At 37.2% G+C, this 72,089-nt stretch overlaps 2 protein-coding genes and 1 long non-coding RNA gene across 7 annotated transcripts; 1 reads left to right on the plus strand and 2 right to left on the minus strand.

The window, feature by feature from the left end:
* Positions 1–10,411: 10,411 nt before the first annotated feature.
* LOC131304180 (uridylate kinase PUMPKIN, chloroplastic-like) lies at positions 10,412–22,197 on the minus strand. Its single transcript, XM_058331321.1, has 7 exons — positions 21,763–22,197; positions 17,253–17,406; positions 17,113–17,166; positions 13,091–13,182; positions 12,118–12,344; positions 11,349–11,525; positions 10,412–10,845 (listed from the first exon to the last, which is right to left on the minus strand). The coding sequence occupies exons 1-7, from the start codon at positions 21,957–21,959 to the stop codon at positions 10,760–10,762; spliced, it is 987 nt and encodes a 328-aa protein (XP_058187304.1). The 5' UTR covers positions 21,960–22,197; the 3' UTR covers positions 10,412–10,759.
* On the plus strand, positions 17,413–19,305 carry LOC131304181 (uncharacterized). Its single transcript, XR_009192324.1, has 2 exons — positions 17,413–17,590; positions 19,005–19,305. It is a non-coding gene; the product is annotated as an uncharacterized LOC131304181 (long non-coding RNA).
* A 2,996-nt stretch (positions 22,198–25,193) lies between the features above and the next one.
* LOC131304008 (uncharacterized WD repeat-containing protein C3H5.08c) lies at positions 25,194–43,631 on the minus strand. 5 transcript variants are annotated; one of them, XM_058331103.1, is made up of 9 exons: positions 43,470–43,631; positions 29,435–29,932; positions 28,178–29,250; positions 27,989–28,079; positions 27,703–27,860; positions 27,542–27,593; positions 27,369–27,448; positions 27,185–27,278; positions 25,194–26,011 (listed from the first exon to the last, which is right to left on the minus strand). In XM_058331103.1, exons 3-9 carry the CDS (start codon positions 29,063–29,065, stop codon positions 25,494–25,496), a joined length of 1,881 nt encoding a protein of 626 aa, XP_058187086.1. In that variant the 5' UTR covers positions 29,066–29,250; positions 29,435–29,932; positions 43,470–43,631; the 3' UTR covers positions 25,194–25,493. The 5 variants fall into 5 exon arrangements, with proteins under 5 accessions (XP_058187086.1, XP_058187082.1, XP_058187084.1 ...); XM_058331099.1 differs by having other exon boundaries at positions 27,989–28,097; XM_058331101.1 differs by lacking the exon at positions 43,470–43,631 and adding an exon at positions 37,444–37,534 and having other exon boundaries at positions 27,989–28,097.
* Positions 43,632–72,089: the final 28,458 nt, after the last annotated feature.

Consider the following 72,089-nt stretch of genomic DNA (forward strand, 5'->3'; position numbering starts at 1 on the left):
ATACCACTATCCCCGTCCCCGATCCCTGATCCCTGATCCCCGAACCCAAATCCCTCCCCATCCTCGCCCCGATCCCCACCAGGATTTTTTATTTTTACCCTTCATCCCCGCCCCAAACAGGGAACCGGGATCTCCACGGGAAATCAGGGATCCAAAGATTCCGAAACTTTTTTTAAAAAAAAGTCACCTGCAATTAGAATTTAGAAAATACAAACCACGAAACTAAATTAAAAATATATATATAATAATCTAGGCTGCCATTACAAATTAAATGCCAAGGAAAACAGTCACAGTTGCTGCCATAGTGCCATTTTCAAACCAAATCGAAATGAAAATAGTCACGTCTGCTGCCGTAGTACTATTACAAACAAAATTTAAATTAAAACAGTCACATAGCTGCTGCCATAGTGCATTACAAACCAAATTGAAATAAAAACAGTTTCAAACAAACAATACCAATAGATCATTGAGAATTCTAAAAAATAAAGCACAAACAGTCGATTCCCAGCATATGCAGTTACCAAATTTGAAACTTGAATTGCCTATACAGTAAAAATAAGAGCATCAGTACTTGAATATACCAGCAGAATGAATGCCGAAAAAGTATCTTAAAAGCTAAGTTTAAACCTTACTAGTTTTAACCCCATTAGTCATTACAAGAATCAATAACTACAACTTTTACCTGATCAATCATCACTAACATATGTTACACAACTTACACCAGACACACACTCCTCTACATCCTTATCATCATCATTGATAGTTGGAAAAGGATTTCCCGGTATTGTTGTTTCACCTTAAAATATAAAAGAAAACGAGTGATATATAACATATTAGCACATAGCAATTGCAAATAAAAGCATCAAGAAAAATAACTAATAAGACACAATTAAAAATTACCTTCATTCTCAAGGGCAACCAACCAATTTTCAGTACACATTAATGCTTCTAAAGTCTTAGGATTAAGTCAATTTCGATTTGGAGTAATCACTCAACCACAAGTGCTAAATGAGAACTCTGATGCAACAGTAGATACAGGGACGGCCTACATATCCTGAGCTATGGCTTACAAAGTAGGGTACTTTAAGCCACTAAATTTCCACCAAGCTAATATATCAAAACTTTCATGTCTTGGTAGCAAATCATCCTCCAAATAATGATCCAATTTCAACTGCACATGTGCACTTTTAACTTTCTTTTTCACATTAAAAAACATTTCAAAACCATCAAAATTATTCACCTTTGTGGTAGAGGCTGGTGACTTGCTTGCAGATGCACCATCATTCTTGTTTTTGCCTTCGTAGATTGTAAGCAAATCAAAACAACGTCTCCTAATGCTCTCAATCATCTCATCACCATGTTCCACGTAAATACTTGAATAATAATACTCAATCAAGGACATCTTGAATCTTGGGTCCAACACGGCTGCTACTCCTAAAAATCCATGACTATTCTCCTAATACTTGTCATATTTCTTAATCATTTTCAAGGCCATTTTTGACACCACAAAATTCTCACAAATGACCTATTCCGACAATTTCATTTTGATCTCACACACACTTTTTAAAATAAAATTCGAAGTTGGATAACTAGTCCCACTAAACAACAAAGTGACCTCGTAAACTACTTTCAACCTCTCACGTTTGTCTATGGCCATGTTTCAATCATCATCATTTGGGCAACGTTTGTATTGGGGATCCTTGAGTCTTAAACGGCCAAAACCACTCCTATATTTTATGGCGGTTAAAAGCATCAAATAGGTCGAATTCCACCTAGTGGGACAGTCAAAAGACAACTTTTTACCACAAAAAACTCCCAATTGGCGAGCTGCATCTTCAAATTTGTCCTCTCTTTTTGGAGTTGCTGTCCAATAAGCAACACTATCTCTAACCTTCTCAATCGAAAACTTAATGACATCTACACTATCCTTCACAATCAAGTTAATAATATGGGCAGCACATCGCACATGAAAGAAACGCTTAAACCATAGATGATCACTTCCAAATTTTTCTAACAAAAGATTAATCATTGCATCATTGGTAGAACAATTGTCAACTGTCAAAGTAGATAACTTTCTATCAATATTCCACTCCAAAAACGTATCCATCAGAACCTCAGACAATACCTCCGTCGTGTGTAGACAAGGCACATATGCAAACCTAAATAGAACAATTACTATAATTATTGAAAGAAGTAGAATATATTTATAAAATTTCAAGACTCAAAAAGTAGCATAAAATTAATGTACGAACTGTAACCAACATTAAGAAATTTATTACCTAGGAATGGGGCTTTGCAATTTCCAAGAATCATCGATAAAATGTGTCGTGATGACCACAAAGCCTCTTTTTTGATTGCTAGTTGTCCACATGTCCGTTGTGAATGAAACTCTACTTTGGTTTCTTTCCAAAAGCCTCATTGTCTTCATCCTCTCAACTTCATATATCATCAAAATATCTTTTTTGATAGTATTTAGACAAACCACATGAAACAAAGGTTGTAGAGCATAACAAAATCTCTTAAACCCAAGATGTTTCACTATGCTAAGAGGGTATTCATGCATTATTATCATGTGAGCTAGTTGCTTTCTAGCATGATCTGGATTGAAGGCATAAGCTTGGAGTGTGCTACTTTTTTCTGCCCCCATCATAACACTAGGTGTTAAAAAAGTTTGCTTATCATCAACCATTTTTTTTTTAAACAAGAATTCTGAGTGATCTTTCAAATGTGTTGTTCCACTCTTAGATTCCGCAGTTAACTTTTTATTACAATATAAACGCCTTGCTTTATATTGCGTCTTACCCCACACTGTAACTTTGATCTTTTGAAAATTCTGCCATTGGGTACTCCTTAAGTTAGTTGTATCCACCACTTCATCACCTTTAGAGTTATACTCAACTTGACCAGTAATAGGATTTGACGACTCAGTTTCAGTTTCTTCTAGTTCTGTTTCTGCTTGTGAGCTACCAAGAGTTGGTGGTCGCATTTCATTCGATTCCACTTGAGTTGACAGTGAGCGAGTTTCCCAAAGTGGTAAACTGTGTTCAAAATAAAAAAAATGCATTAAGAAAAGGTGAAACAAAAATACACAGAAAAGAAAAAAATGTGAAACAAAAATACACAGAAAAGGAAAAAAGGTGAAACAAAAATACACGGAAAAGGAAAAAAGATGAAACAAAAATACACAGAAGATGCTCAAATTTGAAAAAAAAACCTTGAACCTTCATTCAATATCAACCACATTCGTTGGTAATAAAATCAGACTACAAGATGAGATACATTACATTTAGATTCACGCCCAATACTTGTTCTCTAATCCATCTCACATCAGTTCAAAAATTATATTTAACACCATGCCATAACTTCTCACAATTCTCCACAACCATCTCACTCACTGTCCACTATCCACAAAGAGGGAAATTTATGAACTTATTGTGTCTTGTTGGTTGTAATTAATAGTATGAAAGAAGATAGATTTATGTTCTTTCCATCATTTCCAGTTACCATCAAAATTCAAACCACATGGGAAAATAAACTGAGCATCTGACATAAAGCAAAATAACAAATGGGTAAACCCTAGAACCACATAAAGTTCTAAAAATTCAAATCAGGAAAAGAAATAACCATGAGGGTTTGACAATGATGAATGGAGTATTACTGTAACTACAAGAGATACCTTGACGATGGAGGAAATCTTAAGTGTGTCGATTTCTTCTCCATAACAGCAAACCGTTCGAATTCAAAGAGAACAACTTTAGTCTGAAGACTGGTGAAGCCTGGAACAAGAACACGAGAGAGAGAGAGAGAGAGAGAGAGAGAGAGAGAGAGAGAGGGAGATGGGTATCATCACAAGTCCAAAATACCAGTTCTTGTGTGCTCTTCTGTTTCTCCTTTCACTTCAAACCAAAGTTTTCAGCACCCAATACTAGGTTGGAAGGCTTACCCCCTGGGGTTGGATTTCTGTATCAATGTTCAATCAAGAATCAAGACTCAGGAGAGAGAGAGAGAGAGAGAGAGAGAGAGAGAGAGAGAGAGAGAGAGAGAGAGAGAGAGAGAGAGAGAGAGAGAGAGATTACCAGGGTAGAGAGGAGTAGATTGGAAGTCTGGAACTGGATGGAGATTGGAGACGTAAGTCTCTAGAGTGGCGACTGGGAAGTGGGAACCCTAACTTATGTATATATAATTATATATAGTAGGCTAATGGGGCGGGACGGGGATGGGGATGGGGCGGGTACTAACTCATATCCACCTCCTACCCGTTTCCCACTTTTTAAAAAAAATTATCCTCATACCCTACCCGATCCCCAAATAATCCCCGAATCCCCTACCCATTTGGGTTGGGTTGGGTTGGGTTGGGGGGGGGGGAACGGATCGGGTTGGGTCGGGTTGTGCGAATTTGCCATCCCTAGACCCGGTTTAATGCAAATTTTACATTTTAATACTAATACTATTACATAGCACCCACAAATTTAATGTTCATGTACAACACATTAAACTTAATTACAAAGTCACATACTTAAAATGTTAGATGTCACAAATATATTACATTGGGAGTTCTTCAAATTGTGTTCACATATTACATTTAATGACTCGTCTTGGATTGCATATGCTTTTTACAAAAAAAGAACCAACCACTAGCATATACCGTTTCAAGTCAAAGCATCAGGTTCAATTACATTGTCTTTTTACAAAAAGGAACCACATACTAGTCACACTTCCTAGAGTTCTAAAACAAAACATTTAACCACTCCTTGAATGGGGCAGTCTCAAATACTTAGTTCCAGGCCTACTATGGGTCCCCATGATAGCAAGAAGAATAACAACCAAAATGGTCCAGGCAACCCACGCTACCCACATCAGTCCATTGCTTTTCCTCACGTTTGCCTCCAATTCCTTGTTCTTTTTCTCACATTTTTCGATCTTCCTCCCATATTTTTTGTTCTTTTTCTCACATTCTTCGATATTCCTCCCATATTCCTTACATTTTTCCTCCTGTTCCTTACACTTCATCTCAATTTCTTCCATCTTCGTCTCATATTCCACAATACGCTGTTTGAGTGACCTTATGTCCCTCTGCGATAGGAGAACCAATTTCTCTTGCTCACCAATGGGACAATCCAACCATTCAAAGTAATCACAGTGTGCACCACCAATTTTTGGCGTATTGGGATACCAATAAGGGCACCCGAAGAACCTTCTACTTGGATTCTTATCTATCCACAAGGTGTGCAAGACCGCTTGCTTACTGTACTTGCAAATTCGTATCTTCACAAGACTTCCAGTCGTTCCACTGCTTGAATTAGATTCCATGCCTCCTCTAACCAAACCAAAATATGTAACTATCATATAACATAAATAACAAGTGCATCGAGTATGTGACTTTGTTTCCATGATTATAAGAATTACATTATACGAGATGGTTGAAATAAAACATGAGTTGTCTCATTCTTTTAGAGTCCAAACATACACTAAAGAAGCTCATTTAACTTACAAGACTTGTTTGCCAAAGTTAATCGAAATTCTAACAGGACAGCAGTGCCAAGTGAAATATTTATATGGACTAAATTACATGTTCTGTAGAAACCAAGTCATGTAATCAAACAAACCAAACAATCAACAAAAATGGAAACAACAAAGGGACAACAAACTGATCCAACCAACAATCTACCAGTACAACTGTTGTAGGTAAACATCAGTCACATGCCAAACAAGAGTAAGCCAATAATCACCAATGCGAGCCAAATCTTGTGTAAAACAACGAAAAACTAGGGTTCAATGGTCCACATTTGCTCTATCAATGAATTTATATGCTAAATACTCCCTCCGTCCCAAAATGCTTGTCCGGTCCGTAAAATGGAGTGTTAAAATAAATACAAATTTTTCAAGAAAAAATTCAAACTTTTTTCACAAATTAAAAATACTCATTGATATCTAGTAAGTTGTTAAAAAACTTTTGATTTTTTCTTGCAAAAATTGTATTATTTTTAACAATTCATTTTGCGGACCGGATAAGGATTTTGGGACGGAGGGAGTAAGAACAACCACAAACAAAATTGGAAAGTTATAGCTACTTAACCCATCTTCGACTTGGACACAACGAGTGTGTCTTTTCTGTGTGTGTGTGTGTGTGTGTGTGTGAGAGAGAGAGAGAGAGAGAGAGAGAGAGAGAGAGAGAGATACCAGAGTGAGAGTACGAGTGAGAGAGGAGTCGGTTGGTGTGAGGAGTCGAGAGACTGAGTGGGAGATCGCCGTTGCCTGATGTGTGGAAAGAATGGGAGATTGGGGGAGCAATGAATTTTAGGGTTTATAAGTGATATATAAAGGAGGGTAAAATAGACATTTCAAGTTGGCACACTATGTATTTGTCAATATTTTCTCTCCTATCATAAGAGTAGTAGTTTCAACACTGCAAACCATGCTTTTGGGATTAATCCTGATAAACACTTCTGACCCGTAATTTTCCCGTGTGAATTTCTCTTGCATAACTTCTAGGGATTGAAGTGAACATCTAATTCGTTATCAAAACACCATGTATTCTAAGTCTAAGCAGCGTCAACCAACAACATCTGGGAACTTTGAAATAGGGAGTTTTTCGCCGATCTATTCAAATGTTGGAAACGAATTGGAAAAATAACCATGTTTTGAAACGTTTGTAAAAATAGTCCATCGCATATTACCGAAGTGCGTGATGGCATTTTATGAAGCTCGCATGGCAACAAAATCCACGCAAGCAAGTAACGCATTTTCAAAATGCGTATTGGGAAAGGGGAAAAAAAAAAGATAACGCGCATCACGAAGATGCATTATACAGCTACCTAGAAAACGTCCACAGCTGTAGCCCTGCAACTCCGACGTACTTCGGTCCAAATTCTCTATTTCATCCTCTTTCTATTCTTACCAATTAAAAAATAGTATAAAATGAGATCAAGTCTTAAAACAGAATAAATTGGGTTTTTTTTTTTTTTGGACTATTTTCTAGTACTATTACAATTTGTGTATTCAACAAATTTCACCACTCCCTCACATATGTATGGGCTCACACATTTAATTAGATGTGGGCTCCACGCATATGCGAGAGCGAGTGGTGGAGATGAGTATCCCTAGCATTATTATTGTGCATTTTCCCTCAAACCGTATCTCTCAATAAAAAATTCACATTCCACTACCTATTTGAAACAGTAGCGCAAAAAAAAAAATTCAATTGTGCCTAGAAGAAACTGTGCCGAAGAGCGAGGGGGTGTACGGTCGACAATGGAAGGCGAGAAATGGTTTTTTTGGGGCTTTCAACATTGCTGGATTGGGCGGAGAAGATTGAACAAGAAAAAGAAGGGTTAGAAGAGTAAGGGCATCCACACTAGGCTCGTTTCTCCTTATGTAAAACTATAATAACGAGTAAAAAGGAGAAAAAAGTGATGCATCAGTCTCGTTTATTCATGAGTTAGAAAAACGAACGCTACAGTTGCTCGGCTCTAGTAGTGAGCAACTGTTCATAGGATAACCAATATTTTATTATACTTTAAAGTGTTTGTCTTTGTTTCTCCACATGGCTTTGGCCCCACTTTTTTCTCAAGCACAAAAAGTATTATTAGATTATTGAAATATAAATAAAATAATGGATTTGATGTTAAAATAAAGAGTCTGATGCAGTATGCATTTTAAAAGTGACTAGCTAAAGTAATAAAGTGGTCTTTTAAGGTATAATTTGGTCTTTAAAGAGTCTTATGCGGATACTCTAAGAATGTACAGAAGACGAGATTGGGGTTGGGGTTTGCGGCCGGCGACGACGAAGAAACTTTGATAGTAAAAGCTTCGGAGTGGCCATTAACGGTCCTTTTGCAAAGAACTTCACATTTATTATTATACAGTACTATTTTTTACAGTATATAATACTGTAACGGACTACCCAGTTTTGTAGAAACATTTAATGGACCAGTGTCACGCATGATTTTCAAAAGAGAGTTGCTACATACATTATATCATTCACTATTTTTTTGTGGGGCTCATTTTGGATTTCAAAAAAATATAAAAAAGATTAAAATAATTTTTTATGGGGTTTGTAAAAAATTAGCTCCAACGGATATCAATAAGTATTATTTCTGGATTCTTAGGGGCGAAATTGCACAATTGAGCAGTTTTGCCCTACGAATCCAAATATAATATTTACCGTCATTCGTTGAAGCTATTTTTTTACAAAGCTCTATAAAATGTTATTTTTAAATTTATGATAATTTTTATGTATTTTTGTGGAACCAGGAGTGGGCCCTACAAAAAATGTAATGAAAGAAGGTAGTGTCTAGGCTTTTTGTTTTCTTTCAAAAAGGGAGAAACACGGAGCCTCCATGAACAACCTGTTCATGGAGTGGTGCAATCACGGCCGTTCATTCGTGCAATTAATGATTGAGGTTCGTTTTCAATTTTGATCGGTAAAAAAATTTACCGATTAAAATTGATATTCAATCTGGACCACCCAAAAACACTTTGAACGCGCATGATTATACTCCACAACTCTTAGTTCACGGAGCCCTTAGTAAAAAAGATTTTCTACAAAAGAGGAATGCTAATTTTGGATTAGAAAGTCAACTTGCACAGCACATGTGCACAGCAATCAGAGCCCACTTTAGATCTCACACAGACGATCCAAGTTGTAAAATATTTTTTTGAAGGTTCTCACGAAAACATCAGTTCAATCTAATACTTATAAATACTCGATCCAATCATAACGTTTCAAGATCCTGAAAATTAAATGAAAAGTTAGATTATTAGATCAAACACCTATAGGTATCGGATTGAGCTAATTTTGAGAGAGGCCTTCGAAAAAATATTTTACGTCTAATAAACGGCTCGAATCGCTTGTGTGGGACTAGAACCCAAAATGGGCCATATTCCGCAATCTGTGCAAGATCACCATGCACATTTGCTGTGCAAGTAGTCAGGTTCATTTTGGATACAGTTGTGTTTGAGTCGAACAATTTCTGAACACAACTAGACTGGATACAATTGTAGCCGGAGCTATATTTTAAAAGTGTGCGTAGTATTTTTGTTTTCAAAGTAACCTCCCGAAAAAGAAGTTTTACCACTTTTTAATCACCACAAAACAAAACTGTGAATTTTATTTTTTTATCAGCAACAATTTGTGAAATCAAATCTCATTCCAACTTCCATTCCCTATAATTCGCTCAACTCCCCACTCTCCACGTGCACATTCCATGTATTCACACCTCCACACAGGGATTGTGTGGTGGGGTCCACATCATTTTAACCAATAAGATGCAGGATAATGTTAAGAGGGTGAACAAAACTCAACTCGATTGTGTGTCCCACAGACCTAGTAGAAGTTGAATAACACACACCAAGAGAATAACGATAGCAGTTTTTTTTTTTTCCCCTCGAGAAAAAATCACAAAAAGTCTATCCACACAAATAATCTCTGCATAGATTGTACATAGATTTTGTTGTAGGGCCCATCACAAATCTCACACAAACAATCTGAGTCGTTCATTAAATGTAAATTCCTTTTTCAAGGATCTTCGTGAAAAATCAGCTCAGCTTCCTAGCTGTCTTTTGTTGCTTGATTTTTGTTTTTTGTTTTTTTCTTCTGATAAGAAGCTGTATTTCGATTGTACTATTGAACCTCAGCAATTTAAACCCCAGCTCCAGTAGGTAGAACACACAAAAATACTTATGGTAATATATTGGGCAAATTGTGCTTATTTCTACTACCTTATTAGATTGTTCTTCTAGAGCTTGGCTTGATTATTTGAGCTCGTCTAGCTCAAGTTCAATTGGTTTTGAACAAGCTGAACTCGAATCCTTCGAACTCTGTTCGTTTGCAATTCTAATAGTCCTAATAGAGACCTGTAAAATGAATACCTAACTAGAAAATGATCCTGAGGTATAAAAAAAAAAAAACAAAGAAAATGACCATGGTGGGCACCACTTACCTGTCACATGAGAAGTTCTTGCACCTTTTTTTGTGCTAGAAGAGCAAAAAACACATTATAGGGAAATTCACTTCACCGTTCATAAAACAGTGTCGCGCCAGTTTCCGATCACAAATCATTAAATCTCAAGCCTCTGCATGTCGTGGTTAAGCAACAAGGAAAAGAGAGGACAGAGGCTTCAATAACGGAGATCAAAAAAGTTTCATCTACGGATTGTATCACAATAGCATCTTGTGGTATCAAACGTTTAGAATCACAGCATGCATCGACTCTAAAGTATGTCGGGTCACCCTTTTAAGCTTTCAGTGAAAAAGAGTATCTTCGAAAAAGAATGATTGCCTAGATACCGCTTTGTTGAAGCCCAAAAATTACTGGGATTCACACATTATTGTTCTGCCAAAGTCATCGGATTATAGGCTGTTATTTTAGCTTCTAGGAATTTATAGAATCTCGGATCTATTGAATACAAATTTTTAACAAACTCGTATAACCTCATAAAAATTCTCATAAAAAGCTTATGCTCAAATTATAGTACAATTTTAGACCCAATATTTTTTCGTATCTGAACTCAACTAATTCAGGAAGACAAAATGTGTTCAAAGCAACTGTTGATATTCATATCTTCGAGTGACCATGAATGCTCAAGAACAGTACACTCCCAGATTCCTAACTTAATACACGTATCAAAACTGAATCGCTCTCAAATTTCACAATTCTCCACGAAGAGGGAGGCCAAAACAATAGCAGTAATTAAAAATAATAAAGCATGTTCTCTTTGTCCCCTTTCTAGTGCAGAATCCTTTCTAGTGCAGAATTTCTCACATCCCTCCGATCAACGTCCCAACTCTTTCTCCAATAATGGCTTTTGAGATGTTACCCGGTTCGTTAAGGTTGAAGACGACAACTGTGCCAGCAAACTATAAGTTAGCGCAACTAGAGCCCATTCTCATCGATAAACACAGAAAAGGAAGAAGGAAAAAAGGTGGCAAAACTTCATAGCCAGAAACTATAACTGCATAATCTTTACCCCGAGTGGTTAGACTTGGGGTCACCTACCACTATTCTGAAACCATGAGAGGGCCATGGGCACATTTGGAAATGTGACGGGGTATAACTATAATTTCCCCTTGTTATTACTCATACTGTTCCGTTTTTGTTTGTCCACTTATTGACTTATTGGTGTCCATCTTAAGAAGTCAACGAACAAGTTCATATGAGATTCATCTTTCACCCTTCTCCCCTGAACTAAAACTGAAAGTTCTAATATGAATTGAAGTTCATTTCTGGGAAACTTCAAATTTCAAAATCGCATTGATAGTAATTTAAAAATGATCCAAAATGGTCAAATAAATAGGGATGGAGAGAGTATAAATGAACTTATAATTAAGACAACTAGTGTAGCCATACCGGGAATTTTGTTCTCATGGCACAATGTAATGGCAGTCATGTCCATCACTGAAAGGTCCCTTGACATCACATCTTGATAAGTTATGGTTTCAAGAAGGGTAGCATTCGGATTATGTTTGGGATTATCACTGTAGACCCCATCGACATTTGTAGCTTTCAGCATCACCTCTGCATTAACTAGACAAACAATAGAAGCAATACAAGCTCAGAATCATTTCCAATCATAGAAAATATTCCCAGCTTTTCAAAACTCAAGAATCCATCTTGATGATACTGTGGATAGGTGAAGAACTAGATGGCCTAACTTTATTTGTTGATAAAATTTTTGGTTTTCAAAAAGCCTGCCATCTAAATGGTTTGCTCATCTTATTAACCATATAAAGCAAGGATCAAAATTTCATCTCGGTTTGTCGTTTAGGTTTACCTAGGAAAAGGAAACATTTCGGAAGCATTCCAAAAATGTAGCCGGATCATCACAAAAACGTCAAAAAAAGGAATGTATGACAATTTCATCATTTGTTATTTCTAGTAGGTGTTGAAACAACTTAATTTTTCGTAGGATTTCGAATGTTTTTGGTGCCTTAAGGCATCTGTCTGTGGAAGATTGAATTTTCTGGTTTCCTCTCATGTTTACATTCGGTCTCCTATCCTACTAATAAACAATAATATTTCAGCCTGAAATTTAATACCTTGAAATAAAATAATAAATCCTCAAAGGACATACATTCCCAGTCTAAGATAGCCTCCTAATATAGTACAAAAGACTTACTCTCCGCACAACGAAGGGCTGCAGCAGTGTCTGTTGTGAAGAATGGGTTACCAGTTCCAGCAGCAAAAATCACAACCCTTCCTTTCTCTAAATGCCTAATGGCACGTCTACGTATATATGGTTCAGCAACTTCAGACATGCGAAACGCAGTCTGGACTCGTGTCGGGATGCCAATGCTCTCCATAGTTGCTTGCAGAAATATGGCATTCATAACGGTAGCCAACATCCTGAAGTAGCCAGTCCAGAAAAAGCAAAAACAGAAAAATGATAAAGAAACCCTTCACTTAGTAAAGAAACCCTTCACTTAGTAATCACAAGGTATGGCTGTATCTATTCAATAGTCACAAGCTTACACAATTAATCCCATCTAACACCATAATTCATATTCCCTCCGTCCCCATTTGGTTTTCAATTTTCACTACTCTGGACATCTACAAAAAACGATTGACATAATTTGATTGGCCAAATAAAGTTGAATTTTTTTCAAGGAAAGACAGTTATTTGTTGAGTCAATTAAAAGGACGCAACTGCCAAGAAAGACAAACATAACAAGACAACGAGAGTAATACCTTTTTTTCATGTAACTCAAGATGTCCAGACCAGCTTACGTGCATCTTGACTACTTCCTAGAGGACCAATCCCACAGTCACTAGCAGAGGGCCCATTTAAAACTAAGGCAAACTCTCATACAGACTGGCCCCACAAGTGTTGATAGCAGCTAGGTGGTTTCAAATCTGAGACCTATAGGGAAGCAAACTCCTTAGTCTGACGACCAGGACAATCCCCGGGGGTTATGGGAGTAGTATCAATTAGGGTCACTTGTTTGCATGTTTTTCTTTAGAGAGAAACGACCAGTTCACTAGCACATGACTTGAAAGACAATAAAAGAGTAATCCATGACATAATAAACCCTATTGAAAAACAGAGTAATTTAAGGAAACCAAAAGGAAAAAATACAAAAAACATGAATTACCCAATGTAATCAGCAGATGAGCGGTCGAGACCACTACTTCCTGCCCAAGAAGCCCCACGGAAGATATTTCCCCCACCAACAACAATTGCCACCTGAAAAGTAAGTCCGATGCAAAGCTTTGAACATCATAGGCAACTTCTGACTACTGAATCAACAAGTCCAGTTTGAATTTCTTAATTACCAGCACACAAATTATAACCTAAGAAGCAAACACTTAAAAGAAGGTGGCGTGTTCGTGTGTGTCCGTGTTCGACACGTGTCGGATACTGACACTACTCGGACATATGATCAATACACTTTTTCGTGTCTATTAGTAGAAAATTAAGATCTAAATTCAGAAGCATGTCCTACACTTCTTTGATGTCTATGACTAAAAAATAAATATGTGATTGACACTTCTTGGACACTTTCTAACATGTGATTATCAAACATTTAAGAACTTGAAATATCACCATGGTAGACAAAGTAGGAAAATTAGTAATTCTTAGGACTAAACATATTTAACTTCAATTGGAAATTCTATATACTACTCAAGGATTTTCATTGTGGCCATGTCTTATTTTTTAAGGCTTTCTTGAATCCCATGTCAATCTAGGTGGTTATAACTTATTGTATCTTATTATACAATTCGGGACATATGCTTATAGTGATATAAAAAAAGAACGAGGTATATATAGATTGAAATAACTGATAGTGATATAAAAAAAGAACAAGGTATATATGGATTGAAATAACAGATAGTGATATAAAAACAGAACAAGGTATATATGGATTGAAATAACTGAATGTGACCCTAACGTGTCCATGTCTTACATTTTAGAGACATAAGGTATCTAAGCTTCCGTATCTGTATCCCGTGTCAGTATCCATGCTTCTTAGTTTGTAATTGATTGAAGATTCAAGAAATACCATGATCAAAGAATTAGGCAATTACGTAAATACATTTGGGACAGCCAAGAAGGCATGTGTACTAAGAAAATAAAGTATACACAGTTAGATGCTACCATTATTTGTGTTGGACTTCCTAAAATGCCCTTGTTGTTAGCACTCAATTTGGACCGTGTCTAGTGTGGACCTATTAAACACATATTTGTAACATTAGGGACTCAAATTGACATGATGCCTAGATGGAGGACGATACGAAACCCAAGAAATATAATGGGAACCCGAAACGTAAATCCGTTTTTTTCCTCAGTCTACTATGCTTTTTCCCAAGAGAAAAAGTTCTCTACGGATCACCCGGCAACCCATCTTTATCCGGATAACAAATGGGGAGGTGCACATCATCCAATTTCCCTCCAAGCAACAAATTTTGTGGGTCCCTTTTAAACTTTCTAGCCAAATCAAAGGAGTGAAGTAATGGATTGCGGGAAAAGCAACGAGCATTTCTCTTTCGACGACGTCAGTGCTTCAGAGAACGCATGCATTACTGAATCTACTACTTCTTTTGTTAAAATTGTGTTTCTTCTATTGTCCCTCAACAAAACCTTTGTGATTTTGTAATTCCCAAGAGAAAAAGTTCTCTCCGGATCACCTGGCAACCCATCTTTATCCGGATAACAAATGGGGAGGTGCCACATCATCCAATTTCCCTCCAAGCAACAAATTTTGTGGGTCCCCTTTAACTTTTCTAGCCAAATCAAAGGAGTGAAGTAATGGATTGCGGGAAAAGCAACAAGCATTTCTCTTCCGACGACGTCAGTGCTTCAGAGAACGCATGCATTACTGAATCTACTTCTTCTTTTGTTAAAATTGTGTTTCTTCTATTGTCCCTCAACAAAACCTTTTTGATTTTGTAATTTTTAGAGATGGATTTTGTGTCTATTATCCAATTATAAAATACACTTTGTTTTGAATGTGTCACTCAGATTGGTAATGGCTAATACAGCCAATAAATTTGAGAAGGTGGACCGATCAGAGCTTTGAAGAAAATTTTGTAGAGTCAAAACGAATGCCTGGTTCAAATGTTCCAGATTTGCCAGAAAATGGGAAACGATTAACCAATCAAACCATCTTCAAAAGGGATCCCGTCGAGCCTTGCAAAGGTATGATTTTTGATGACTTAGAAGATGTTGTGGCTCGCCGTTATTATTAAAAAATCTCTTGTTGATTGCTTGCAACAAAAATATGTTCTTAGGAGGTGGACAACCAATGCAAAGAGTGATGATGGATGTACATGAGACTTTCTCTCATTTGATGAGGCAAAATAGCGTACAAGAAGAGACGCAAATTTCTCCTATCTTGATGAGACACAATTTGATGACTGAAGTAATGAAAGAAGTTGAAGAAGGGCAAAAGTCACAAAAGAAACATGATCATCTTACACTTGTTTTGAAAAAGTTGCATTGTGAACTTTTAACCATGGATGATGGGAGCAATGAAATTGAGAATGATGATGATTTTGAAGGTGCAACACTGGTTGAAGGTACCAGTCAAGTTCTATCCAACATACCATTTCCTTTGCACGACCCACCACATGTTGCTCCAAAGGGGCAACCCAAATCTCTTAGAAAAATATCCAAAAGAGAATTGTACGGGTAGAACGTAAATGGAGCTGCATTTGCAAACAACCGGGGCATACAAAACTACTTGTCCTCTACAAAAGCAAGCACGGTAAGTATTGGTGATTTAATTTACGTGATATTATATCGTAATGTAAACTCTAAAACTCAAGGTTTTTTCAATTATTCAGGTCTAATGTGGAAAAGGTGTCTCAGACAATCCTTATGTGCCTACCCACCATAATTTCCATGCGGTATAGTGCTTTTTCCCAGGTTGTTTCATATGTCTTTAAGTGGTTGTCTTATTCCCGTTTTGCTTTGTAAAATAGTCTTTTTTTTCTCTACCTTGTCGTGATTAAGGATCCACTGCCAACATTTTCACAAGGAACTACATTTACGGTATGAATTCGATGTTGTTTATGAAATATGAAACACTTTTTTAGTTCTTTTGTTACACTTTTTGTCTAACATAATTCTAATTGTGACTCTATTGTCTGTTTATTATGAGGTAGACCACCCAAAATTGGAACATAACATATCATTGAGAATGGAAGAAAGGACAACCTCATTTTGAATGGTTTAGGACAATTTTGCAGATGGGAGAGAGAGAGTTTGGACAGTTAGATGTTAGCTGGTTTTGGACATGGTTGAAGCTGTTAGTTGTTTTAGTTGTGGAACTATAATTTTTGTGATCTAATTCTCTCGTCATTATTTTGAGGTGGTATAGAATTTTGGTGAAATTTTAGTTTATTGTTAGCAACTGGTATGCAAAGGTATTCCGAAATCATTAGAAAGACTTGCCGGGCCAATTATTGGAAGAAGCAAAATCTAGCACATTAAATTTCCCAATTCAATTTATTATGTACATTGCAAAATTTTTAATCTTAAAATTTTTAAATGTTCTTTTTTCCCTGATAATGATTTTAAACTGTTCTAAATAATACTAATAATTCATTGTGCTTTTGATTAAGTCAGCATTTAAATCTTGAAATTTTAACTGTTCTTTATAAAACTTCACTCCTTTTTTAATCTTTAATGTAAACTTCAAGGTAAAAACCCTTTCAAGTTGACTGGGTAATAGCCGGATCAAAAAAGAAAAAGTACCCACATAAGAAAATGACAAACTGGGGAAAAAAGAGTTAACCCAAAGTTAAAAAGGACCCACAATAATTGGTTGCTTGGAGGAACAACAGTACAACTTCTGAGCAATTAGATGACGTGGAGCCTCCCCATTTGGTATCCGGACAAAGATGGGTTGCCGGGTGGTCCTGAGAGAATTTCTTCTCTTTCCCAATCCCGAGGTCCTCTTTTAAAAAGCTTCCTTCTTTAACAATCCAAACCAACGTAATATCTTCCAAAAACAAACACAAGTCCATGTTATTTTGAGCCTTCGATAATGTGAAACAAGAACTTGTGGTATGATTTCTAACTCTGACAAATGTATTCTCCAATAAATCTACAGAACTAGATGTGTACAGGCATCTTAATCAAACACATATAGAACCAGGGGTAAGTTGTTACCTCAATGCCAAGCCGAGTTACAGCTGCAACCTCCCTTGCAATAGCCATTGTAACCTATATTGCAACACAAATTACATGTCCTACTTACGTAAGAGTAAAGATCCTACAAAATACTAAACAGGAACTCTTTCATATGCAACCTTTGGGTCGATGTTCTGTTCTTGATCTCCAGCAAGGGCTTCCCCGCTTACTTTAAGCAATACCCTACGCCATTTATAAGATGATTGGGATTGGGACAAGGCAACTTCTCTCATTGTCATATTAAAAGGAGCCATGTGAGGTATTTGATGTTGTCTGTTGAGAAAGTGAAGTTAGCATAACAAGTAACTTATCTAACTCACATGCAATTTTATATAGACTCAGAATATGGCATCTACTTTCCAAAACTGCCCAACATTATAAGAAAGCAAACAGCATAAGGTAATGAATAGATGTGGGAAACCTGCAAAGTCGCTGAGCGTTATCTGATACTAGGGGTGTTATTCGGTCGGGTCGGGTCGGGTCGGGTCGGGGTGGTTTTGCCGGAAACCGATCGGGATCAGGGTATGTAATTCTGGGACCAATCCCGACCGGTATTAATTTCGGTTCGGTTTGGTCCGGGGTGGATTCGGTCTGGTCGGGGAATTCGGAGAATTCGGTCTGACCGAATTGGGCCTAGTTGGGCCAAAGGTAAAAAATTAAAAATGGGCCAATCTAAAAAAACTTGATAGTGGGCCAAAATAGGCCCATTCCACTTGTTTTTTTTATAAAAGTGTTTCTTTGATAGTGGGCCAATTTCACCTGTTTTATTTATGGCAAAAGAAGTTTTTTGGCCCACATGGGCCAATCTCCTGTGCAGTCATCCATTGATCCACAAATACAAAAAATCCCTCATTTCATAGGCCAATTGGCCAACCTCTCTTTGTTCAGTCACAAACAGCACGTCCATGAGAAATTGAGAACATTGAGAAGTTAAAACAGGATGCTCCACTTACAACTAGAATCCAGTAGCAGTAGCATACAAGTGGAGAATCAAGCACTGAAATTCCAAAAAAAACGTAAATAACAGTGCAACTGGAAAATAAACATCAATAATTTGGGGATTTTGAATGAACAATTTGGGGCTTTCGAATAAACAATAATTAGGAGAATCTGTGGTGTGGAGCACTAGGGTTTTTGAATAAACCATAAATACGCATAGAAAATAATCACCGAATCCCAAACTCACAGTCGCAGACAAGGGCTGAAGCCAGTCCAGTTGCCAGTCAGACCGGCTGTCCAGTCGTTGGTTGAATCGCCGACTTGAGAGGAAAGAGACGACGTCGATGAGGGAGAGTCGGAGAGAGATCGTGCTTGAGAGATGAGTTGTAACGAGTTGGGGAATCTGCAGATCGCAGAGGTGAGGACGGCGCTGTAACGAGTTGGGGAATATGGTCGGCGGCGAAGAGAGGAGCCGAGGAGGAGGGAGAATCGCGATCTGGCGAAGAGGGGCCGTGAGTGACTGTGGGAGAGAAGGGGAAAGAGGAGCCAGAGAGGGGGGGGAGGAGCTCTGGAGCTGGGCTGCGTGATCTCTGAGATGAGATGAGATAAGAGTTGGAGATAGAGGAGATTTAGGGTTTTCCATGGACGGTCAAGATTTAAATGAACGATCAAGATTAATCTGAATTATATAAAAATATATAAAAACACATAATTAGTCGGTTCGGTCTGATTTCGGTTCGGGGTCATTCGGTCCGGTCGGTCCAGATTTTAGCAAAACCGAGACCGAACCGAAATAAGTTCGGTCGGTTTGGTCCACCCCGAACCCAAAATTTTCTGCCGCCACCCCGACCGAAGACCGAACCGAACGGTCGGTTTTTTGGGTCTTTTTCGAACCGGTCAGGTTCGTAACACCCCTATCTGATACATCGAAGAGTCGCCACTTGTTTATGTCGAACCATGGACCAATAACATTCATTCTTGCAAGGGTCAAGTCCGTCATAACCAAAGAACTTGGTTCGGGAGCTAAAGTATGAAACAAAGAAGGTGTTAGGCACTCTGCCTCGCCCAACCGATTGATTGGCCTCTACTCGTCGTTCATGGGATTTCGAAAATAATTTTGACATTAGCCTATCAACTAAGGAGGGGAAACAGGCAATAGGAGATGAAAGTTTAGTCTAACAACCAAGGCATGCTACTAATTGATGAAAGCAGATAAATAGTCAAAGAGCGTGAGAAGAAAAGAGAAAGGGGTATTAGAAAAACAACCCGCAGAAATAAATATCAGCAATACAGCACTTGGTTATCATCTGAATGCTCCCCACAAGTCACAAGTTTCAGATATATGCTCCTTCTTTGCCTTTCCAAGTATTTCAATAAAGTATCAACCCTAAGTATGGATTTATGAGTTGTAAATAATAGACGATTTAGATTCTAGCTTTTGTAATTAAATATGAGTGACAAGCAAACGCGATAGATTAACGGTGCATAAACAGTGGGATCACTTCTGTTGAATCCTAGGTACCATCCATAGACCAAGAGTTACGTGGAAATGAATAAAATATGTGAATATACTGCATATATGCGAACATACGCGTCTTATCATCTGTAGAAACGTTTCCATCTCGAAAAGCTTGTGGACAAACGTTATGTATAGAGGACAAACCTTGTGACGCAAGGTCTGACTTCGTAGCCACAATGTTCATGCTTGCAACCCAGTTTTTTCCGTTTCTAGGGTTCAAATTTATCTAGGCCCCGTTCAGTTGCCAGGAAAGTACAGGAAAGGATGGGAAAATCAATTTTCCCATGACTTTTGTAGTGTTTAGTTGGCAGGAAAGTAGTGGGAAACATGTTTTTAAGTTTTCCTGCAAGATTTACTTTCTTGTAAAAGTGATCCGGCCAAAAACATAGGATTTTGAGTCACGGGAAAAGTTTTCTCCATTGTGGGGCCAAAATAATTGGCGGATAAGAAAAAAAGTGAATGACGCCAATACCAAAAAAATACGAATTAGGTTCTTAGAAAGACATTTTGAGATTTACGTGAGTAACAACAATTTCGACTACTATGATGCTTTTTGAGATAATTGTTGTGGACAAAGATTGGTAGTTTATTTTTTTTGGAAATATTTATTTATCTTGTCATTAGTGTTCAATTTTATTTTGAACTAACTAATTTTCAATGAGTTTTTGCATCGGCAACTAATCAAGCACGGTTGTTTAATATTTATTTATTTAGTTATCATCTACTTATTTTTTAAACTTTATTTATATAGTTGATTATTAGAAAATGTCAATTTAAATAGGGGATTTGTATGACCATTCAAAATATAGCAAATTGAATAGGGAATTACAAGTCGATTTTTTCATTTCATGTTAAGGCTTTGCATTAAATAAAGAAGTTTCTCATGAGTGTCTTTTTCCGGCAAACGAACCACTAAACTTTACTTTTCCTGCAAAATAAAATTGTCAAATGAACACTCACAGAAAATAGATTTCTTTTTCCTTTATTTTACTTTACTTAACTTTTCCTAAGAATAACTTTCCAGTACAACATTCCTAACAACTGAACGGAGCCCTATAGATCCATTTGCCCTCCGTCTGGGACATTCCAGCTCTCATTTTTCTCTTCTAAAAGGTTGCTGACCCAAATGAATCCGCGTGCGGATTAAAAAAAAAAAAGTGAATCTGGAAACTTTGTAAGAATTTTTCATTAAAAAAAAATGATTCCGCCAACTCGAGAATTTAGAGCGGAGCAAGAAGGGGTTTCGCTGAATTAGACGACTTAGTCTATGACACATTGACACTTTAACACTTGAAAAGCACAAACAATTTCGTTGGGAAGATCCGAATATAAGATAGGCCCAAGTGTTCTAGAAAATCTCTACATCGTTGTTCATCATGTTTGAAGTCACGATATGGAGTGCATCATAGTCCATGAAGTGGAATCCAGAGTCCACAAATATCCAAGTGAAGAAGCCATTGATGGTATGCAGATGGAACTGGTCTCAAGTCTTTAAGACTTTAAGGTGGTTTGTGTGCATATTTGCAAGGGCAACAAGCCCCCTTACCTTAACCTTGTAGTAAAGCTCTAGCCATTGTGGATTATTTTACCAGCAACATTCCTATGCTTTTCCCTTGAAGATATCTTTCTTCAAGTGTTTCCACCACATCATGTGTTCTCTTACAATTTGTATGGTGGATGAATTATCTGACTTATTCGCCGTGAAGTTGTTAGATTATATTTACCATGTTTGGCATATCCACACCATTAGCCATTAGGCATTAAACTAGGGTGGCCTTCAACGTATTACAGAACCTAACCGCAAAAACAGGATTCTATCATCACCATTTGACAATAGATTTGGATTACCACAATCTTTCTCTAGCTTCACTAATACCTACTACTGACACGACATACTTGTTCCATTGAAGGGGCTGTTAATGTTTTACCTTCCCAATACCGCCAAACACACACAGTCCAGACAAATCAAACCACTGAAGCTGTGAAAGATAGTACCATTTGCTGAACCCTTTTGTGCCATACACTACAAGCCACAACATTAACTACCGTAACGACAGGACACACAATAGACAGACACCTAGAACCAACTATTCAAAAGCACTGCATGAGCAACCCTAACAAAATCTTTCTCACAGGCATTTTAACAAACAGCTGAAATGCACAATTAGTACCTGCCATTCATGGGGTCAGAGGGAGGACCCACTTCCGAAGAACAGTGTATCCCCATACATCCACATGAGCGCTTATAGCTCATCAAAGGTACATTCTGGTCAAGGGGTTTCAAGAAACACAGAGAAGGTGAAAATGGCTGAAAAGATTTTGTGTTGAAAGGAACAATGGGGGGGCTAAAGGAGGTAGAGAATGCCATCGGGAAATGGAAATACGAAAAGGGATGATGGGTTGTCTCAGATTGAACAATAAACTCGGCGTGGATTGTTTATCGATTTTACGACCAAGATTTTCAATGGGGTGCGCTCTGGTTTATGGCTTCGTGAGGAATTTCAAAGGACAAATATTGGGCTTGAGGGAAATAGAATTTGAGCAACTCTACCTAGATAATTTTAAAACACAAATTCGGACATAAATCTATTCGGGACCGTTTAATATACCTGATGCATCGAATGAGTTTCAGACACATTTATATACGAAATGATTGTCACTCCCCTTTTAATAATTCACACTTTATTTCCTATTTTTGTCTTTATCATCATAATTTTTTTTTTATATTGTCCTTTTTAAATATACCTTTTCACATATTTAAGGATAATATTATAAATTTATATAAATAAAAATTTAAAAAAAAGAGCTTAAATTGTTAAAAAAAAGTGTAAAAATTATTTTTTAAATAAAAAACTTGACTAGAATATCAAGAAAGAAATAGGTAAAATCTCATGATTAGTCTAGGAAAGTCAACTATACCTTGCATGACGGAATCCGATAACGTAGTAGTACCAATGAAACAAAAACATTGCCAGGAGTCGAAGATGTAGATATACAGGAAAAAAGAAGAACCTTCACTTTGACACATGTAATTTGGGCTTGATGCGATCTTTACCCCTCTCAGTTGGAATCTAGCCCAATTTCCGTCTAAACTGACAGAATGGGCATTGTACGCGGGTATTTTGAGGGTAAGAAAGAAAGAAAAAAAGAAGAAGAAGAAGCTAAACAATATAATAACAAAACCATTTTACCAGGAAAATACTATGGACACACCCAAATTGCACAAGCAATAACATACATATTGGATAGTGTAGTGTGTGTGAAGCCCATAAAAAATGTGTGTGATATTTGGTTTGACTTTTTGCATTTTGACTTTTTAGATTATCATAAGAATGTATTATTAAATCTGAACATGTTTTGAAGATATGTGCATAATATATTTTGCAATAGGGGTATTGTTTGTGAGATATTATGTGCAAATTCTATATGTGTTTATATTAATCAAAATAGAAAAAGTGAAAAATGAGAAGTTAAAAAGCTACTCTTCCCCTTCTTCTGCCTTTTGATCTCTAACATCAAAAACCAAAGGTACATTTTGATGGAATGCATTATGGACAAGACCATCCAAACACTAGCGACTCCAGGAATAAATGAACATGGGGTCTAGCCTAAATTCTAAATGAAAAGTTAAAAGATTAAATTAAGTACTTACACATATTTAATTGAACTGATTCTTTATGAGGTCACTTAAAAAAATATTTTAAAATTTATCAACGGATTGAATTATTTGTGTGAGACCCGTAGTAGGTCACACACGGCATGTATGCCGTATCTACACCACTCAATCGGTACCCTTAGAATAATGCTTGGTAATTAGTGTTGTATCCAAGACAGGAAATTGGGAGAGGTGGATATTGTCTCCCCCCACCCCCCAATTCCTTCTCTCGAAAAACAAAGTCAAAGCTAAAAAAATCGATAGGCCCAAAAAAAACAGATTCAAAGCTTTAAAAAATCGATAGGCCATAAAAAGCCAAAAAAGATTCTTAAAATCAAAGAGACAGAAAGAGGTACCAGAACAAGGGTAAAGGGGAGATAAAATTGGAGTAGTACTGGTGGAGAAGGGAATGACCAAACTAGGAAAGGAGCAAGATCAATTCATTAATCTAGCTAAGCTTCTTGTGTTCCGCTTTTGTTAGTTACCTTCTTTTTTTTTATTTGACTTGATTTAGTTGGATTGAATTTGTGTTTGGGAGATATGGAATGAATTTAGGAATTTAGTGTGTTATTGTTGCGACGAAAGATGATAGAGACAAAGGGAATGACCAAAATAGGAAGAGAGGAGATGATGGGTTAGATGAGTAGATTTACGGTGTGTTTGGAATTTAAGAAAAATGAAAAGAAAATGAGAGGAAAAATCAACCATATATGTCATTCACAAAACTAGAATTTGTTATTTTCTTCTCTCTCTCCTGTAATTGAACAATGGTGGAGAAATTTTTTTAATTTCTCTTCTTTTTTTTTCCTTTTCTTTTCCACAAGTTCCAATTTAGGGTTTTGGACAAGGATGTTGTAGGGTTTTACCATGCCGGAATAATGTTTTCATAGATAGACCGAAAAACGTGGAACCACATGGCAACTTGTACTCTATTTTCAAGAACGCACAAATCAGCTTATTGATGAATCTTTGGGAGATATGGAATGAATTCAGAATGTGGATCAAAAAAAAAAAAAAAAAAGAATTTAGAGATTTAGTGCTTTATGTTCATGTAGTCAATTGAAAAACTTTGAAAAAAAGAGGGGGTATATGGATATTAGTTGAAAGGTCAGGTGTTACTTTGAAATTCTCTCAAAATCAAAAAGAAAACAAAATACCGCACGTAATGTTTCTTGTGCGAATTGATTCTTTTAGGTCTCTTTGTATCTTCTGCACTCTTTTTATTTATCTACGTTATAGTTTTATGTGAATAAAATTTTCGTATTAGTATTTTTTTTTTTGTCACTCAAAAGATATGTAATCTACTCTTTAGGAAATGGAGAAGGGGGTACCACCAAGCATTCGCGCTCCTAACGAGAATCAAACCCTCGTGTGAAAGAGGTGAGAAATTACCATTTGGACTACAAGCCTGTTGACAAAATATAAAGAGCATATACATATAAAGAGTATTAAAATCTCTACCCCTTTCCTTTTTCTCTTTCCATTACTTCAGGGACCCAAAAGAAAGACGTAATGAAAGAGCAAGAGGGGTTCCTGGTGATGATTTTTGTGATGCTTCTAATGAGCACAAAACCATGAACTTTGCAATGCTTCAACGGAGAAACATCAAGAGATGCATATGTTTCCCCATGCATCTTACACTTTAATTTTTTTTATAACCAATGTCCAGGCCAGTTTGTCCGCATCTCAACTAATTTCGGGACCCTGAAGTTAACGGTTGGACAAATCCTTCAGTGGTCCAAAGGTTTGGAATGTCTGTCATCGGTGGAATTCGAACATGCGACCTCATAAAGGACAAATACTTATTTACTTTATTATGCCCACTTGGACAAACCTTTTGGGGTTGCATCTTGCACTTTCATTGTTCTTCAAAGACAATCTATTGAGTTAGATTTTTCAAAGTTTCTGGACAAAAATGATGAGCAGCAAAAAATGGTCAAAACAATGTAGGAGCCAATAACATTAATTAATTAAATCAACAATTGCAATTTCTTGTGACATTTTGCATTTCCAATAGTCCTCTATCATACAAATTCATGAACAAGAAAACAAGTTGATTAAGATCCCTAGGCTACATGAACATGGTAAATCCCAAACCCAAACAAAAAAACTCTACCTACTGTTACAAATGTATGTGCTTGGGATGTACATATTACAAAACATGAATAACGACAGAACATCATCAAGGCCTAAAGAACACGAGCGAATTGCGTATGGGTTAGCTCTAAATTCCATCTATTGGAAATACTAAATCCTAAACGGCAAGCCGTAATTGTGGAATGTCCTGATCATTCCATCCAAACCTGCTGTGACTATCACAAGGCCCCATGCTCCCGGTAGAGCTTCAACATCGCCATTCCCAAGCTGCACATGATCATACTCTTCAACGGGTAGGTCCCACAAAGGGAGTTTCTCCTCCGGCCACGTCGCATTGCTTCTGAACGAGCCATCGATGGAGGTGAACCAATTGGAGAGAGAGAACCGCCAAGAGTCTCTCCTCCATGAGGAAGCGTCCCGGTGGTTTTGCATCGGGTCTGTATCCAAACCCTTGTACTTTAATTTTGGGCTTGACCAAGGCACTGCTAGTGAGATGCCTTCTAATAAGAAGTGCTCGCATGAGCGGATATAATTTCTTTGTTTCGATGATGAGATACAAGGGTCATCGTAGTTCCAAATATACACTCGAGAGTCCTTCCCAACGGATATTATGTGCTTTCCGGTTGAAGTAAATGAAGCCGACATTTGACTTCCTGACTTTGCAAGGCCTGCCATAGTAAAATAAAATCCCATACTCAGGACGCAAGACTATCCATAATAGAAAACTACACAAGTATTGAAGGCACATGCTTTGATGTTAAAGACAGTAGTTATAATACAGATACATCCCAGTTAACATACATTGTACTTATTGATTGCACATTATCCAAAGTACACATAAACAAGAAGATAAATCCACCTATGAACGTAAATAATAAGAGATTTCACCCTCCGTGAATGCAGCTGTGCAGGCCGATGTATACGTAACTTCATAAAATTTATTTAACCAGTGTGGATACAATGTATGGGTGAGATGTTATATTAGTAAAAGGTTGGGACACCTTTAGATAGTTAGTTTGAGTACTCGGTTAAACGTGCAGAAAGATATAATAATCAGGTTCACGAATCACACCTCAGGAACTCATCTGACTTTATGCATGAAACAATATTGTAAAGATGATCACATCCATAGAAAAGTGCATGAATTTCAAAATGCCCAAACGACAGTTTTTCATTAACAAGTGAGACCTGAAAGTGATATAGATAGGGCTTTGCATAAAATAACTTACGGTGCATGGGAAAAGGAAATAATGTTTGACAGAGATTAACTACGAAGAAGCAAGGATATCTAATTCTTGTCTAGACAAAAACAAATATGATCCCAGGGTAGATACAGAATCTGCCGAGGACATAAGTGGAACCAGGAACAAGCAATAATTATAAGACAATTCATTTGAGCTTATGATACAGAATCTGCCGAGGACACAATTGGAACCAGGAACAAGCAATAATTATAAGACGTTCATTTGAGCTTAGGATACTACTATGGTTGCATTAGATATCAACTAGTGGCCAAACTACACTGAAATGAACCTACACACAGAATTAAGCCCATTTTAGAAGGAAAAGGAAGGCCACTTCAGGCATAAAGGAGGTATTTTGCATCCAATACATACTTGAAGACCCTTGAACATGACTAAAAAATAAACTTGGAAGAAAATGATCACAATATAAATTGAAGCTACATCATCCTTATGATTGATTCCATCACACATTTTAATCAGTCAAATAATGATGTAGCGGATCTAAAACTCCACACAACTTATGATAAAGACGAAACTGAAATGGTAATCAGGTTTCAGATTGAAAGTTGCCAGAATAACGGACAATCACTCTAGTACCTTTATATTTGTGGACAATATCAACACCATCGAGTATACGAACTTTTGAATCTTCCGATGTTATCATTACTCTCTGAGAATCTTCATGGGTAAACTGCAAGAATTAGACCATGTCAATACAGTATACACAAGTGAGATCACTTTAAGAACCAATTTAATAGCAGTGAGATTCAAAGAGTAAAACCTGAATGCCGGTGATTTTGTTGCAGGAGGATTTCTTTCTACCCCGGAAACTAATCAGTGCATTTAACTGGAGATTGTTATCTGTACAACCAAGAAAAACAGATTAAGCACTCAAAAAGTACAAAATTATGGACAATAGCTACCAAGAGTCTAAACTAGAAAAAAACTATGTACCTGATACTCCATAGAAGCGACAGGTGCCCGTTATGGAACCCACTATGAAACCCTGATTTCAAAAAAGAAACCGCAACAATCATCAATTTTGCACCACATAATGAACTATAAGCTGTAAGAAAGCTTACTAGAAGCTTATGATGAAATACTTTAACTCTTACATTGCCATCCGGGTGGTAAGATATGGCAGTCACTACATCTCGCACATCAGCCCAGTCAACAACTCGTTCCTCGGACACTCCCCAAATTCTAACTTTCCCATCTATGCATCCAGTGATGAAGTAATTTTCACCAGCAGGATTGAACTGAATGCATGTCACTGAAACACCCAAAAAGGAAGAATACGTCAACAATTCTAATAACCAAAAAGGCAATGGATTTAACAGACAGTTCACTATATCTATAAGAAGATATCAAAAATATATCAAGTTAGTATTTACTATTTACCATAGTCAATGTGTTGGAAAACACCAAGACATTCATCGCAGCCCAATTGCCAAAGACGGACAGTTTTATCCTTCGATGAGGAAAGAAGACACTGCAACAAACAGCCAACCTTGCTTATCAACAAAAATTCCATTAAATTCCTAAATTCAGTAACAGAAAATTTGAAAAGTTTTGGAAGCAATAACTCACATTAGATTTGGACCAAGCTAGATCCAAGACATCACTTGTATGCCCATAAAACTCTTGCAATGGCAACTCCTCAATCCGAAAGACCTTATCAGGAATCACAACAGATAGAGGACTCGCCTTTTTCCTTCCCAAACTGTGCTTGCCTTCATCATTTAAACCTTTGAAATGGGCATCGGACTGCTTAACACGCCAAATGCGAATAACCCCATCTTGACCACCGCTTGCTAAATAATGGCCATCTGGACTAAATTTCATAGACCAAATAAGGCCTTCGTGAGCCCGGATCTCTTGTCCAAGGTAAACTGCACTTAACTCCTTACATCTCTTCTTGTTCTGCCTGACCTTCATTCTGTTCACCTTTGGTGTTTCAGCAATTGGCTTAGACACCTTAGTTACCTTCCTCTTGGCCATGAACTGTTTCCACCAACTCCTAAACTTCATTTTATCCATATCGAACTTCTTTTGGTCTTTAAGAGGAGAATGAAGTAAATCTGAATCATTTTCCTTTTCAAAATCTAAATTGGGGTTGTTGATCTGTTCCTGCTCTAATTCATCAGAAGCACAGTTGGCTTCGCCGTTCAATTCCCTACTACTACATTCCAATTGCTCCTCTTCACCATCAACTGACGATACACAACAACTAGAGACAGCTCCACTGCATTCTGCAATCCTTTCCACTCCCATCACTTCTGACTCCTTTCCATTAAAAAAACCCATTTCGCGTAGAAAACCAGCTCGTCTTTCCTTAACGCTCTTTGGCTCCTTCAACCAAATCTCATAACCCACATTACCACAAAACAAATCCTCTTTCACAACCACAGACTCTTCAGATGACAAATTTTCCGCCGAATCGAAGAAAACTTCGTCTCCTTCATCAGAACCCGGCATGTCTAAACGAAAGTTTCGATACCAGAGTTCCGCATTCAACCCCTCTTTCGTTCCTCCGGCAAAAACCAAAGCAAAACCACGAACCTCTTGTATACCCACCAAAGGCCTCAAGGCACGGACCGGGTTTCACTCACTTAAACTATGTTTAAAAAGAAGAGCTGAACTAGTCCACATGTGCAATGCCACTGAAACATTAAACATTCACACACTTACAAACCAGGCCAAATACGAGGTACCCAGTCCATTTATCCACATATTTTAAACCAACTATCAAGATCCCAATACACGGGGAACCAATAGCAGTAATACAATAATCAAATCGGGAAACAAACACAGAGATCAAAGATTCAAGGTTCAGAGGCTGTGTACCTCGAGATCAATGTGAAGCATCAACAGAATCCCAACAGTATCACCGGCCTCCCTATTATTGTGGTCTCTGAATACCCCTCCAATGCCAATCTTTATACATATATATATTTTTGGGTCAACCTTTATATATTTTCTATGTTACTAACACGTCAATACAAGGCAGACCCAGAAGTTAGAACCCCTTGAAATCCTTTGTACCGAGCCAGTGATATTTTGTAGGGTTGACATTGTAGAGAGAGAGAGAGAGAGAAGATGGCGGTACAAGGAAAGGTAGATGAGTCGTGTGAAACCGAAATTAAAAACTCCAACAACCAACCAACACAAACTTCTGGTTTAGATCAGTGATGGGGAGGGTACTGACACTCGTTTGAGGCCTAGAGGTTTTGTGGGTTTCAAGGGAGAGATTTTACAGCGCACGAGCGACAAAGACGCAGCAGCCTCAGCCCTATTCTACGAGGGTGTAGTGTTTTTCTGCTTTCTCTCAAAGCTGCTATTCCTCTGCAAAAGAGATGGGTATATGCACAAGAATTTCAGAAACCCAGTTTTGGAAAGCGGAAAATTTGATGGAATTGAAATGCGTAGTACAAATCTCAATTAATTTTGCTTAACGGTCAATTAAAAGCTGTACCACAAAAGCCACAGTTTACAAATTGAAAAAAATACAAGTAAAAACTGAATTTCAAAAACCCAAGTGGCCGAATTTAAATGCATCACCTAAATCTGTAAAATTCTGGTTAAATTTTAGTACCAGAGGAAAAACCCAATTGGGTAAATGCAATTGACAACAGCTTTTTTTGTTCAGTTTAGTTTTTTTTTGTTTGTTTTGACAACAGCTTAAAAACGAAGGAAAGTAGAATGTGGAAGACCAATGGGCGAACCTCTTTTAAAAAGGCTTCATTTGTAATGACCAGAGAATAATCTCTTTCCAACTTGATAGTGGAGTAATTTTGAAGCGCATTATGAAGCGCATTAATGATCAACATTTACTCTACAAGAATAAAAGCAGGAATCGAACCACAACCACCCAGCCAGGCAACAAAAAAATGCCGTGATATAATTAGAGCACACACCGGTACGAACTATATTCTGTAGCTAATAAAAGTAGCTCTGCGTGTGTGTTTCCTTGAGGGAGAGAGAGAGAGACTCTACTCCCAAGAGAGAAAGCGATCGTTCGTAGTAAAGCACAACAGGGTGGAGGGAGGCCCCCTCCATTGAAACCGGAGAGAGAGAAAGAGCAGCAGCAGCAGCTGCTTTAATGGAGAGGGAAAAGTAACGTGGAGGGTGAGGAACACGAAGGCCTAGGTAGTGGTGGTGGTGCTGGCCGCTTGGTAGACGCCTCTCTCTCCCTCTCCCTCTCTCTCTCGGTTTCAATGGAACCGATGGGTGGTGACCCCGATTTTGCGTATTGACGGGCACGCAGGGTTCACTATGAATCCCGCACAAATAATCTGTGTTGTTCAATAATTGTTTTTAAAAAATCGAGCGGACTCATAAAAATCAGTTCAATCCGATAAATATAGATATTTAATCCAATTTTTTATTTTTGAAAAATTGACAAAAATTGAAAGATTGGATAAAAAATGGAAAGATTGGATCAAACTGTAACAACCCGAATTTTCAACCTTGTTTTTTGTAATAATATTAGCGTCGACATTATTAAGTCTAAATTATTATTTTTAATAATATTATAAAGTCTTATTTTTGCATGCAAATACAATATAGTTTTATGCATTTTTTTTTTCACACACATGCATGCATGCACGCACATTTCTCCATCTTCCTCACCTCACTCTCTCCTGCAATATCTCTCTCTCCCTCTCATATATAGCTCCCTCTCTCTCCAACAATAACTCTCTCTCTCTCTCTCTCCCCCCCCCCCCCCCCCCCCAAAAAAAAAAAAAAAAACCAAAAATTTCCTTCACCACCATAAAAAGTCCGAATTTAATTCCTTCCCTATTTGACCTCGAACCTGGCCCTATTTCGTCCATCTTTAAATCACATGAATCCAACCTCCATTTAATCCAATCTTGCCCTCCTCCACCAAAATTCACCTATATATACCCTACCCCATTGACCACGGGCACACAACCATTTTCCCACACTGCATTTAGTCAGAATGAGAGACAATAGAAGCCAACTCAAGCTCCAAGCTATGAAGTTTTAGAGAGAGAAAAAAAGAGAAAGAAAAGTGGGTTTTGTACCAAGACCCAACCGAAACCCAATTCAACCGTTCCAATCGCTCCCCACAACTCCAAGCATCCCCAAACATCACCCAATTCGGTCCCAAGGTTCCCCGGTCATCAAACCAGAAGTTTTCTTCTCCAAAATTCAAGTTTCGGTTTGAGAATCAATTCGATCCAATCGAGGTATTATAATCCTTCTCATCCATTCTCTAAGTATATTCATTCATTTTTAGGCCTAACCATAGCTCCCCTGAGGTCCATGCATCAAAAACCGTGAGAAAAAAAAAAAAAAACCAAAATTGTGTTGCACCTTGCGGCCGCAATCTGTGGGCCGCAAGGACCAGTCAAAACCTTGCGGCTGACTGTTTCGTCGCAAGGTTGACCCAGTCAAACCTTGAGGCAGCACCTCCCCACCGCAAACTTCCCTCGGTTTCAATAATAAAAAAAACGTACGAAACCATTTTGCGACCTTCCAAACAATATTTTTGACACCCGAACTATTTTTCCTAAGCTCCTCGCACATCAAAGATGATATCTTGTTAATTTCATGTATTTTTTATTATCTATTTATTATTTATTTTACAAAGTTTTCAATCGAAATCACTTTGCGACCTCATGAACCACGTGTTTAACACCTGGATAATTTTTTTAGACTCCTTATACTCCTAAGATAAAACCTTGTTAATCTCAATATATTTTATTCATTAATTTATTTATTACCTAATTATGTTACTTTTGGTAATTTTTGGTAATGCCTATATTTAAAATAATCACGCGACCCTGCGGACTCGATTTTTGATACCCAAACATGATACGTAGGATCGTAGGACTCCTTTTTAAGGTCATGCTATTTATTTCAATATTTTTATCTATTATTGCATTTATTATGGTTGTTAATCTATATAAATTCTTAAATGAAACTAATAAAAGCCTAGGCCTATTGAATTTTTTTTAAAACCAAACTATTATTATTATTATTATTATTATTATTATTTTTAATAACTAGATAAAAGTTTCTTGTATTATTAATTACTTCTTGGACATACAAGATTAAGGGTAACGACCCATTCATAAAAAGTTATGTGATTTCTACGCTTATTGTTTATTTCAGTTATCATTGTGATTATTTGTATACTGTTCCGACTCTTGATTCATTGTGCTAGATTGGACCCTAGAGACATGAGGTGACTTACGAGTAGGGTTTCACTTAGACGTTACTAGGCCATGGTTGTTTAGGAAAAAGAGATGTTAGAAGATGCCTGCAGGCGAATTGTGTGAAGAGATTCGAAACTGGCGGGTAGTCCAGTAATGTGATTTGAAATTGGCGGGTTGTCCAGTGATGATTTAAAACCTGGCGGGTAATCCAGTGATATTTTGTGATGATAAAACCTAGTAGGTAGTCCAGAGATGTTTTGTGTTGATAAAACCTGGTAGATAGTCTAGTGATCTTTTGATGATAAAACCTAGCGGAGGTCCAGCAATATTTTGTGACAGTAAAACCTGGCGGGTGGTCCAGCGATATTTTGTGATGATAAAACCTAGCGGGTGGTCCAGTGATATTTTGATGATAAAACTTGGCGGGTGGTCTAGCGATATTTTGTGATGATAAAACCTGGCGAGTGGTCCAGTGATATTTTCATGATAAAACCGGACAAGTGGTCCAGTGAAGTTTTGTGATGATAGAACTGGCGGGAGTCCAGTGGTGATCTTGATGTGGTGTTTACAGTAGGCAAACCCTAGTTATGGTCCGAGCATAACAAGTTTTTCCTTGTTGTCAAGCCATCGGACAGTAATGAGTAAAATTATGTGTGTTACTCCTGTTCTACTTTCTGCATTGATAATATATTGTTACATGCTAGCTATAAGGTAAGAGGGGTGGTTGGGTTAGATTATTCTACTGGGTGATTTATCACTCACGTCTGTATTCTGGTAAATTGGTTACTTCGGCGATCAATTTGCCAAATGGTGCAGGATTCAATGGAGAATCAGTTGGACACTGGAGGAATACCAGGGGCAGAGATCGAGTATGCTCAGGATTTGTATCAAGACTAGAGTCGCTCTGAAGTTATTTCAATAAATTTTTATTTATTTATTGCCTCCGAAATTCCTTGAAAAACTGGGGCGTTACACAAGCACCTACACATAACGGATTGAACTGATTTCTCACGAAGCCACCTTTTTCTTTTTTTTTTTTAAATTATTGAATGGCTCGAATCATCCATGCAAGATCCAGTGTGGTCCCTGCGTGCCGTCGGTGCAAAATCAGGCCACCACCCGTCGATGGTTGTAGCAGATTTTGACATCTCTTTTACAAAAATAAAATTGGGCAAATGTGTTTATCTCTAAGTCACAATAATGCATGTGTGCGTACACGAGCAGAAGCACGAATGTGAAAGTGTCTTTCAAAAACACGTCAACCACCTCGGATGGCAATTGTACCTGCCTCGCCCCGCCCTGAATGAGGCGGGTTTTCCACCCCATTTTTCGGGTATCGGGTTGGGGTAAAAATTTTCAAACCCTCCCGGTTCGGGGCGAAAGTGCCCCGCCCCAAACCTGACCCGACGTATTTATATATATATATATATATATATATGTATATATACTTATATACATGTCCTTTCATTTTTTTAGCATTAATCCAAAAAACAATGTTTCTTCACTGTCAAGTAGCCTAATTAAATTTAAAAATTAAATAAAAATTGATATTTATTGGTGTTTAGTGGATTTTTTAAAAAAGTTTTCTTAAAATATTTATAATAAATTCTACACATAAAGAAATGGAATGAAGTATTTAAAATATTGATTGTAATTAAAAGTTTAGATAAAACGGCAATACAAAAGATACAAAAATAATTTAAAAAAGTTTTATTTTTTTGGATAATTTTTATTTTTATTTAGCATTTTTTTTTACTTTTTTATTTATATTTTAATTTTTTTTAATTTTTACGGGGCAAGGTGGGAACGCGGGTACAAAAAAACCTGATCGGGCCCGAAAAATAATTTTCGGGTCGGGGTATAAAAAACTCGCCTCGCCCCGTTGTCATTCCTGCAACCACCTAAAGTTTGTGAGAGCCAAGATCAAGAACGCAATGTAAAGCCATGATTGAAAGCAAGAGCAAATTGTCCTGCTAAACCCACCTCCCTCCTCTGGTCCAAATCCGCTTTCCTCGCCTCCTCCTTTCAAAACCCACCCCCATCTCCTTTCACGATCGTTCTGGATGGGTTCCCTCTCTGTTCTTGCCTATTTCCCTTAGCTCGTGACCTCGTCTTTTCGAAGCCCTTTGCAGCCTCCACTATCCAACCTCCATCGGTGACAATGATGGAGGGTCTGATCCACCTCCTTCGACTCTAATGGAAGTCTCAAGAGGGTGATCTGTTGAGATCGCGCAGTTTTGAGGAGGTTTGGCGTTCACTTCGACAAATAAGTGGCCACATCTGAGGCAGCGTTTTGGTGAAATTTTTAGTGATCAGCGTTCTCCATTTCCATTTTTTCATTTTCTTTTGTTCTGGTATTTCTCTGTTTAAGGAGTTCTCTGGTCCCTGTGTGGAATTTTCCCTTCCTTCTGTGGGTATCGTCACTGTACTGTACTGTACGTTACTTGTTGAGACCAAACCCAATTCACATGGCTACCCCAAAAAAGTTGCAGATCGATTTTCCCAAGGGAAGGCTCTGGATTTTGGATATATGTAGCCTTTATTGGTTGTGTATTTTTTTTTCCCTTGATCGGCGCCTTTATTGATTATTTATGATGATTAAAAAAAAATTAATCATCATTTACAATTTCTAATTTTAATTTTAATTTTAGTTTATACTCTAATCTAGAAAGACCCCAATTGGGAGGCTTAGGGTGCATTTTTGTTAAACTACATGGGCTTTTTTAGTCCATGTTTTTCATAAATTTCTAGACAAGTCACTTCCTCACATATATCTAACGGATTCTACCTCAGAGCAATTGTGTTGGCATCTCTCAGGGTTATAAAATAACAAGAACTGAGATAATTCAACACACGTAAAACAGAAGACAAGCTTAAACAATGGTAGGTTTGCACTAAATTCATTATTGCTAAAGGCAATCCATGTTTAGTGAAATACTGCTTTTTTTTTTTTTATTTGTCAGCAATTTTTTTTGTAATTAATCATTCTCTCGTGTTGAAATAAAAAGCAAAAGATATGGACCAAAATTGAAACAAATGTAAATATGACGGCCTTAAAGACGAATCTAAATAGTCTTTAGTGATCTTTTCTTTTTCTTTATTTTTACCTTAAGTACAGACGCCCCCTCATGTTTGGAAAATAATTTTCGACCCCCTGAGAATTGGTGTTGCATTTGAATTATACCCAAACATTACTCAACACGTATGTCAAACTGTTAAAACTTTTGAAAGGCCCACATAAATGATGCCATTCAATTTTTTGGTAGGGACCAAAACTTGAATGACTTGATCAAGTCTTTACTGATTTTTTGTATGGACTCGTAAAGAAAATGTTTTAAACAAATTGAATAACTTTGATCATTTGTGGGACCGCGAGGTAAGTTTCACACAATTCGATGTGCACTAGATGTTGTACCCATAGTTTGTTGATAGTTAAAATGGGCATTTTGAAAGTTTTAACAGTTGACATCTCAACAAACCATAAAAAAATACTTTAACTGTTGCGCAACGGTTTGAGTTTTGGATGTAATTGAAATGCAGAACCAAACCTCTGAGGGTTGAAAATCATTTCCTAAACATGGAGGAGGCATTTGTACTTGAGGAAAACCTTGAGGGGTGTCAGTGATATTTACCCCCATTTATAAGGAAATACTACAAAATGATGTTTTTTTAGCAGTATGTCCATTAGCATACGCACACATAAAATGCCATTGGGATCTCCTCTGCATCCGCAGAGAAAGTGGCTAGTCTATCAAATTTATGAAGTTTGAATTCCGATTGGATTCGAGCATTATCGTATTTGAATTTGTCGGATTCAGATTCACTTCGGTCCATTGACAGGTCTAGATCGTAGAGTACTAGAGCCCTTTGCCATAAGTTTTTCGTGATTTTTCGACGTGATCTTTTTATTTGTTCTCTATGGAGTATTTCATAAGATTTGTTTGGAACTCATAGGAAAAGAAGGAAAAAAACATAAAAGAAAAATTTACAATTTTTACCCTCCCTTGTTTGGTTTGAGAGGAAAAGGAAGAGAAAATGACCAAATATAGTATTAGGAATAGTAAAATTTCTCACAATTTCCTTCTCCATTATTTTCTTTTCCTTTCACTTGCTTTTCACAAATTTCAAACACATCATTACTACTTTTGATTCAAATTTTTACATCATTATCTGTCTCGAGAGTAATCGCGAAAGAATAATGTTTGGCTTACCCTCTTTTATTTGGGCTTTTAGGCTTTTTAGGCGTTTAAGATGCGTTCCATTTGTGCTTACTGTTTTATCTTGGCCCTTAGGCCTTTTTAAGTGTTGGGCTATGTTTTGTGAGTATTATTTTATCTAGGTAATTAGGCTTCTTAGGGTGTTTCTTTGGTTGGCATCTTATCAATCTAAGGGTTTTAAATTTCGGATGTACACCCGTTGCCTTTCTCCTTACTGTCTTTGTAATCTTTCAAAAATTAATAAAAAAATTCGCTGTTCAAAAAAAAAACGTAGAAAAGATTTCGCACGGACAAACATATTGATAGTACGGTAATAATACCCCATGTTATACGTAATGGTTTTCGTCTTGTGTGCAGAGACTCAAAGAGAGACATATGAATGCTGGAGTACTAACTATGTGTGTTCGTATGTGATGAAGTAATTGGAGAGTTGTACTCGGAAGAAGAAACTCACGTGAGAGAAAGCCAATCAAATTGGACAAAACTGACACTAGATCGAGATCGAGATCGAGTAGAGATCGAAGACGGAAACTGCAAGTCTGCAACCCAAATTTATCGCAATCTTCAATACCTCCTTCAAAAGTATCTTCAAAATTGACCGCGCAGATCACAAGATACGGAGGAGAGTGCTGCTATACACATATATGGGTGTTATTCTTTGTCTCTTTCTCAAAAAGATCTCGCATTTGTTAGTTTCGCGTCAAATTATTGAGGATTATTGGTTCGTCTCGACGAGAGGAATCAAAAAATTTAAAAAGTTATAATCCAAACTCAAATTTTTTTTGAACGAAGTCGAAAAATCTGGCTTTTTAACTGATTTTTGTCTCTATTCAAAAAAAAAATATATGTTTGTACTAACTTTTTTTAATTTTTTGATTCCTTTCGTCGAGACAAACCATTAATTCATAAAAAATTGACGCCAAACTAATAAATGCAAAAAAAATTGAATAAAGACTAAAAAAATAATCCAAGTAGCTTATTTAGCCAAAACACCCCATATTTATTGAGAGAGAGAGAGAGGAAAAAGTACAAGGTATTGCAAGGCTCATCAAGGGTGAGTGGGCAAAAACAACCTTGGGGGTAGGCATGGCAAGAGGCGGGGCGGGACGGGTTTTGTCATATTCTAAAACCTGAAAAATATCACACGGACACAACTCAGTCCGAACTCCAACTGGATAATTCTTGGGTGCAACCATCTCCGCCTAGGATGGGGATGGATTTACCTGCCCGTAAGAAATGAGGAATCTTTTTAACCTCAAATCAAATGGAAGGGAATATATATTACATATACACACAACGTGGTATTTGGGTGTAATGTGAGGATATAGGAATAAATATGATAATCATATTAGGGGTGCAAGTATGATTTCTTAAGTATAACTGACAAATTTCTGAAATTTTCTCTTTAACTACAAATTCTATACTTGATCACCTTTTTTTTTTTTTTTATCAGACTATACTTGATCACCTTAACTCAACTAAAATTTAAATCACTACAACACTCTTAATGAAAAAAGGGTTTTGCTGCATATTGCCCAGTGGGCATTCTAGATATGGGTCCCAAAGGGTTATAATTTTGACACTTGTCCCTGAAATGCACAGTAAATATGACAGTGTAAATAGCTTAAAGGTTTGCATTAAAAAGACAATGGTAGCCCTATTTCGATTTTAAATTACAATACTACCAAGCAATTCTTAGGCGGCAACAGGCAATCATTTTCCCTCGTTTTTCCTGCAACCCTTTTTCCTTTTCCCTCCTTTTTCATTTTCCTTACTTTATTCTGCTTGTACTCAGTTTTTACTGCCTCACATAGGCTTTCGAAATGCTGCCAGAAACAAGGGTTTAAAATTTGCCTTAAGATTTCAGCGATATTTATTTGTTTAGGGTTTGAGCTGTGGATATCTTTAAATCCTTTGTTATTTAGACCAAGATTGGTTCTTATGTACCGGCGTTATCGCTAGGCCTGCTTCGGCGGTAGATGCCTAAGATCGACGTTTAGGTTACTTTGGTTCTTTCCTGTATCTGTTCTGGAATCTGTTTGCCCAATGGACTTGTATTGCATGAATGACTCTTTTCAAAAAAAAAAAAAAAACTTTGAGTGCTCTGCTACCACAGAAAAAAAAAAGAAAAGGTCGGTGTGGTTTTTTTTTTTGGTTAAGTGGAAAATCATGCATTAATTTAAACGATCAAAGTCAACAAGCCAGATAAACGGCCTTCATTAAAGTTCAAAAAGACTATAAGAGTCGTAGACTAGATCTTAAGATGATAAAAGGTCTTTGCACACATATTCTAATAAACAGCTCATGCATAAATTTTTTGAAAAATGATTTGAAGTGTTCATTTTTCTTAAGATAATCTGAACTGTTTATTTTTCTTAAATTTTTTTATGGGGTTCAGTAAAAAAAATCAGCTCAATCGAATATCAGAAATAATTTTTTCAAAATTTGTAGGGCAAACAATCCAATTTCAAAAAGTTCTTATTGATATTTGATTGAGTTCATTTTTTACAGGGATCCATAAAAATATTTTACGAAAATAAACAGCTGAGATCTGATCTTTTTTATGAGACTTAGAGTGGGCTCCAAAAAATTGGATTGAGAACTAAAATCGGGTCCAAGTTAAAAAAAAAAAAAGCAGTAAAATCGGGGTGCAAAGCACCATCTGAAAAATAAAAAGTAGCTGAGTTCTTTTCAAAGTTCAAATAAAATAATATATATGTTCTAAGGTTAAAATTGGCATTTTTAAAAATATGACAGCTAGTGTCTCATAGGTTCACAGAAAAAAAGAATACAAAAAAGTAAAAGACTGATAAATTGTACTTTTCGGAACAGTTGTGGGAATTACCCTGTACCGAGGAGCTGCCCACTGGGCAATGACTAGCAAAACCCATTACTCATTATAAATAAGCTAAATTGAAGAGTTTACATAATTTTTCATGGCCTCGTTGCCGTTCAGATTTCATATGTGCTTTCTCGGGTTTGAGCTGAGGTTCGTTTGAGATTCTCTACTATCTACACCTAGATTGATTCTCATCTGGCATCCGCTGGTCTTGCTTCGGCAAGGGGTGTCTGTGTTGATGTCTCGGTAATTTTGGACCTTTGGTTCATTCTTGTATCTTTTGATGAAATCTACATGTAATGTCTTCGGACTTTAATATGAAATGAATTGATTAAAAAAAAAAGAAGAAGTGAAGGATTGCACTCAAACATTTTATGTGCTTGGTAAAAATATTATTTAGTTCAAGTTCAAGAACGACAAAAATCGATGATCAAAAGAATTGGGAGAGACCGTCAGAATTTTAACCGTGAATTCCTACTCTGCTTATCTTTCCTAATCTCTTTTCAACCCAAAACCAGCTTAAGGTATTTGGATGTCCTAAGTCAAATTGTGCAATAGGGGCCCTACATAAATTTCTTAATTTAAAAATAATAAACAGAAATACTTATCTCTATATATCATTTTGTTCATACATTTCAACATGGTAAATATTTTGGCCTTAATGGCTTGTGCAATTGTTATAATATTCAGTCATTTTGCAAACAGACACTTCAAAAAAGTATACTACCAGGATTTGAACTCAGACATCTTATGTGGAAGAGCAAACACTTTACCACAGAACAACAAAAAAAATTTGTATTATAGTTGTGCACAGAAAATATATATACTTATCTAGAAAGTGGTGTCCCATTTTTGGCCCAATATATCGAGGCCCAAGGCGGCAGCCTATTGGGCCTTGCCTTGGGCCGGCCCTGTTTCTACCCAAGCAAATATTAGGCCGCCGGGCCCTAGATAGGTCAAGATGATCTTCCCTAGTCAAATCTTGGCTGCACCTTATAACCTAAAATTTGGAAGACATCTACCCAATTGACCTTCTCAATGCCACCATTTAGCAATTAGAACCTTGCTAATATATATAGTATATGGAGAGGAAGTGGGTCCCTAGCTACCAAAAGGTCCAGAATACTTTCACAGATTTGAAATTTAATTGTCTTTTTGTACCCTGGCCTAAAGTATCTCATATATAGTTTGGCAAAAAGTGGAATTACAGCTAATTAGAGGATAGACTTGAACCAACTTAGGATGCATTCTTGTAAATTTATAAGTCTGAAATTTATTTCGGTATTTTTTTTATTTTTGGTAAGTTTTTGTTTAGCTTTCCGTTGTAATATGGATCGATGTTGAAAAAATTCAAATAAGATGACACTTTAGACAATTAAGATAGTTGTTTGATATTTTTTTCGTCTTTAGTGATTTTTTTTTTCTCTCGGTCAACATTTTATACTCATTTCGTTGAGATGGATGATTAATCCAAAAAATATAACGCAAATCTAACAAAAATTAAAAAAACCAAAATAAAACACACAAAACAAAGAAAATAATTGAATTTTCAAGAACGGACCCGTAGCAATCCAATAAGCTAATTAGAAGCCAAGGTGTGTGACACCACATAAAAGCAATAAAGTACTCCAAACAAAGCACAAGATCATAAGCACGTGCAATAGTGAGATAAGGACAAATTAAGGGCAATCACCTTAACGTGCCGTCCGTGAGGTCAGGAATTTTAAATAAGGAAAAATTAGAAAATAATTACATGGAAAAAATAAATATCCATTTTTTTAAATTTTAGTTTAACATTTTTTTTGTCAGAGTAAGAAATCCAGCTCCGCACACGAGTCCAACCTGGAGTATTTTTACTACTATTTTATGGCAAATTTGGGTGTCAAAAAGGATTTAAAACTAATGACTCATCCAGATATTGATAAAATAATCTACTAATTAAATATTTTTAATACAAGTTTAGAAAGAGCCGTAGCATTGTTCCGGTGGAATACAATAACTAATAACGCCAAAAAAACAGCGCAAACAATAAGCAAAATCGCATGATCAAAAAAACAAAAAAAACAAAAAAAGAAGCAGCAGAATCGAGAAAATTAATTGGATTTGTTCATAAAATTTTAAAAGGGCAACTAATTCTTACTCTTTATCTACTCGATACGAATAATCTACAATATTCCTTTCTATTTCTTGTCAAGAAGTGGCAACTTCTTTTGGAAATCCTAGCTAATGTTTGGAAGTTGTCATCAATAATTGCATGTAGCTTGAATTTATTTTTTGGGGTCAAAGGATAGGATAAGATTTTATAAAGGATAGTAAAGAAACACGTCAGAACAGGCATCTAACCTTATGACGGGGAGATAGAAGCCACAAAGAGAACTAAACTCCCAAATTCTACAACCAACACTTTTCACAGCTTGAAGAGCAAAACTATGAGCTATACAAAAGTCACTCCTCTTCACAAAATCTACCTCGATCTCATCAAACCCTCCAATGGAACGGAGGAAAATAGACCGGTCTAAGAGATGGTAGAAGAGAATCAAGAGATCCCTGAGGAGAAACAACAGCTAACACCCACAAAGGGTAAGAGAGTCCCATGCAGGGGAGAGAGTCACACAAAAGGAAAAACCAAAAAGCAAAAGAAAAAAAAACCTCACAATCAACACCCAACCAATCTAGCACTCCTACTCTGGGGGACCAAGTGTGCACAAAATGGACTCCAGCACTCCTACTCTGGCGGACCAAGTGCGCACAAAACGGACTTCGGCAACCACATCAACAAGTTAATCCACAAAACCAAGACGCACCTCAGTGGCCGGAGCACCGACGACTCCATGAAGGACATGGTGGAAGAGGTGCAGCGGTGGAAAAGATGAGAGGGTTGAGGCGGTTGGAAGCGTAGGGGTAGGGCGAGGGTGGAGGACGGTGAAAGGAGGAGATCGAGATAGATCTCCAATCAAACCTACGGAGAAAACGCCCGAGTGGAGGAAAAGGATAGCCTCCTTCTGCCATTCCATTTAGGGTAGAAACCCCAGGGGAGGATGGGGCAAGGGAGGGAAGTGAAGCATCGGCTAGGGTTTAGAAGGTTGTAGAGAGAGGCTCTCATTTAGACAGAGAAAGACTTGGAGGAATGGGGCTGTAGCTTGATCATGCAGGGAAGATAACTTAAAATTTGCACCCACCAAGATATTTCCCTACCTAACAATTCCGGATGCCAGGGAGAGGATTTGTTATTATCCACAGCTAGGACAATTAATGGTAACGGACACGCGGCCGGTGTAACGGAATTTATGGAGATTTTAGTGTCACCGTCTTGAAAATTTTAAAATCATCAACATAAGAAGAAAAAAAATTGAAAGTGACAAAATCGGCCAATTTGGCAAGAAACTTACAACAATGTTCAAGTCCAGCAAAATCTTTCGATATTATTTATCTAATGCCCTAAAAAATAAAACAATTGAGAATCAGTTGACAATGGTAGACGAGTTTCTATACCTTATAAGCACTTTGAAGGAAATTTTCCTCGCTTCTCATAAACCATATATGTAGACGTGAATCCAAAGCGAAATTAATGGACATGCAGATTTGAAATAAAGCTCTTAAGAAAACCAAGTGTTAAAAATTGAAAGGAGTTGGAAACATACCTCAAAGAAAATGCAACCCTTTGAATCTTTGGAAGTGAAGCTACAGAAGAAATGTACCACCCATGCTCAGAGAGAGAGAGAGAGAGAGAGAGAGAGAGAGAGAGAGTTTTGTGGTCTTAATCTTGCAGATTAGCTGGAGAGAGAGAGAGAGAGAGAGAGAGAGAGAGAGGACTTTGTGGTCTAAGTCTTAATCTTGTAGATTAGCTGGCTAGCTAGCTAGTGAGCTTTGAAGGGGTATATATATGCACAAATTCTTTCATCCCTGATTGGCTACCTAAGCATAACTAGGTCCCTAATTATTGGCACTTAGCATCGACGTATCTCCACTTGATCCTCTTCGGATTTCCTCGCATTTACTTCCTAAAGTACCACTTTTATATATTTCAAAATATCCCACTTGCTTGGGAAAAGTTCTGAATAAATTAAGCATTCTATATCCAGTTGCCAGAGGGCTTCTTTTCACCTATGGTCCCCAATGTGTTAGCAAAGTGTCATTTTGGTCTCAAACAAAAAATTATGTCTATTGCATCCCCAACGTTTGCCATGAAAGTTTAAATGATGTTCCCATAGCACACACCATTTGGTTTTTATGTCTAACACAAGATCATCCTTGTCAAAAAACCCCACTTTCCCTCCATTTCTCCATTGCTGTAGCTGTTGGTCTTTGGGAGCACACCATAGACCGGCCAAGTAAAAGACGAGGAAAAAAAGATGAGTGCTTTTCTAATAACGGAATCGAGCAAACCATGTGCTACAACGACAACATGGGGAAGATGCAAACATCATGGACTTATTCACACCCAGGAAAGAAGTTCATGGGCTGCCATCAATACAAGATAGAAGATATGAAGCTTTCATATTTTACACTTTTCATACATGGGTTTTGTTTGTTTCCTTTCTCCCACGTTTTTTTTTACTAACATGTGTACAAAACGAAAAAATATCGGTTTGGGATGCCAAAACATGTGTACAAAAAAAAAAAAAAAAAATCATAAAGGCCCAACTACGTACCAAACCGAAGCAATAAAAAATTTCAAAAGCCTTTCTTTTCCTCTAATAAACAAACAAGTGTGTCCTTAGAAATTAACATACGCAAATATAAACCCTAGAATGGCATTGACTATGAATAGGAACCGAACCTTCTCGACAGAATCAACTTCCTAGGGTTTTGGAATGTTTTCAGAATCTTCTATTGGAGAGGAATGTTCTGATCTTGGCGAACCTAGGGTTCGTGGATTGTGGTGAGGGAGAGATTTGATAGGAGATTGCGAGGAACATTATGAAGTGGGAGAAATAAAGGGACGGGCCGAAGGGATCCCGTGTTAAACAGAAAAACCAAACGGTGTGTGCTCAATGGACCACATTAAAGCGCATTACAAATGTTAGAGATGCAATAGACACGAATTTTTTTGTTTAAGGACTAAAGTGACACTTTGCTAGTACATTGGTGACCATCGTTAAAAATAAGTCGTTGCGAGAGTTACATCCTCATACTTTGATATCAAGCACAATCCCACAACCCCGTTCTAGATTTTTATTTTTATATTTTTTTGAAATGGTGGCACAATTGTTGCATCTGAGTGACCAGGAGGGTATCTGATGAATTTGACAGATAAGCAGCGGCGAAGTTGTATGAGGACCAGTGGGGGCCTGTGCCCCCATTAATTGGTTTTTTTTTCTTAGAAGTTTTAGCGTATCACGCTCGAACAAGTAAAAATCATTGAGGGCACCACCACATGGTATCCCAATGCTCTTCAACACATATTCATGTAGGACTCAAGATTAAATGTATGAATCCCGCATAATATGTGATGGAGAAGAGTGTTGAGCACTACCTGGCAATGTTCCAAAATCACCAAATAATTACTCACAAGTAAGCCCTCTATTCACTGAACTTTCGCTTATAAACCACCACGGGGTTAAGTTGATTAGGGTTAAAGTACAAGGGTAAAGGTGTTATATCTTCTTTCTCACGGATTCATACCTTGATCATATCTGGGACATATCTGTTTCCAGGGCTCCCGGACAGCAAGGCCTTTGTTGCACGTTCTCATTAGAATATTGGTCTCATTTTCGATTTAAAACAGACATCTGATCTGATCAGTTCAGTTCATTTTATTTGGCTCGTCGAGTTGGTTGCCCAAGTAGAAGATCACACTTGGAATATTGGTATCAATATGAACAAAACACGTTTGCCTAGAAATTTATTTTCAAAATTGTACTAGCCATTAAAATATTTCCAAGAAAAATATGTTTTATTTACGTTGATATAGATTACTGTATTTTTTGCATACACGTTAAATTTGTTGACATTGTTGTGCCAAACAACATGAACGGTTCGATTTACATTTTTGGATCTGAGATGTGGCCAAAATTATAGGAAACAACTTGCGATGAAGGTATCACAAGAGTATATTTGTCATAGGATCAGGACCTCTCCAGTGATGGATTGGACGGCTCTGTTTCAATCAGTTGTGTTCTTTTCTAGTAATTTGATGGTCAGAATCATTATGCTTTAGAGCTCGTCAAGAACATTAATTATGTCCAAAATTTCGTTAACCAAATACGATTTGATATGTTTTGCAACATATTTATCTTGAAAAGAATAAGAATGGAACACTAGGTTGGAACTCATTTTTTCAAGATAAATGTGTTCCGAAATCATATAAAAAAATGCCTAATTAACATGATTTTTGATATGGTTAAAGCTCAAAACGAACTTAAATAGCAAACGATTCTGATTATCATGATCATAATGTACCCTAAAACTCTATATGGACACACGATGGACTAAAATTGGATTGTTTATTCATTGAAAAGGGTATGGCTCCTTATAGAGTCGTTTATGTTTTTTAGCGTGGAGTCAAGAACCTAGATACATAGGTACGCGTGACTCGTGAGGTCATTTTGACCTCACTAAATTTTACTCCATATATCTTACTAAAACCAGTTTACATTATTGGATGGGTTTTTTATTATTTTGACTCTAGTATTTTCACCAAATTTTTACACTTTTTTTTATATATATATTTTATCAGATTTGAGTTAATTTTCGAGTTAATTGTTTGTCTAGACATGAGGAATTTAGAAACATATACTGTAAAGTTTACGGTAATATTCCAAAGTACCAAAAAAGAAATATAAAGTTTACGATCAAAAGTAAAAAAATAAAGAATAAATAATAAAAAGAAGAAGAAGAGAGTCACTAATTAATGATTAACCAAATACTCACTACCTTAGATATGAACATTTTCAGTAGACCATTTTTACATAATCTAGCTTAATTAGCAGAAGTTAGGTAGGTCAGCTTTCTAGCAGTTGATGCATGGGGCATATCTCCACAAAATCTTATTTGATTTGTTCTCATTTAAACCAAAAAGGTGCACTTTATTTTATCTATTGAAAATCAAATTGTGTCAATCTCGTTATTTTATTATAATTTATCTTCTCCCATTACGCCACCATGATTGAGATTCTTTCAATATTTTGACTGAAAATCCGATATTCTCATCCAAGGTTTCGTCTTTGCTAGCTGTAGATGCAAATCACTACTTATTTTTAAAAAATTGCCATTGTTGTTTATTTTCGGTTTTTTTTTTTTTGAATTTTTGTTAGATTCATAGCAGTTTTTATGATTGGACGACAAACAAAATCTTAAAAGTACAAAAGTTATAACCAAAAATCCAAAAAAATAGTTCGCTGAAGACAAAAAATGATCGAAAATGCAGGTTCACTGTTTTTTATTTGTCTTCTCTAAATTTTTTCTACTTTGTTTCATATTTTTATACACCCTCTTGTCGGCACGAATGATTGATCTTAAAAATTTTGAGGAAAGGCTAAAAAAGTGTGTCCAAATTGACACCCAAGGGCATGTTTGATGTTAGGATTGCTCCCGAATTTACGGTACAAGGAGACAAGCGGCCCAAGATGTTCTCGAGGATGAGGTAGTCCCATGTTTCCTCTATTTTTTACTTTTTGCATTTTTGACTTTTTGAATTATGGTCAGAATGTATTATTAAATCTGTAAAGTATTTTGAAAATATGTGCATAATATATACACTTTGCAACAGGTGTAGTGTTTGGGAGATACGTGCAAAATACATTCTATAGGTGTTTATATTTACCAAATGAAAATTTTGAAAAATAAAAACTCAAAAAGCTCATCTCTGCGTACTTTTTTCTTTTGATCTCTAACATCAAAAACAAAAAAAATGCACTGTGATAGTATTGCATTATGGACGAGGTCATCCCAATACCCAAAAGTGAAGAATGTGAAAATGAAAATGGAAAAAGTAGGGAACCAAACACCCTAACTACTGGACATTTGGATTATTTTTCTCTTCATTCAGTGATTATGAACTAATTATTCACTCTTTATCCTAACCAAATCAAATATAGTACACTAAATCCTGTATTACATGCAATCTCATTTATTGTTTTTGGAACCCAAATATCCCCTTTAAACTATTATATTAAAGTTACAGTTATTAGGAAAATTACCAAAACTGCCCTCGAGGTTTATAAAAGTTATAAATTGTCCCCTTACATTTGTACAACTACAAAATACCCCTTGTCTCATAACAAATTAATCCCTTGTCATGATGCATCCACTAGATAATTCGACAAAATTTGTCTAACATAATCAAATCCAAACTATAGTCGACCTAATTGTCTTTTTTAGCCTTGGAAAGGCTATTTTCATACCTCTGCAGCCTTTCACAGACTACAAAATAACAATGTGGTCAATTGTAATTAAGGGTAAATGATGTCAAACAGATTCTGTCAAATTTTTGAGCAATTATATCACGACAATGGAGTAGTTTGTTATGGGTTCGAGGGTATTTTGAAATTCTAGAAATGTGAGGGGCCAATTTGTAAGTTGCAAAACCTTGGGTGTTGGTTTGGTAATTTTCCCTTATTTGTAAGCTTTTGTTATAAACAATAATTTAGCAATCAAACATGCCGCAAGGACGCAAGTGAAGTGGAATGAAGTGTAGTTGATGCCTTCCTTATATTTTCATGTACATTGGCAGGGTTCAATTCCTTTAAGAACCCATCTCTCTCACCAAATCTGTTAGGATAGAAACATAGAGTAGATTAGGTTTAACGAATGATAAAAAAAAAAAAAATTGCCGCAAGGACCTTAATGCAAAAGTTATCTCCAAATCCATATGAAATCTTATTTATATTAAAACGAAAAGATTACAAGTACAATAACAAATAAAACACAAACAAAAAAAGAAAAGAAAAGAAAGAAAAGCCCCCATGCACGATGCATTTTGGAGCATACCAAATCTAGGCCTCCAGGCCCTCCACCATTATATAGTTGGTTGAAATCTAGACCCCATGCACGTGCTTCTGCTACTTAATTAGTACATTTCAAAGACCACTTGTAAGAGATTTACATTTCAAAGACTCAGTCTCTCTCTCTCTCTCTCTCTCTCTCTGATTTACATTTCAAAGACCACTTGTAAGAGATTTACATTTCAAAGACTCAGTCTCTCTCTCTCTCTCTCTCTCTCTGATTTACATTTCAAAGACTCTCTCTCTCTCTCTCCGCTAACCATCATGCTTAGAGAAGTGCTTATGTCATTTTATTATCTATTTGGAGTTGGAGTGGCCCATTGACAGCCAATTTTCAAGTCCTCTTCCCCATATTGTTTACTTGAATTGCACCACTGGCATTCAGAGTACTCCTAGGGGAGATCTGATCACTCATTGCTCCGTCTTAATTATATGATTTTAGTAAGTAATTGGATTAGTTCTTGTTAGGATCGTCACATACATACGCACGAATTTCGAGTATAAAACAGTAAAGAGATCAATACAGATATACATGGTTCCTCAAAACCGGGTACGTCCACCGGAGCAAGAGCAGCTACTGTTCTTATTATCATAGTACGAAATAGGGTTTACAACATAGAGTATTTATACCTATTCTATTCTAACCATAACTTGGTATTTGGTCTGTATCTCAAAAATACCCTTGTACGATACCGTACCATATGCCTCCCGCACCCCTCAAATTACGGAATGTCTGGGCCTTCGGCCCATTCTACTTTCGCTGGATCATCATGATGGCCTTCTTTTTAGAACTCCTTATTATCTCTTCATATTTAAAATATGAGCAACAGTTCTAACAGTTCTTTTGAGCCATGATTAGATTGGATACTACATGTCCTCGAGATACGGGATTCACTAACCAATTAACTAATCACTAATAGATAATAATTAAGACCAATTAAGAGTGAGATCAACGAGAGCATGTGATGACCATCCTATATGTGGTTGTGGCTCACCTACCTAATTGTTTTGTTTATACTACTACTACTCTTAATTGCATGCAGAGCGCGCGATACTCAATGCATGGAAATCAGGCTGATCTCATGATGACTTAGATCGTGATCCCACTTCTGTAGTTGAATCTCGACCATTCATCTTGCCAATTAACGGTTCACATTTGTTAAAGTATATCTTACTGTTAAGATACTATTGGCAAATTTCAATCATTAAAAGTACTTTGGGATAATTGCAATCACTTGGACTGCCTTCTGTAGTTTTATGTCCTAAAAATCAATTGTTGGATTTGTTTTTTCTTATGGTTGAGTAAATTATTTGGCATTCTTATTTTCATTCATGTATGTATGTTTTACTGGGTAACATGCATGTATTTTTTATCCTCTGCCACATAAGATGCAAACATAAAGTCCAGTGGGGAACATTGTTGAAAAATCATGCCGATGGTTAATGAATCAAAGGCAAGGAGTGATGATTTTTCAATACCTAGTAGAGCTAAAAATTGTTCTAGGTTATAGGCATGATTGGACATCACATTACGACGGCATACACTTATTATGCTGCTATATGCTATATAGAATGTTTAACTCCATCACTGAGGTAGTGACCTTAAGTAAATAAGTGAATATATGCAACGTGATGGTCACATGCATTGAACAAATCTAGCTTATAAGAACACCCTATGTGTGTGATAATTGTCAATTTAGAAGGGTACGTACGTAGTCCTACTACGATTCATTTGTTGACCTTAGACCTAAGCGGCTCGTATAATAGTAATTGCATACATATAACTTTGCTATTGTCAATCGGTAATGACGAAGTAAAGGCTATATACGGACATATTGGGTCCAATTGGAAAGTGAAAATTAAGAATTTAAATACATGAACTGAATTCTTCGACGGTTATGATTTATCCATATTTATCGATTCATGTGGAATATAGTACGATGGAAGGACATAAGTGAAAATTGTAGGAAATGACCTCATTGATAATTCTCTATTGTTAGTTTGCAATTACAACATTTAGATGGACATGATTGTAATTTATGGATGTAAAAAATATCTGTATAGCAGATTGATTAGGATCAAGGGAAAGTGGTTCCTTGTAAGTAGTCCATAAGAAGTCTGTTCAATAACTAAAGATTAAGAGAAACAAAAGAAAATTAAGAAGGCCAATAACTAAAGATTCGTCTCACTTGAATTCAGAATGCAGAAATACTAGAGGGATGATACCATAGGGATTAAATACGACGAAAACTGTGTTATGTTTGGTTTTCTATAATATCTTCTATTCACCCAAAAAAAAAAAAAATTTGTAGTACTAGTACTAATTTAATCTTTAAAGTGCCTGATTTTTTTGACAGTAAAAGTCTGTTCATACAGATTTTTCCCACACAGATTGCGCATACATCCGTCTGTGGGGCCCACACAAACGATTCAAGTCGTTCATAAAATGTAAAATATTTTTTCAAGAGCCACTTAAAAGAAATCAGCTCAATTTGATACCTATAGGTGCTCGATTTTAATTTTTTTTTGCCGAATAGGTGCTCGATTCAATCATCTATCTTTTTAGTATTGTGAAATTTGAATGAAAAGTTAGATGATTAAATCGAGCACCTATAAGTATCGGATTGAGTTGATTTTTCGCGAAGACTCTTGAAAAAATATTTTACATTTAATGAACGGTTCAGATCGTTTTTGTGAGACTCATAATGGGCCCCATAACATATGTGTGCACAATCACTTTTTTGGAGGACTTCCTACCCCAAGTCAGGTTGATCAACGCGTAGTGCCATGATTGGTACACGAATGACCCCACAGAAAGATGTACACCATATGAATATTGTTTGTTTTCCGCAAAGCATACTGCTACACACATAAATGAAAGTGTACAAATTTAGACATAGATGTATTCAGAATCATTTTATGTAAATAGGATGTACATAAAATGATGGGAAATTTTTATAAATGGTCCCTCTAGTTTCCATGAATTTTCATTTTCGTCCCTCTAGTATCAATTGTGTTACTTTTAGTCCTATAATTTGCATTCTGTCTCAATTTCGTCCCTCTCACTTACGGCGTTAATGAAACAAACGGAATTGGAGGACAAAATTGTCATTTCTCCTCACAGAGGGACTAAATTGAGATTTCATGCAAACTAGAGGGACTATTTCTATAATTTTGTTTTTTACTTTTGTTTTTGTAAATAAATTTAAAATACATCATATATAATATATTTCTCATCTCATTTTATAGTGAATAATAAAATATATGTTGAAATTTTGTAAAGTTTTTATTATATACATCACAAAAAATATGAGAAAATTCAAAAAACAACCCTTATGTTAATTGTCTTGGTCTTGTATTTTTTTTTCAATTGAATTTTCGCTATCGTTATTTTTTTTGTCATATGATTAAAAAGAAAAAGTTGTTCAGTAGTATTTAGAAATTTTGTAATTGTGTTTAATTAAGCAATGAAACACTATTAAATATTAAGAGATCAAATACATTAAAATATGGGTATAAGTGTATTTATTTTTGGACTTACTCATAAGATCACTCATATAACAAATAAACACGGATTTTAAACATTTTTTTATTGGGTGAAAAAATAAGAAGATTATAAGAACATGATACAAAGACATTAGCTAAGGGGTTGATTTGTGCATTTTCTAATATTTTTGTAATGTGTAATGAAATATAAATTTTTCAATATAGTTTGATTACCCAATAAAAAATAATTCAGTTGTCAAATACATTTCTTATGGTCTTTTTTATTTTATTTGCAAAAAACAAAAGTAAAATGTAAAATTTTAAAAATAATCCCTCTGGTTTGCATAAAATTTCAATTTGGTCCTTCTGTGAGAGAAAATGACAATTTTGCCCTTCAATTCCGTTTGTTTCATGGACGGCGTCAGGGAGAAGGACGAAATTGAGATGGAATGAAAACTATAGGGTTAAAAATGATACAATTAATAGTAGAGGGACGAAAATGAAAACTCGTGCAAACTAGAGGGACCATTTTTAAAAATTTCCCTAAAATGATTTTGGATAGTCCAGATCTCGCGAAGAAATCCGGAGTCTGCCCTTAAATGTAGAAAATTTATTGGATGCTTACAGGGCACCGTCACGTGGTGTCTCAAGACCCTTCAATACCACACATTTTTGTGAAGCTCACCATTGAGTATAGGAATTTACAGAAATGTGGTGTTGAAGAGTGTTCGGGTACCACGTGGTGGTGCCTGAGATCACTGAATATTCTGTTCTAAATGTAGCTGATTTGGTAGTAAAAATCTAAAGATAAAAGGCCGCTGGAATTCTAGGTCCAATATATGATATATATGCTTAAGGTGGGTTGGAAATAATACGATTGGGCCAATATGGCTTATTTAGTTCATTACCAGTTGGGTCCGGCCCAATCTTAACACCGCCTAAAACTGAGAGACTGAAGCTCCTCTCTCTTCTTCTTTTCCCTTTCCCTAATTTCATTTCTTGTGTATCATCAATCAATCAATCAATACGTACTTTATATGCAAATGTGTTTTGCCTTCAAAATCATCCATCCATATTTCTCCACCGCACATTTGTGTGGTTTCTATTACAAAGTGTTGAGCCCACACAAAACATTTATTTATCTCGTGCATCGAACGAGTACAACACTAATATTTATTATGCAATAATGCAAGTGTACAATTAAATGCATTAACGACAAAGCACACAAAATGTTACACGAGTGGAAATGCCTCCCCTCCCATGGTCACAAGACTCACAACCCATATACATTACCATCTCCACTACAGACCTTTATTATTACCACCAAAAAGATCAGCAAATACCAAAAATTCATCGCTACCTTAGGACCCAAAATCACGATCTTCGTCCACCTTTTCGCACGAATTTGAGATCCAAACCTTCGATCCGAATCAGTGAAGAGTGTGTGTGCAAGCGAGGAGATTACTAGCCAAGTGGACTTTAGCTCAATCGGGTATGAGTAATGGCGTTTCTGAACCAACCAACTTTGTCCCAATATTCAAGCCGAAATTCTGAAACAAAGTTGAATGTTTGGTAAAATCTCTCACCGATATTTGATAGAGCTAATTTTTTTTACGAAGAACCTAAACAAAATATTTGTTGAACAAATAAACTGCGCGAATTATCCTCGTAAAACTCAAGACGGGACCCAAGACAGGAACAAACCTCCTGTCTGTACCATATCGTTTCTGCGAAGTATCAGTGATGGAGCCCAGTTTACTAAAAAAATAATTTTGGTTAAAAAAAAGAGGAAGCTTTGGCAGAATATTTTTTTGGGTAAAAAAGCAATTAAGCTTACTAGAACCTGTCTCCAATAGTCCAATCGTCCCAATCAGAAAGCAATTGGTAGTAACAAAAGGTCCAAACAAGTTTCCCACAAACATGCAAAGTATCAGTTGTCTTGTCTCATAATGCGCGCTGTTCATTACATAATTACAACAAAATATGAAAATGACACTTTAGATTGGAGGTTGCGCAATTGCGCCTGGAAAGAAACCAAGGGGAGAGAGAGAGAGAGAGAGAGAGAGAGAGAGAGTGGAAAACAACAAGGGAGAGCAGTGATCAACTACCCAATCGGCAAATTAGGGATACAACTAAAATGGTGGTTCACTTGTTCCATCTTTCTTTTGTTATTGACATTGTAGACTTGTAGTGACCAGTATCATGTCAATCTAAGAAGAGAGAAAAAGGACCAAAGAAAAAAGAATGTGAAACTTTTCGATCTCTTTCTTAATTGGTGTATTCAGGTCAGCTTAAAGTTAAATGCACCTCATGTAGGTTTGATGATTAATCTCACCGTCCACTAGCGGGGCTCAATTAAAACCAAAGAGCAGAAAACGTTTTTTGTGTGTGTGTATGTATGTGGTGTAACTACAAAGCAACTAGTCAGGAACAAAACTGACCAAACGACCCAACCAGCAAAGATCCGTTTCAAAACTCGTGGGTTGACAAAAAGACCCGGTTGGTTGAATGAGTGGAACAAGCATTTTCAACGAATCAGTTTTAACCGAGGAAATGATTTTCAAACTCCCCTTTTTTACAATCCTTTTGTCTATATTCACATGACTTTACGATGTTGCATGCCCTCGAATGTGTAAAAAAAGTGTATTAAAAAAAAGACAACACAGTAAATTAATGTGGATAAAAACAAAAAAAGAGTGTGAATGATTAAAAAAAGAGTGAATTTTTTATAACCCATCTTTAATCCGACCAGCGTGGCCATATTTACGTGTGCAAGGCCCGCAACAACCGAAATGATGCTAATGTTAAGAAATTAATCGTACGCACAATATAATTAATTTTTTTGGGATGTTAGTTATTCAGTGTTTTGGATATATAATCGTTGCTATTTATTAGTGGAAATTTTTAGTTACGTAATTGAATTTGGATGAGCAAATTCAAATTCAACAGACTCCCAGGTTTTGAAGGTTGGCTAGTCGAGTGAAAAAATTGCCAACCCGTCAAGAATGATTTTGTTCGTTGACCCAATTTCATGGGTTTCAACATTTTTGTTTGATTTTTCTAATCGGGTTCTTCGATTCGGCATATTTGCAGAATATGAGGGGTCAATACGAGGCCGTTTATGTCATTTCGCGTTGTTTTGATGCACTATTCACACGAATTAAATTTTACTTTAATGGGTTTTCAGACTTTTGAGGAATTCCGTCTGTGTCATCGCAAATATGTTTCTATTTTGTCTTTTTGTGCGAGGAATTTACCATTTTTTGCTTGGGTATTTCCATCTTTCCAAACTTCCAGCCGTAAATTCTTGACTTTGCAATTTTCATCGACCGTGATTCTTGACTTTGTGGTTAGGGCCTAATAATTGCAATTTAATGTTTTCTCATGGGTTCAAATGCTCTGTTATTGTAAAGGTAAAGTTTTCTGTCTGGAGAGTTGGAAAGAATAGGAAAACTTTAATCTTTACGGTTACCCTTTTAATGTATTTTTTGTTAACGTCACTTCTTTCCTGTAAGTGTATTTTTGCACCACTCCCCTGTAAATGTATTTTGGTGCAAAAATACACCTGCAAAAGAGTGGCGTTAACAAAAAATGGAGTGATAGAATCAGCAGCCTTAATGTATTCAGTTTCATATCCAACTTCTCTGCATTTCCAGTTTGCCCAATTCCATGAGAAATTTATTTCTGTTGTCCAAAATTATTTCCACCACTTCGAGTCCTTGCACCATATTAAAGGAAATTTTACTTCTTTCATGTTGCACATGATAGAATGTACAGGATGCTTTAACCTTAATTCTTGACTACTCATGCAAGAATGATTTTTCCTGTATTCTTCCCTCGCTACATTGATTTGCAAATGAAAAAAAAAAACACCAAAAGACAACGGGCACGTCATAATCGTGCAACGCACGTAGCCTACCCCCAGTACCATCTTAAAATTTTCCAACCCTACCATTGCACATCTAACTAGAAGGCCCCGAGAAAGCTACATCACCAGGGTTGGAGGGAATGAAGTACTTTGGATCATGTTTAGAGATGATTGATGCAGTCCGTCACTCCCTTATTTTTTCTGTGAGAGAAAAATAAAAGTATAAGAAAGCGAACATATCATATTACATACCGGTCCGGGGGATGCTCAGCATCCCTGCAAAGCATTGTCAGGTGGTCGATCTGGCTGTTCATCTCAACAGAAACTGCTCGGATTGAATCTGAACGCATACAAATCTGAGCAGTCGATTGTCGAGATGAACGGCCGGATCGGCAACTTTGAATGCGCTTTGCAGAGCAACATTTTTGTTAAATAAAGGAATATGGCTTATTTTACAAGATAGCCAAACTTTTCTCAAAATTAGGTAGAATAGCAAATGTCTTTTAACTCCAAAGACTCCAAATAATGTATAGATTGAAAATTAGGAAATGTTCAGGAGTTAGAAAAAGGAGTTGTTATAACAGTCGAGGGCCGTCTAGCTATAACAATAGATGTGGTCGGGATGCAATTTTAAATGGAATTTTTGCGTTTCATTTCTTATTTTCATTCGTTTTTAAGATTTATGTTGTGGCGAAAAAATTTATAACTAAAAGGTCATCGAATGATAAAAAAACAGATCATCATTAAAAGGTCCTTGTAAAACCGCGTCCGATCCAAAAATTAGAACGTTCAGGACCAAAACTTTGCACCAAAGATTCGCCCAACTAGAAAAATGCTTCGGGCATAAATTTACGTACATGGGTGCAGGGACGGAGCCAGGAATTTCACCACGCAGGGGTGATTGTACATGCAGGGAAAAAATATAAATACACATGTATAATAACGTAAATACATTAAAACTCAAAATAACGTAAATACATAAATTGGTTTAACTAATGGGATCGATCTTGATGAATGTGTCTTGTTTTTTTTATTGTTCATCTTTTTTTTTCATTCATCACAACTGGACGAATTTGGTTTAAGAGCTTTCATGTTACTTGATTTTACTAGTCAAAAAACAAAGAATTAGAAATCTAAAACAACAATTGGGGAAAGACATACCTACAATTTAGATTTCACCAAAATTAATGAGGGTTTCCAAAATCCATTCTCCTCCGTTGCTATTTTTTCGAGATTACCTTTGAAGTCTTAACAATTGGGAATGTTTATGCCAAGAGAGAGGGAGGGGGTTTGGTGTGCCAATGAGGTTTTAGAGGAAAAAAAAAAATGTAAAATACTAAACCCATCTAACGAAAGGTGAAAGTTTATTACTTGAATATTCATAATATGAATCCTCTAGTTTTATGTTTTGTTATATTTTAACCCTTAGCCTTTAATAATTAATGTTGATATCCTCAAATTTCAAAGGTTACTATTATATATATATATATATATATATATATATATATATATTCAAAATTATACACAGGGGCAAGCCTATATATACTTTCATAGGAATTTATTTATTTTTACATATAATAGTAGTTTTTTCCTTTGCAGGGGCGACCGTCCCTACTAGCCCCTCTCTGGCTCCATCCCTGCACGGGTGTAATAGCAATCTTTCTTCGATGAATGGGTGGCATGTATAGCACGTGGGATCCGCGTGTATCGAATGGTTTCTGACAGATTATCTGAATTCAGTGATATTTGAAATAAAATAAAAAATCAAAGTAAGAGAATAAATAGTGGTTGCGACGTCCATTCATTGTAGCCCCGATACAACCAGTGGTTCCAACAATTAAGGATAAAAAAGGGCACATGAAGTGTTCAAGTTGATCCAACATAGCTACCCCATAGAATAATGTCACGTCCACTAGGAAACAACTATCTGTTTGCTTCAATCATTTAAATAACCTACTAGTAGTAATCAATACCCCACCGATTTCAATAGTAGTCCATGGACCATCTGCTACGTACACAAGATCCAATACAAGCACACGTACACACACACGCACATTTAAACAATTACACATATAGAGTCTCCATTTTTATTGGGGCCGGAGGATCCGGCAATACTGTAGTGCGTTTTGTAGTGCTTTTTTAGAGTAGCTAAAACAAACGCCGTTTTGGCTGTGAATGGGAAAGAACTTGGAACTTCAATACTACTGCGTTTTGGAGAAGGAAATTGTTTAACCCTGTAGCACAAAAAAGTGTAACTCCCAAAATGTCTTACAGAAAAGATCAAAGTCATGTGAGTTCCTAACTCAAACATTGAGCAAAATTTTTACCCCTCGATGAAAATTAAATAAATCTTCCAACGTAAAGGGGCTCCGGAGAAGACAAAGCAAGAACAACATGCCCGCAAACAGTGGGCGATGATGATTCTGGTGGTTCATAGCAAGATATATACAACTTCTCCGGCCAAAATAGAAGGATGCAAGACATGGTGAGAGATGATCATGATGATTCCTGCAGCTATGACGGTGGATGATCGGCGAGATCAGTGGGAGGTGAAACACGGTCTTAGAAGTTTCTTATCTTTGTTTTTTTGATAATCAGGTGTTCAGATCAACTTGTGCGCACATCGACCAATTCCAGACCATTAAATTAATGACCAAACAAACTCTTCAGTAACCTTAAGATTTACAAATTTCTTATCTTTTACATACAATAGACAAAAATAATATAAAAAATGAGGTTAAAATGTAAGATTTGCTACCATGCATATATAGATAACGGATGTTTATGTAAAACAAATAAATTAAAATGAACCTTTTTGAAAACTTGACAAAGATACTAAAGGATGCAAGTGATATAAGTAAAAGAAAAACGTGTATAATTTTTGGATATAAATGTTATGATCATTATAAGTAAAGGGTATAAGTGAATTTATTGAACTCCAAGGGGTTGGCCTTGTAATCAAGGCTTGAGATTCAGTGATTTGTTCTATTCTAAGGTCTCACGTTCGAAATCTCTTAGGTGCTATCAACTTATTTTGGGGGCCAGTTCATACAAAGTTTTGCTCTGACTTTTTGTTGAGATCTCCACAAGTGGTCTGTGTAATTGGTCCTCCATAGTTAATCGAGTTATGCGAAAGCTTACTTGAACACCTGAGTTATAAAAAAAAGTGAAATTATTGGAAATTGCATGCAGCCTCCGCCGTTGTCCTCAATCTTTTGGGCTTGAATATGGGTTTTGCACTCCTCCAAAATGATGTAGTTTTCTTACATAATTTTTAAACTTTTTTTTTGACAAGTAATTTAAATATATATATATAAATATATATATATATTTCTAAAATTTGGTCGTTTAAATATTTGCACGCTACTTTTAAAGTATTTAGTCCTTCTTTTGTTAGGGAAAAAAAATTCTATTTCTGGTAGAATTTTTTTAAGTGTATCTGTAAATCATTTAAACAAGTACTGATTTGAATTTTAGGAGATGAACCAAAAGGATGTCTAATTTTTAACTAGAACGAAAGCTCTTTCCAAAAACAAAATGCACATAAAGAAGACACACTCCACAAAAATAATTAATCAACAAACAAACAAACAAAAGAGCAAAAAAGGAAGAGAGGACCTTCTCCATCTAGTGGGTAGGGAACAATCTCCCCTACTTTTTCCATTGCCAACCATTCTTTTGCCTTTTTTCGGTTCAAAGTAATAGCCAACCATGAACCATTTGAATCAATCACTTCCTACTCACTTGTTACTTTGCTCATGGTTTTAGTGACACCCCACTTTTCAATATCCCCCCTTTTTTCGGCCTTGGGTTTATTCTATTTGGGTTAATTACACTAACGCCCCCATAATGTTTGAGGCCCATAGGTGTCGATGGGCTTTGCCCATAGGTGTCGATGGGCTTTGCCCTTAGGTGTTCGGGTCTGGCCCGTTGTTCGGGCTACACACCTTAGGTGTTTGGGCCTCAGCCCGTTATCGAACTTTTAGTTGGATCCACCTCCCCTCTCCCTCATTTGATGTACCGTATCAAGTTTCCTTAATAAATTTTTTGTCGTTTTAAAAAAAAAAGGTTTGTCTTAATGACGAATATCCCCCTCACGCAGGAGAAAATAACAATGAACCCCCTATGGTTTCTATGTGTGTTTTACTAATACTCCAATCAACGATTGTCTATCCAAACAAGTGATGGAATGAGCAAAAACTGACTTATATCTTAAAATTCACCATTTCTGATAATAAAAAAGAAATAAAAATATCAACTCTCACATGATTTATTTCTTTTGCCAATTGGAGGAGTTGTTTTAATAAAAAAGAGTAAATGTTATGACTAACTACTTTTTTTACGATTCAAACAAACCGTTGTTTTGTCGAGAAGGATAAATTTATTACATATGGATCAAATATTGTGATTTGAGAGCTTTTCATTATCTATTTTATTATTCCCTCCGTTCCTTTTTTTTTTTTTCAACAGCAAAAAAAGTTTCATTATTCTTGAAGTTGTTACAAGATTAATAGGAGTAAGGAAACAACATCATGTTCAAAGAACAATCTTTTGCCCAATCCGAGACTCAATCCTATGATTGGCAAGAAACCAATTGAGAACACCCAAATGGGACGAAGCCTTAACATCCTAAGTGAGTCTAAAAACTCAAATCAATACAAAATCAGCTCATAAAAAAGGCCTGGTTGCCCAAATTAGAAAATTAGCACCCAACTTCCAAGCAGCCTCCACAACGAGACACACACTTAAGCCACCACTGAAACCCAGGGAACCAGCCCCTGTTGTTGCCCCAGAATGGCAAAGATGCCTCCGTAAAGCAGATCGCACACCGCCTAGAAACAGCCTCCAATACCTAGGGAACCCGCCACTGTTGTTGCCCCAGAACTGCCACCACTGCCACAATCGTCTGCCGCCATCACCAACAAGCAGCCACCACCTAAAAAAACAAAAGCCCTAATCCAAGCCCCTGCCAGCTGATCCCCAACCTCCAAAGCCGCCCCATGGCCGGTGAGATGGCAGCCCACAACCAGTCAACAACTAGGCATCGTCCGACCAACCACCAACGGCCACAACCAACAGCCGCTACCAACCACCAATGAACCGAGCATAGACATTGCAGATCTTGACCGGACCACACCAAATGACAGCCGCAAGAAAGAACCCTAGCCGTTAAGCATGACCGGAAATCCACAGGAAAATGACCGATGAGAAGCCATCGCCCAGAGAACCACCACCCGCCGCCGCACTTCACTTAACCGTTAGGCCCAAGGACTGATTCCACCCAACAGAAGAGATCGGTGGGAGAAGGCGGAGAGACAGCGGGTACAGATCGGAGTGGAAACGGCATAAAGGGGAGAAAAATTGGCAATTTAATTGTTCTTTTTGGGAGTTTATGCCAATTTTTAATTGATTATATCTTTTAATTTTTAATGTTTTATGTGATTTCGAAAACATTGTATTATAGAATTAATCGAGATCTATGAAACAAGATCCATATTTGATATAAATTCATTACAAATTTAAAGATATAACTAGTTTTTTGGCCGGTTAGAATAGAACGAGGTACAATTAAATTGTGACAGAGAAAGAGTATTAAAAAAAGGTTGATTCTGTTAATGTAAGTCACTTTTGGCTGATTACATCACATGTTTTGTTGAATAGTTATTTTTTAAATAGGCAAAATAATTTTATTAAACACTCGGCAAATGGTACATTGAAGTAGGGGAAAGGGAAAGGGGAAGGGGAATCCAACCAAAGGTTGAACAGTTGGTCGTTGGGTGTCGGTGAAATGAATATTAAAACGATAGTCCGTTCATTGTTATTTCTCATACAAGAGGGAAGTATCTGTCATTAAGACAAACCTATGGGGGTGTCAGTGAAATTTACCCATTCTTTTTCTACTCACTAATCACTAGATTAATTTGGTCTTTGGCTAAAAACCAAAAGTAGGTGCATTCTCTGGGGCCTATTATTTTTGTGGTTTTTCTAGAGGGTGGGTGTCATAGGAATTGGAGTGGTCAAACCCCTCTCTCTCTCTCTCTCATTCTCTATCTCTCTCTATCCACCTTTAAAGAAGAAATCTTTCTGGATCGTGATTCCAATCCTTTTCAATTACCCTCCAAAAACGAATTTAATACGAAAGAGAAAGGGGTTGATTACGCAGGGAAAAAGGACAACTGTTTCAGCAATCAAGGGACCCTTCGTCTCTGCTTCATATCAAAACTTGTTTATTGCCTGTGGTTTGCATTAGCCTATGCTCCATGTCTTTTGTTTATCTTTTTGTAACTCGTGGCCTCATTCCCAGAATTTTGGTTTGTTTGGAGCCACTGGGCCATGGATGGAGAGATAAAGAAAGGAGTACATTTCTTTTTCTAAAATTTTGGTCTTTAATTTGTGGCTGCCTTTAGTGTGCCTGAAATTTTTGTGGAGTATTAATTTATCATGATGAGAAAAATTTTAAAAATCAACTGAAGAAAAAAAATTCAAGCATCATTATTTTTGTCTTTATCGATTTTGTATTTTTTGTCGTAATTTTTAATATTTATCCAAACCACTCAATGATTCAGAAAATTTGATGGAAAGTTAACCAAAGTTCATAAAAGAAGAAATAGGCAGAATAATCTAACAATAAAATATACGCCAAACCTAGAGTACTATTGGCTTAGTTTTTTTTTTTTTTCCCCAAAGTATTAGCAAATTGTTAGTTTGGTGGTCCAACATAAGAAGTGTCTTTTTTTGTTTACGGGTGTTCAAGAAAATCATACTAACCGCAAAATCGATCTGATCCGGATTGAACTGTCCTATTTGGTCTGGTTTTTGTTCATGGTCAGGTTATGGTTTCAAAAATTTAAGAACAGTAAATATTGATTTTGTTATTGGTTATCAATCTAATTAAGGACAGTGGTAATAATCGAACCGGAATGTTCAGTATTACACCCTCCGTCCAATTTTCATTGCGTGCCATTTTTTAATTGCTTATATCTTTCAATCTATAATATTTTTCATAATTTTAAAAAATTTGTATTATAAAACTTATCGAGATCAATTAAACAAGATCCATATTACATATTTTTCAAGATTCACACTAAAAAATATAGGCAAAAGACATAAAAGAGACAAACAGAATAATGGACAATGAAAATGGGACGAAGAGAGTAATATATATACATATATGTAAATGTACATAATCATGTTTGATTTGGTAAGTTAATATACTTAGAAGAAAAATCTCAATTGTTAAGAAAGTCTTTTTTATATATACCACTGTGGTTGGTGCTTTAAACTCTCAACTATTTTGAAAGTTGGAAAATTCTAAAATCAGCCCATTGGGCTGACGATAATAGGTGTGTGAATGTGTATTAAAGGATGTAAAAAGTGCACAGAAATACGTGTTTTTCTTGTCTTTTAGTGTGTTTATCGTCAGCCCAGTGGGCTGACAATAGCAAGACCGTTAAAAGTTTATGTGTTGTAAATAAGTGTTTGGATGTTAATTGAATATAACCAAAACTGAACCAGAATCGAACCAGTCTTGCAATTTGGTTCTAGTTAGGTTCCCCAACATATTGTGGTTAGGTTTTGGTCCTAAATATTTTGGAACCTTTTAGAATTGTCAGTTACTAATTTTCAAGAAAATCGGATCAATCTGGACTATTTACAACCCCCCCACCCCCCCCCCCCCCCCCCCCCCCCCCCCTAATTTCCTTCCCAATTCAAACGAAACCAAGCATTAACTTATAATCAATTAGTTGGCTACATGAATATGTTTTCTTTATTGAGCTCTGTCGAGTATGTCTTGTTCTCTAATATTCAACAAACCATCCTTCCTAACTATCGCCTCTAAAATCAATTTCGTTGTACCCCATAATATTAGCTTTTATTGTATTGCCCTCCCTTCCCAACTACCACATGTAAAAACACTCTCTTCTCTTTTTCCCTCTCCATTCTTCACCAAACCCTAGCCGCTGCCGCCCCCACCTCCTCTTCCTTCGTCCCCCCCCCATTTTATCCCATGATAAGCACCCGACAATGACATTAAGGGTGCACTAGTTGGCTAGTTTTAATTGTTTTTGCGTTAATTTAGTTGTTTTAACTGCTTTTGCTTGCAAGGTTTCCCAGTTTCGTTTTGTAGGAATTTACCAAATAACAGGAGCTTGAAGGCCTAAGGCATGTCACAAGACGAAGGCAACCCGACGGCTCGCTAGAAGAGCAAAGCCAAGTGCTGGAGATAAGCAGCTCGGTACCGATACCAAGTAATTGGTTCTATCGATACCGAGACCCCTTCCAGCGACAGCAGATAAACAGCTCGGTACCGATACCAAGTACTTTCTCTTATCGGTACCGAGTCCATTAAGCAGACCGGCCTAAGGCTTTCTCCATCGATACCGAAGGACTTAGAGGAGGATTTTTTTGGGATCTCCTGAAGAATATTGGGGCGCGTACCTTAGAGAAGGAGAATAGATTTTTGCTTACATAATTTTAGATCTAGATCTAGATTTGTTTTTGTTCTTGAATGTTCTTCAATTTTCAGCTTTGAATCTTTATTTTTCTGTCTTAGTTAGTTAGTTTTTGATATTGTCGCTTTCATTAAAGTTGTAGTAAATCTTTCGATCTATCGTTTAATCCAATTTTCTTCTAGTGTTGTTAGTTCAATTATGCTAAGTAGATTTTTGCTTGCTCCTATCTCAATAGGTATGTGTGAGTAGTTTTTCAAGGTTAGGTTATGGGGTGATTAACACCTAATGGCTCAAGTAGAATTGCATTTTTTACCATAAAGTTTAAACCTTTGGTTTGAGAATTGATGTGTGGTTCGGTTTAATTTGTCAAATCGCTAAGGTGTTAATCACCTTGATCATGTGTAGGTAAGAGCACGGCCTACTTACCACACATGATGCTTGGAGCTCTGACGCACGAGGCATTTGCTAAATAGATTCTAGAGCTAGCTTGGTTATCGAACCATTCTATTTTCTGATTTGGGAACCTTAATTGTGTATCTTGAACCGTGTAATCGGGTGAGAAATGCAATTTAACTTGAGTCGTGAGTGTTAGTAATTTCTAGACCTAACCTGCCTTTTATCTTAGTTTATTTGTCTTTCAATTTAGCCCCTTTTTACTTTCCACTACACACATAAAACCAAGTTAGCTGTCAAAAAGCCGAAAACCCGAGCTTACATCTACAAATCCAGCAAAGCCGTATTAATTATTCTCTTGGGTACGATCCCAGTCTTCCGGATTATCATGCTTCAACTGATGTATTAAGCCCTACGCTTGGGGCGTTATTCCATATATCGGATAGAACGAAGAATTTTTGGCGCCGTTGCCAAAGCTTTCTTATTATGGCTTTCTTGGAGGTTCGACAAACCACTGTAAGTATCCCTCTTTCATCTAGTAGTAGTAGTAGTAGTAGTTTAGTAGTTTATGTGTTAGTGGTTTGTATTTAGTTTGGTGGATACCTCTAACTTGATTATACTAAACTTGAGGTGTAACGAAGCCAGGCTAAATATTGAGTTTGTTCTTAGTTAGTTTAGTGTAGTTAATTTAGTTAGTTAGCTTAAATTTGATTGTATTGCTTAGCTGAGGTGGTGGCATAACCCCTCGCATATTCTGTTTGCTGAGTTGAGGTGGTGGCATAACCCCTCCAGTCTGGTAGTTTGTTGGTAGTTAGTTAGTATTTGTGTTAGTTTATGCCTGTTTATCGAAGCCCAATTTCCAATTGGCTTCATCGTTCTTCTTCACCGCCAAGAATCCGTAGCATTGCCAGGGTGTATCCCGCCCACTTTCCGCCTCGCAAATTAAATCACATTCGCAAAGGCCCAATGGCTGAAGAAGTTCCAGTTCGTACTCTAAGTGATTATCTGAATCCAGAACGGGCTCCTCAAGTATCTCCTATCGTTATTCCGACTCCGACCGCTAGGAATGCATTTGAATTCAAAGCTGAGTATCTTCGGATAATTCCAGAATTTCGGGGGCGAGAATTGGAGGATCCTTATTTGCATATCCGGAAATTCGAGAATATTCTACACTCTTTCGTTACAGTTCCGGGCCAACTTGATCAAGCCCGCCTGAAGTTGTTCCCATTCACTCTCAAAGACAAGGTGAAACAATGGTTCAATTCTTTGAAGCCTCAATCTCTGCGTAACTGGGGAGATGTTCAGGATGCTTTCACTACTAAATTCTTTCCAGCAAGCAGGGCGAAGTTACTTATTGATCAGATTCAATGTTTCAAGAAAGGGATGGAGAGACTTACCAAAAGTATTGGGAGCGATACAAGGACTTGCTTATGTCGGTTCCTCATCACAACCTTCCGTTGTATCTCAGAGTCAACTATTTCTACACAGGGTGTTCTCAAGAGAGTAAACAGCTTCTGGATACTGTGGGTGGAGGTGATTTTATGGTGAAGACACCGGAGGATGCTTGGGATTACTATGAGCCACTAGCTGAGAAGACCCAGTCTTGGCAGTTTGCAAATCCAGGAGATAGAGCGATGTACAATCAAGGTCCTACAGGTTCAGGGAAATTTTCTATTACGGAGCATACAGCTTTTGAAACTCGATTGAAGGAGATTGCTCAGAAACTTGACAAGTTGGAATTAAAGAGTGCTCAATCTCAAGAAGTGAAAGCAGTGCGCCAAGTGGAGGATGTATGTGTTATTTGTGAGATTGTGGGCCATTCTATTGAAGCGTGCCCCAACATTCCTGCTTTTAAGAATGTGATTAATGGAATTGCTCCAGAATAAGTACATGTAGTGCAACGTTTTGACCCTTATTCTCAATCTTATAATCCGGGGACAAGGCAACATCCAGCTTTCCGTTGGAATCAATCTAATGAGGCGAATTCTTCTCAAATTCCACCACCTGCTCCTCAATTACCATGGAAACAACCCCAGAATGCTTTCCATTTCCCTCAAGCTCTAGGTCCGCCAGGATTTGCTTCCTCTGCTCCGGTCCCACATGCAAACCAATTTCAATAACCACCTACCCAGTTCCACCAACAACCATCAAAGCGTTCTTAGGAAGATCAATTCAGTGCTCTCTTGCAAGGTCAAACTGCCATCAACGAGCAACAAACTCAGATGATGAATGATATCAGAAACTAGTTGGGGAAGTTGACAACTACAGTGGGTTTGTTACAACAAGAGAAAGGGAAGTTTCCTACTCAACCTCAACCTAATCTGCAACCGAATTCTAATCCGACTTCTCAAGGTCTTCACTTTGCTAGCTCTTCGGTGAATTTCCCCGAGCAAGCAAAGGCTATTATTTCTCTTCGAAGTGGCAAGACGGTGGATAATCAAGTGGTGATGCCTCCGGAACCCACCTTGTTACCCTCGCCTATCGAACGCTCAATTCCAACCCTTGGGGAATCTCCCAATGAAGCAAGTGAGAAGACTCTTGAAGAAGAAGGAAAGGGTAAAGGCAAGAACAAGGAAAGTGTACCGGACCCTCAAGTTAATCCAACACCGGCTCTGTATTCTAATCATTTGAAGGCTTTGGCGAAACCAAATTACAATGCGGAGTTGCATGAATTATTCAATCAAGTGAAGATCAACATTCCTCTCATGGATGCAGTCAAGCAGATTCCCACATATGCCAAGTTTCTTAAGGATTTGTGTACTTGGAAGCGCAAGCTTAATGTTCAAAAGAAGATATTCCTTACTGAGCAAGTGAGTTCTATCATTCAAACGAATATTGCACTTAAGTACAAGGATCCGGGGAGCCCTACTATCGCTATTACAATTGGAGGAAAGCGTATTGAACAAGCCTTACTTGATCTTGGTGCTAGCGTTAATCTACTTCCATACTCTGTTTATCAAGAACTTGGGTTGGGGGAGATGAAGCCTACTCGTGTTACACTCCAATTTGCAGATCGAAGTGTTCGTGTACCAAGGGGAGTAGTGGAAGATGTTCTAGTCCAAGTTGATCAGTTTGTCTATCCGATGGATTTTGTGATTCTCGATACAAATCCAACCGACTTTTCTGCCGCTTCTACTCCAGTGATTCTTGGAGGACCCTTCTTAGCCACGGCGGATGCAGTTATCAACTGTCGAAATGGACTTCTCAATATGACCTTCGGTAACATGATGGAGGTCAATGTTTTTAATGTGGGTAGTCAAATGGGAGATGACGAGAACGTGAATGAAGTGAGCTTTATCGATACTCTTGTAGAAGAACACGTGGATGAGTTGCTTTTCAGTGATCCTTTGGAAGTTGCTCTTACAGCTGAAGAGGTCGAATTTCTTGAGTCTTCTAAAGTGAGTTATTTGTGTTCATTGCTTGGTGAGGAAGATGAAGCTTGTGCTATGAATTCTTGGACTCCAAAGTTTGAAGAGTTTGAGGAGCTACCACCAATCGAGAAGAAGGTTCTCCCATCTAGTGTTGAGCCACCAAAATTGGAGTTGAAGCCCCTACCCGACACTTTGAAGTACGTTTTTCTTGGAGACAATGAGACCTACCATGTGGTTATTTCTTCCTCTCTTGGGAATCTCCAAGAGATGAAGTTAATCAATTCACTAAGGAGGCACATGAAGGCTATTGGGTGGACCATCGTAGATATCAAAGGGATTGATGCTACTCTTTGCTCTCACCATATTGCTTTGGAGGATAATGTCAAGCCGTCTCGCCAACCCCAACGCCGCTTGAACCCGATTATGAAGGATGTAGTTCGTGCTAAAGTTTTGAAGCTCTTGGATGTTGGGATCATTTATCCTATCGTCGATAGCAAATGGGTAAGCCCGATTCAAGTTGTACCGAAGAAATCCAGAGTTACAGTTGTGCGAAATGAGGAGAATGAGCTCGTGCCTACTCATGTTCAGACTGGATGGAGAGTTTGTATTGATTATCAGAAGCTCAACGCAAGCACAAGAAAGGATCACTTTCCCTTACCATATATCGATTAAATCTTGGAAAGGATAGCCGGCCATGCATTCTATTGTTTCTTAGATGGTTATTCCGGTTACAATCAAATTGAAGTTGCTTTAGAGGATCAAGAGAAGACGACATTCACTTGCCCCTTCGGAACGTTCGCTTATCGTCGTATGCCCTTCGGTTTGTGCAATGCTCCGTGGACTTTTTCACGATGCATGATGGGGATTTTTAGTGATATGGTCGAGAAGATAGTAGAGGTTTTCATGGATGATTTCTCTATTTTTGGCAATTCGTTCGATTCATGCTTGGCCAATTTAGAGAAAGTTTTAACAAGGTGTGAAGAGAAAAATTTGGTCTGAATTGGGAAAAATGTCACTTCATGGTCACTCAAGGGATTGTCTTGGGGCATATTATATCATCGGATGGTATCACGGTAGATAAGGCAAAGATCGACCTCATTTCCAATCTCCCGACTCCAAAATGCGTGAAGGATATTCGTTCATTTCTCGGGCATACCGGATTCTATCGTCGGTTCATCAAAGATTTCAGTGCTATCTCTAGGCCTCTATGCCATCTTCTGCCAAAGACATTCCTTTCGAATGGACCCCCGCATGTGAGCAAGCATTCGTAAAGTTAAAGGCTAGTCTCACGTCCCCCCCAATTGTTCAACCACCGGATTGAAGCCTCTCGTTTGAGCTTATGTGTGATGCAAGTGACTATGCTGTAGGTGCTGTTTTGGGACAAAGGAAGGACAAGCATCCTTATGTGATCCATTATGCAAGCAAGACATTGAATGATGCGTAGATGAATTACACCACCACAGAAAAGGAGTTACTTGCGGTAGTGTTTGCTCTTGATAAATTCCGGTCCTATCTCATTGGTGGCACCCCTATTGTTGTGTATACTGACCACTCGGCTCTCAAGTACCTACTTACCAAGCAAGATGCCAAAGCTCGCTTGATACGATGGATCCTACTTCTCCAAGAGTTCAATTTGACTATCAAGGACAAAAAGGGTGTCGAAAATGTGGTAGCTGATCATTTATCAAGGTTACAGTTCGAGGATCCTACTCCGAGTTTACCTATTGTGGACACGTTTCCGGATGAACAATTGTTTGCTGTTTCGAGTACCCCATGGTTTGCAGACATAGTGAATTATTTGGCTACGGGACTCTTACCACCACATTGGTCTCCTCAAGAACGTCGTCGGTTCTTTCATGAAGTACGAATGTTCTCTTATGATGACCCTTATCTTTTCAAGTATTGTCAAGATCAAATAGTGCACCGTTGTGTTCCAGATTCAGATCAACGAAGAATTCTTGAGTTTTGCCACTCAGAAGCTTGTGGAGGCTACTTCTCTTCTAAGAAGACTTCTGCCAAGGTGTTACAATGTGGATTTTATTGGCCAACCTTGCACAGGGATGCTCATCACTTCTGTGTCGCTTGTGAACATTGTCAAAAGCTTGGGAGTGTGTCTCGGAGGGACGAAATGCCGTTGACTAACATTATGGTGGTTGAAATCTTTGACTGCCGGGGCATAGACTTCATGGGACATTTCCCCGTTTCTTTCGGCAACTTGTACATCTTATTGGCGGTCGATTACGTTTCAAAATGGTTAGAAGCCAATGCAACACGTACCAATGATGCCAAGGTAGTGGTGGAGTTTCTCAAGGACAACATTCTTTCACGTTTTGGGATGCCGAGAGCAATCATAAGCGACCAAGGCACTCATTTTTGCAATCGCATTTTTGGGGCTTTGATGAAGAAGTACGGTATCACCTACAAGGTCTCCACTGCTTGTCATCCTCAAACAAATGGGCAAGCTGAGTTGGCGAATAAGGAAATCAAGCACATTTTGGAGAAGACAGTGAATCCAAATCGGAAAGATTGGAGTTTTCGTTTGACCGATGTGTAACGCCCCGACTTTTCGAGAGCAAAATAAAATACTTTTTACGAAAATATTTCTAAATAAATAAATTATTTCAGAATAAAGGTTTATCTATTACAATCACAAGATAAATTTACTGATTTAAAATACATTAACTTCAAAGTTGACTCTAAGCTTGACACGAATCCCGAGCATACTCGATCTCTATCCCTGGTATTCTTCTTGTGTCCGACTGCTCCTCCATTGAATCCTGTGCCCTCTGGCAAATTGATCGCCGAAGCAATCGATTTACCATGATACAGACGTATCCGTGAGTGATAAATCACCCAGTAGAATAATCCAACCCAACTACCCCTCTTACTATACAGTTAGCACGCAGCAGAATAAATATGGTACGAAGAAGTCAAACAAATATTTTTCACATAAATTGATTTATTACTATCCATTATCCTATCGTGCGATCTAAGATCTCCTCCACGGGATCTTTCCTCCCTAACCGCTAACCATGCTCGGTCCCATGAGATCACTTCCCTTTGCTGTCGCAGATATACCGAGTGTGTGCACCCCAATCACTACAACAAGGAGAAAGCTTATCATGCCTGAATCACAACTAGGGTTTCCACAGACCTTTTTATGCTTACTCTAAGACTTGCTTATTACTTAGCCTGCTTAATTGGATGCTGAAATTGTGAATGGTAGAAATGAAATAAAAGCGGGAGTGTTTAAACTCTTGTTAGTTTACAATATTGAGCATGTTCTAAGTTATGATAGCGGAACGGATTGCAAGGCTGTTAGTTTTCAAATTTCCCGTAGTTTACTTGCTAGGGACTAGCAAACCTCAAGTTGGGGGGTGTGATAAGCACCCGACAATAACATTAAGGGTGCGCTAGTAGGCTAGTTTTAATTGTTTCTGCCGTTAATTTAGTTGTTTTAACTGCTTTTGCTTGCAAGGTTTCCCAGTTTCATTTCGTAGGAATTTACCAAATAACAGGAGCTTGAAGGCCTAAGGCATGTCACAAGACGAAGGCAACCCGACGGCTCGCCAGGGCGAGGCATGGCCAGAGCAGAAGAGCAAAGCCAAGTGCTGGAGATAAGCAGCTCGATATCGATACCAAGTAATTGGTTCTATCGGTATCGAGACCCCTTCCAGCAACAGCAAATAAACAGCTCAGTACCAATACCAAGTACTTTCTCCTATCAGTACCGAGTCCATTAAGT

Source organism: Rhododendron vialii, chromosome 10a (assembly GCF_030253575.1).
Source record: "Rhododendron vialii isolate Sample 1 chromosome 10a, ASM3025357v1".
NCBI lineage: Eukaryota > Viridiplantae > Streptophyta > Magnoliopsida > Ericales > Ericaceae > Rhododendron > Rhododendron vialii.

What these genes read in the sequence shown, in the direction of transcription:
- LOC131304008 (XM_058331102.1), bottom strand. Translation starts at nt 29,065, where the DNA reads ATGCCGGGTTCTGATGAAGGAGACGAAGTTTTCTTCGATTCGGCGGAA. An exon ending in CTTACCACCCGGATGGCAAT is followed by an intron (nt 27,594 to 27,702) that starts GTAAGAGTTAAA and finishes TTTTGAAATCAG; the next exon opens with GGTTTCATAGTGGGTTCCAT. An exon ending in TATTGTCCACAAATATAAAG is followed by an intron (nt 26,012 to 27,184) that starts GTACTAGAGTGA and finishes TTACTATGGCAG; the next exon opens with GCCTTGCAAAGTCAGGAAGT.
- LOC131304180 (XM_058331321.1), bottom strand. Translation starts at nt 21,959, where the DNA reads ATGGCATTCTCTACCTCCTTTAGCCCCCCCATTGTTCCTTTCAACACA. An exon ending in TCTGACCCCATGAATGGCAG is followed by an intron (nt 17,407 to 21,762) that starts GTACTAATTGTG and finishes CTTTCTCAACAG; the next exon opens with ACAACATCAAATACCTCACA. An exon ending in CCATGAGAACAAAATTCCCG is followed by an intron (nt 10,846 to 11,348) that starts GTATGGCTACAC and finishes TTGCTGGCACAG; the next exon opens with TTGTCGTCTTCAACCTTAAC.